General features: G+C 34.1%; 3 protein-coding genes and 1 non-coding gene across 10 annotated transcripts in view; all 4 read right to left on the bottom strand.

The window, feature by feature from the left end:
- Positions 1-11,352, bottom strand: part of LOC120070976 (protein SUPPRESSOR OF QUENCHING 1, chloroplastic) — a 32,206-nt gene extending 20,854 nt beyond the window's left edge. Inside the window, exons 1-10 of the mRNA XM_039022946.1 lie at positions 10,891-11,352; positions 9,207-9,307; positions 8,602-8,658; positions 8,411-8,505; positions 7,830-7,929; positions 5,762-5,820; positions 5,400-5,524; positions 4,948-5,080; positions 3,874-3,961; positions 3,698-3,782 (exon numbers count right to left, since the gene is read on the bottom strand). Of these exons, the coding sequence (XP_038878874.1) occupies positions 3,698-3,782; positions 3,874-3,961; positions 4,948-5,080; positions 5,400-5,524; positions 5,762-5,820; positions 7,830-7,929; positions 8,411-8,505; positions 8,602-8,658; positions 9,207-9,307; positions 10,891-11,263 (1,216 nt within the window). The 5' untranslated portion in view covers positions 11,264-11,352. The remainder of the gene's footprint in view (positions 1-3,697; positions 3,783-3,873; positions 3,962-4,947; positions 5,081-5,399; positions 5,525-5,761; positions 5,821-7,829; positions 7,930-8,410; positions 8,506-8,601; positions 8,659-9,206; positions 9,308-10,890) is intronic.
- A 1,136-nt stretch (positions 11,353-12,488) lies between these two features.
- LOC120070533 (pentatricopeptide repeat-containing protein At5g48910-like) lies at positions 12,489-16,063 on the bottom strand. Of its 7 annotated transcripts, none has more exons than XM_039022314.1 (3): positions 13,783-16,063; positions 12,949-13,136; positions 12,489-12,872 (listed from the first exon to the last, which is right to left on the bottom strand). In XM_039022314.1, exon 1 carries the CDS (start codon positions 15,965-15,967, stop codon positions 13,967-13,969), a length of 2,001 nt encoding a protein of 666 aa, XP_038878242.1. In that variant the 5' UTR covers positions 15,968-16,063; the 3' UTR covers positions 12,489-12,872; positions 12,949-13,136; positions 13,783-13,966. The 7 variants fall into 7 exon arrangements, with proteins under 7 accessions (XP_038878242.1, XP_038878245.1, XP_038878244.1 ...); XM_039022317.1 differs by having other exon boundaries at positions 12,489-12,815; XM_039022316.1 differs by having other exon boundaries at positions 12,964-13,136.
- Positions 16,064-21,943: 5,880 nt separating this feature from the next.
- On the bottom strand, positions 21,944-22,050 carry LOC120072426. The gene has a single exon (XR_005480485.1). It is a non-coding gene; the product is annotated as a small nucleolar RNA R71 (small nucleolar RNA).
- Positions 22,051-36,378: 14,328 nt separating this feature from the next.
- Positions 36,379-39,221, bottom strand: LOC120070769 (probable nicotianamine synthase 4). Its single transcript, XM_039022652.1, has 2 exons — positions 38,660-39,221; positions 36,379-37,436 (listed from the first exon to the last, which is right to left on the bottom strand). The coding sequence occupies exons 1-2, from the start codon at positions 39,146-39,148 to the stop codon at positions 36,816-36,818; spliced, it is 1,110 nt and encodes a 369-aa protein (XP_038878580.1). The 5' UTR covers positions 39,149-39,221; the 3' UTR covers positions 36,379-36,815.
- Between the last annotated feature and the right edge of the window lie 28,083 nt (positions 39,222-67,304).

Raw genomic sequence — 67,304 nt, 5'->3', positions numbered from 1 at the left:
ATTGGGATTATAAGAAGTGATAATGGGCGAGAGTTCTTTAATGCCTCTTTCAGAGAATTTCTCGACTCTAAAGGTATTGTTCATCAGAGTTCGTGTGCTTACACTCCACAACAAAATGGAGTAGCTGAGCGTAAAAATCGGCATCTGGTTGAAGTAACCCGATCTCTTATGTTATCCGCCACCCTTCTGTCACACCTTCGGGGAGATGCAGTTCTTACTGCTGCTCATCTCATTAATCGGATGCCCTCTCGTATTCTTAATCTTCATACCCCTTTAGAGTTGTTTAAAGAGTCTTTTCCTACTACTCGGTTGATCTCTGATGTTTCTCTTAGGGTTTTTGGTTGTGTTGTGTTTGTTCACTCCCATGGTCCAAACCGCACGAAATTTTCTCCTCGTGCTCAAAAGTGTGTCTTTGTTGGATATCCACTCCATCAACATGGATATAAGTGCTATCATCCGTCATCTCGAAAGTACTATGTCTCTATGGATGTCACCTTTCTTGAGGATCAGTCGTTCTTTCCCGTTAGTCATCTTCAGAGGGAGAACATAAATGAAGAAGAGATTAACTGGTCCTCTTATGCTATTCCTTTAGAGTCAGCGCCTATTCGAACCTTGTCTAAACCTAATCCTGATCATGATAGTCTGGTTCTTCCTACCAATCAAGTTCCTTGGAAAACGTACTACAGGAAGAATCTCAGGAAGGAAGCAGTGTCACCTGTTGAACCAGAACTGTCGACTCCAGTGCAAGAGTCAAACCTGTCATCAGGTTCAGGTACGTGTATTCCTAATGATGTTGATTTATGTATGGAGGATGATGAAGGTAGGCATGACAAGGGGGAAGGAAGCAGTGATACTAAGAGAGTAATAGAAAGGGAAACTATAGAGGATGGAATGATCGAAGTTACGGAGGATGAAATAGTCCGTGCGAATGATGATGTGGAAGTTACTACTGAAGTTTCTGATACACAGATAGTAAATCATGGTGAGAAACCTGAAGAGGTGAAAGAACGTGATGTGTCACTTGATCTTCCTATAGCCCTGAGGAAAGGTACCCGTTCATGTACTAAATATCCTATGCATAGTTACATGACGTATAGTAATCTGACATCCGAGTTCAAGGCTTTTACTACTAGCTTGGACACTGAAGTGATTCCAGATAACATAAGTGTTGTAATGAAAAAACCAGAATGGCGGTCTGCTGTTATGGAAGAAATAAGAGCTCTGGAAAAGAATAAAAACTGGGAACCGGTGACTTTGCCTGAAGGGCACAAAACAGTAGGATGTAAATGGGTGTTTACTATAAAGTACAAGTCAGATGGGACGATTGACCGATACAAGGCTAGACTTGTTGCAAGAGGTTTCACCCAAACATATGGAGTGGATTATTCTGAGACGTTTTCACCTGTGGTTAAACTTAACACGATCCGAGTGCTTCTGTCAGTAGCTGTGAATAAAGATTGGCCCCTACACCAACTTGATGTTAAAAATGCTTTTTTGAACGAGGAACTTGAGGAGGAAGTCTATATGAGTCCCCCTCCCGGGTTCGAGAGTCAATTTAAAAATAAAGTGTGTAGATTGAGGAAAATCACTATACGGACTGAAACATTCTCCAAGGGCCTGGTTTGACAGATTCACGAAGTTTGTGAAAGCACAGGGATATGTTCAAGGACATTCCGATCACACTCTTTTTATAAGAAGATCAACATCAGGGAAAATTGTTGTTCTTATTATCTATGTTGATGATATTGTTTTATCTGGAGATGATGATGTAGAAGTCACAAGACTAAAAACAGAGATGGCTAAAGAATTTGAAATTAAAGACCTCGGGAAGCTAAGATACTTTCTGGGAATGGAAGTGGCTCGCTCAAAAGAGGGTATATCAGTTTCTCAACGAAAATATATACTGGACTTGCTAAAGGAAACAAGTATGACTGGGTGTAAACTTGTTGACACGCCAGTAGAATACAATGCAAAAATTGGTGATAAGAATGATGGAATTCCTGTTAATAAAGAAAGGTATCAGCGGTTAGTTGGGAAGTTGATATATTTGTCTCACACAAGACCAAATATTTCTTATGCAGTAAGTGTTGTGAGTCAGTTCATGCAAGCTCCTTGTGAAGACCATATGATAGCAGTTGAACGTATTCTTCGGTATCTGAAAGGAACTCCTGGTAAAGGTCTAATGTTCAGGAAAACTAATAAACGATCTGTTGAAGCTTACACTGATTCTGACTGGGCAGGGTCTGTTGTTGACAGAAGATCTATGTCTGGATATTGTACGTTTGTCTGGAAAAATCTAGTCACCTGGAGAAGTAAAAAACAAGGAGTTGTTGCTAGAAGTAGTGCTGAGGCAGAGTATCGGGCCATGAGTCTAGGAATTTGTGAAGAAATCTGGTTGAAGAAAGTATTATCAGATCTCCAGCAAGATAATGAGCTTCCAATGAAATTATTTTGTGATAATAAAGCTGCCATCAGTACTGCAAACAACCCAGTTCAACATGATAGAACTAAACACGTGGAGATAGACAGACACTATATTAAGGAGAGGTTGGACAGTGGAAACATAAGCATCCCTTATATTCCTTCAAATCAACAAGTTGTTAATGTTCTTACAAAAGGGTTATTGAGACAAAATTTTAATTATTAAGCAAGTTGGGGCTTGTTGATATCTATGCACCAACTTGAGGGGGAGTGTTGGAAATAGGGTTTTTAACCTAGGGGCATTTATGTAATTGTGTAAGACCCCTAGGACTTCCTACTATCTATTTATACAACGAGTCCCTGTGTATTTAGTGTATCAGTTTTAATAAGAAAAGACTTTATATCGTGATTTTTCTTCCTGCACTAGGGTTTCTACGTAATCCTGTTGTTTTCTCTTCCCTCTTCTCTTTTTTAACATTCATGAATCTCAAAGTATCCCTTAACTCGGAATAATTAGAACCTAGAGTTTTCACAGGAGAAGATCAGCATTTTCACCCACTTCTTCCAACCTTGACCATAGTTTGCACTAGGTCGTCCACCTTTCACTCTTAGTACCAATTCCCAATCCGGTAATGTCTGGTTATTCCACCCATTCCCCACATGTTTCCTCACCCACAATTGTCTCCCCATCTTTCAGGTCAGCCTCCTTTTGCACCAAATCTTCAACTGACTTGAATATTTCCTTTTGTGTTAGTTAATTTAATTTAACTTTTTCTGTTTGGAATGGATACCACACTTTTCATTAAGGGAATGAAAAGAGTCTAATGCTCCAATATACAAAATCCAAAAGGAAACACAAAACAAAAGTTACAAAAAGATACCAGACAACAAATGTAAACATAGCAATGCCAACAGGAGTAACTGGATAGAAACAATAAAACTCTCCCAGCTCCGATTAACATCTTGAATTGGAAAATCATTTTGTGCTAATTTATTCTTTTGTATTTTTGTATTACATTTGCTGGCTTTTATCCAATTCATGTCAAAGAAAATAAGACGGAAAATATTATTTTCAGCATGGAATCAGAGCTGACAAGCCTGATTAAATATGTTAGAAAACTAAGAAGTATTAAAGTATCCTATTTAAGCATCCATACCCTCTTTCTTTCATGTAATTTTCTCCTGAATAATTTTCCTTAACTTTCTATAAATAAAACTAAGAAGTATTAATTAAGGAACGGATATGCAGCAGGCAAATTAAATATGTTATATTTACCTGAATTTCCATTATTTTGGAAAGAAGGCTGGTTTACTCCAAATAACAAATTCCAAATAGCTTTGGGAGATGCATATTGCATTGCCTGGGGAATTGATGCACAAGTTTAAGTAAGAAAAAAACTTAGAAAGTTGGATCATGTCATGTACTCTCATGTTGGTTAAAAGAAACTGCACCTTCCAGTTTGTAATGGTAAATAGGAGACAAGAAAAAGCAATTCCCAAGCTTCCATATCTCACTATATCACGCCTAGTACCCTGCAACCTGTCCATAATTCACCAAAGCATCTAACAAATTCCGGAAAGATGTATATTTCTCAAGTATTTTGATAATATAGCCACTCCATCACAATTTTCTTTCTTTTTTTTTTTTTTTTTAGAAAAAGGAATGATATTCCAAGCTCCAATCCTTGTCAATTGGGAAATAACTATGAAGTATGGACGCTCAAATCTTGGCAAATTATCGGTGTTGGACACATGTCTCACATGTAAGAAAGAAGTGCAATTGTTAATTATCTTCTAACTTCCTATAATATAGGCGACATGTTATGCATATACATGGGATACTTTTTTATTTTCTTAAAAAAAAAAAATTAGACCATTCCTTCGATTAAAAGTCCTATCTCCTCCCGGTAAATGACAGTAATATAAAACCCACTTACAAAAAGAAACATATTTAAGAGGAAAGAGGACAAACACTTGTTTAATTCTGTTTTCTATGTTCGTTTCGTGAATCTGCTGGACACAGTTGGCGACCACACACCTGTTCAATGGATAGTATTGTTCTTTGGCATATACATAACGTGTCCCCAAAATGTTGTGCCCTACTTTTTTAGAAATTGATATGCCACAATGTTCATGTTGTGCTGGTGCTTGTGCTTCTTAACGACTTACAAAACAGGAAACAGAAAAATTCATGGTAAGTCGAGGCCTATCATTTCTGTATGATATGCAGACAACCGAGCAGCCAAGTCAAAATAGGCCGAAGATTCAAAAAAAATTTCTTCCATTCAACACTCTCCCTCAAGTTAGTGAGTTAGTATTTTCTATCTGCAATTTGCTAATGATTCTGAAAAGTAGAGGTACTTATCCCAAGGGTTTCAATGGGGCACAGGCTGGAAAAAAGGAATTCTATTACCCACTAAAGGCAGTTCTATTTGAATGAAAATAGCGGTACGACATTTCAATATGAACAGCATAGTCTTCTTGGGTCATATTCGTAGAAGATGTAGAAGTTCTATTGAGTTCTACCTTCCAATTGGCAACGAACCATCATTGGCAGCATCCAAGTCCTGTACAGCAGCAGCATCAATGCCTGCAGTGTATTTTTGTGGGGGAAGTTGTGCAGAGGTTTGAAGAAATGGAGGTTCCTGTATCTTCTCATCTGCAATGATATATGCCAGATACTAACTTCAACTATTAGATAGAAACAGATTAACTTGTGTGTACCGTTATACACACAAAAATACTATTTTTTCATGAAACAGAAATGACTAAGGACGACCAATCAGATAATGTAAATTTGTTTATTCAAAAGTGGTCTCCTGATACATAGTATTTCGATTGCTAGAAATTGATCTTACTTCCGATCAAAGAAAAATGAATTGCTGTTATAATTCATGTAACAAGGCACAGATATAGCTTCTCTCTGTTCAACATTTTGGTACAAAATGACATCACAGTGTATTCTCAGGGCTACATACTATAGACATCAGAACCACCAGAGAGAATATCATGAATTGTGATATTTCCTATATCATTTCGAATAAGTGATGGACCAGCGGTCTTTAGAGTTTCGTCCGATAATGTAGTTTTAACAGCAATGCATCTGCAAGCAGTATATAACAATATGTAACCAAAAAAATAAAAATAAAAAAATAAAATACATATTTATTTTTATTTACATAGAGAGAGAAGCAGATGAAATGGAGCAATAACTGGACAACATATTAAAGACCAACGATCTCCATTAACAATACAAAGGAAGTCTAGTGTTGATAGATCAAACCGTGCTTATTATCCATCACTTCTTCTAATAGAGAGAGAACGTGAAAATTTTCAGTACCTCATTTTTGCAGCTTGGGCAGCTTGCACTCCAGCTAGTGCATCTTCGATGACAATGCACTGGAGAAATATAGAAAACATTCAAACAATTACAACAGCACAATTAACATTTAATGTTCAGGAGAAAGAGATAGATCTGATTATATGTAAAAAAATGATTTCAAGTTTCACGTAAAAATGGACAAGAGGCATTCTTCCACAGAGAATTGAGGAGACCAATAAGGACGAGCTAATAAACCAGCCAGCGATCTTAGCCTAAAGAACAGGGATAATTATGTGCAAGATGAGGAATGAAGTTGATAGAAACCATATAGAATTATATTAATAATGAAGAAGATATATATACCTACCATGTAATTCGAGGTAGTTGGAACCTCCCCTCTTCAGTCTACCTAAATCAACTAAGTCCATATATACCACTATCCTTTCGTATCCACTCTACTTATAACAAATCACCATAACAATTTTCCTAACTAACTACTAATATACCCTTAATACTCTAATAATATTTCTAATTCTATCCTAATAGAATTTCTGTTAAATGTATCTACAAAGCTAAACCGAAGCTAACTCAATATGTTATTAAACCGAGACTATATTTGTGATCCATTAGACTCTTTTTTTCTTTTTTTACTTTTTTTAGTTAAAAATAAAATTATTGAACAAAAGAGTAATCTCTTTGTTTATATTGATCTTCACTAAAGTAAGTTATGTTGCAGGCCTTGAAACTCCTAATCCTGATCATTTGATCAGTAAAACAATACTGTGTGTGTGTGAGAGAGAGAGAGAGAGAATTATTAGCTCTTGTGGATATTATGGTGCAGAGTGTAATATTACAAAATTGCTATCCAAAATTAATAGCATGTTAGGATACCACCTAACATGGACACTCAAGAACAAATTCACCCATTTTTTTGTGATTACAATCTTACTTCTGTTATAGTACAAAGGAATAGCATCATGTAATCTTTTATGGCTTGTTTGCCGTTTTGAAATTTCATATTATCAATGAAATTATGACCAAAAGTTTCTCATAAAAATAGGATACTCAAGAACAACAAAGAACACTAAATATAGAAATATATATTGCAACATCAATGAAGAAACTACAATATACCATAGCCTTTCGAGAGGGCTACTCTCCCCAAATTCCCCAAAGGAAATCACACAAAATTCTTCACTACTTGCTCTCAACCCCTACTCCCTTTATTTATAACTAAAAGTCCTAACAAACTTACTACCTATTTATTAATATACCCCTTCTAATAACCATATTAATATTCTACTAATAATCCTACTATATCTCTAACTAGGGCTCTCACTCAGCGATTCATAAAAATAAAGATAAAAAATAAAAAAATAATCTGTACTTGGGTAGCCTTCATAAGGAAACATCTAACAGAATTCTCGTCGTCATATATATTTATTATTCGCATACTCCAATAATTGACATGGATAGATCTTTTTTATTTTTTTTTCGCTGAAACAAAAATGAGACTATTCATTGATATAATGAAAGAGTCTAATGCTCAAAGTACATGAGAGGAAACAAAGAAAAAACTTCAAGCATGTCAATACAAAGCTAGAACCAAATTACATCATAAAGACTAAAACTCTAGAGAAAAAGTAAAACAATCCAATTAAACACATAACTCAATAGAAACCCAAAATGAATAAAAGATCTGGATAGATCTTTTACCAAAATGAATAAAATAGATTGACAATGGTGCCACAGAAATAAATAAATAAAGACAATGATGAAGAAAATTTTACGTTCAAGGCAAAGGCCACTTTACTAGGGTGTCCTGAAAGAGACCACCTGGGTAAGCAAACTTTTAAAGATAGACATATGGTTTGGTTTTAACACTAGCATACAAAATCACTGAATAAAGCATAGTGATACAATGGAAATCCTGCACGCCTAGGAGCATTCTACAAGCAACTTACAGCAAATCTTTAATGCCAAAAAGGAGAATGAAATGAAATTGAATGGCTTTACACATTGGAGGCTCAGGAAGAAGAGAAAGAGAGAAATCAGAAAAGAAGAAAGAGGTGGTGAATCTTTGTACCTCATCAGAGGGCACATTCAACAATTTTGATGCAGCTATGAATATGTCGGGTGCAGGTTTTAGATTCTCAAAAGCATCAGCTGATACTATGGCATCAAACCTATATGAGAGAGTCGTAAATGCATAATTAAAAATCTTAAACAAGTCACAGAGAAAAATTATATTGAAAGTTTCAAGGGCCCAAACCCAAAAACATTAGAAAGTCATCGGCTAAAATATTTTCAACTAGTTTCAAGATTATTCTCTTCATGACTACTTTCTGAACCAAATTTGAAATCATTTATGGTCAAAGATTTGAGAAGAATGCCATTACGCTTAGTATGTTCTAAATTTTCCTTGTAAATGATATTTGGCCACGACAAGAATTCCTTTCTAGCAAAAAATCTAAACCATGTTTCACCTATGCACTATGAATTGATTATGGTTCTCTAATTGAATCATCATAGAGCTTCAATTTACTGAGTGTGAAACCATTCTATTTTAACTTTGTAGCTCTGATGCACGTAATTAGAAAGTCACTTTCTTAAGAAATATTAAATTCGACCCAAAGACTATTAAGTGTAGCATGCAATCAAACTTACATTGACAATGGTAACCCTGCAGCAGCTAAATTTGCATCAACCTTGATACGATCAGCACTAGATGCAACAGCAACTTTAAGGCCCTTGCTTTTACACTATCGGTGATAGTCAAAACTCAAATAGTAAGTTTCATGATGATCATCATGATCATAATGATAAGTACAAGCAGCTTATATTCCACAAATACACACCTCAATAATGAGTTCCAGTGCACCAGGGAAGCCTATTCCAGAATTGGGCTTTGCATACTATTATGCGGAAAACATCAATTACAGTCGGATGTTAGCAAATGATATAGCAAAGATATTACTGAAATTTCAGATGAACAAAATAGGCTAAATATATATTTTAGTCTCTAAATAGGTGTTTTTTCAATTTAATTCATATTGTTTACAAAGCTTCAATTTATTCTCTTATGCTTTTAACATTTTTCAATTATACTGTTTCTGTCGGTGAATGTTACATGTGACTTATGGTAAAATTACAGACCAAGCTACTTTCTAAGTTAGCTACTAAGCAGGAAAAAAAAGGAGGAATTTTTGCTAACTTTATACAATTTTGGAGGGGTTGGGTGCCTTGTTCCTCTTCTAAAGTTTTGCTAATATTCTAAGTATAATTTCACACAAGTTTTCACAATCAACTACATTTAACCTCCACTTACAGAATTGGTTTCATTGAAAAATGTAAATACATAAAGAACTGAATTAACACTTTTAAAATAATAAGAACTAAATAAGAAAAACATATGCTTAGTCAACAAAAGAAGGGAAAATGTTGCAAACTGATTAGTGATTACCTTCTCTAGATATATCTCAAAAAACCTATTTTTTGCTGCCTCAGGACTAAATCCTGCTACCCCTTTCACTGATGCAACTCCACCTAAAAAGTTCGCTTCACCTGGTATAATAAACATAGAATTTATGAGCATTAGAGTCAGTAGTTACTAAATTGTATCATATGCAGTTCATTAAGTGATGCAGAATGAGAAAACTTCTGGTTGAATATTACGTTTTGGAAACTGAATGTGCAATAATGATCCATGAGGTTCTCACTTTTTCTTATTTTCTCTTTTTGTTCTTTTTTTTTTTTCCATAAAAATCAACCTTTTATTGAGGAAAAAAAAGGAATGAATACAAGGAGCATATAAAACTTTTTTTTTTTTAAATTACACTCTTACTCTTATATTACTTGACTAGAGGCTAGAGCCACAAAAACACAGAGAAAGAAAGGAAACACAGCTGAAAGAAGGGAGAATAGTATCCATTGCATAGTTCCTCTTAAAAGTAAGAGATCATAACTGAGGAAATAAAGTGCAGAGAGCTTGGCTCTCTTTTGTTAGTTTTGTGGAGAGGGGTAATCTCTAACCCCTTGTGCTTAGGATGTTCTTAATTTCTTTGGAGGAGTATACGTCCTTAGTTTCTTATCTAAAAAGGAACGGAGAGATCTATCCCCAATCACTAGCCCTGCCAAAGCATCCACAAGATTAAGATCCTTTTACCCTGTTGGCACCTCCATTTTTTGTTGATGACCATGTGTACCAGTAAACTTGAGACCTTAGACTTGAAATTTACGCACCAAATTCTTAGGCTCAACCAACGAGTAATCCCACAATTACACTAATTCTTGACAAACGACATTACTTTATTACTCCCCCACCATTCATTTGATGCGACTTTGGAGCTTAGTGACTCTGATCGAAGGCAATAGCACTCTTCCTAAGGAATCAACCCAACTCTAGTAATTTGTTACGAAATTAAAACCCGTAATTTCCCACAATCTAGAATTCGGCATAGTGATATAACAGTTGATTTCTAGGCTGTTGATGAATAGATTATAAACAACTATTTTAAAGTACTTGTTGGAATGTTTTGAATATTTTATCCGGGACTTCAAACGACCTGGTACGAGGGTCTTGATGTCCCATGGATGTAGCTAACACACTATTAGTGAACCAAGTAAATCTGTGTGTCGATATTCTCTCTTCTTTTACGTTTTTTTGTATTCTTTACTTGTCAATTTCATGATATTACTGATGTATTACGTACCGATATTCTGAGTATCCAAAAAAAACTTACATACATCTAAACTAATCTCATGAACAATTATCTAACTCTACGCAATTTGATTATAAGAAGAAGAAGAAAAAGTTCAGTAGCATTTGAATGTATATGTAGGATACACCCCAGGTTCATGCCAAAATTCCTTTTACTTTCTTTCCCTTATCTCAATAACCACCACTGCCAACCCATTGTTATCGTGTGTAGTAAAATAACAAAACAGTAGAACTTTCCGCAATCTCCAGTATTATATTCAAACTTACATCCCCACATCATAACGCTACTTACAAATTTAGCATAACAATTTTCATACTACAGTTCACAATTAAAATAGTATTACTGGTAAACATAATTATCAACCAAGTAAGTTTCGAAAAGAAAAACAAAAACAAAAACAGAAAAAACCTGTTCATCTTAACTTACCAGTCCCCATAAATGGCACAAAGTCTTCAGGGGTGACTTCAACACCCAACTCCCTGAAAACATCGACCGCAGCCCTTCGAGATAGGTCCTCGCTGTTACAAAGCACTCCATCCATGTCAAACAACACTGCCGAAACCTTCCCCCACTCGCTCTTATAAGCACTTTCCTTAGCACTGCTCTCCTCCACCTTCACGCATGCTTTAACCGCCATTTTTCGCGAAAACACAGAGCGTTTCGACCTCCATTCGAGAAGATAGTAAGGAACTGATGTGGGTTTTGTTCCTCTTAGCTTACTCGAGAAGAAGAATAATCTGGCTGAAGACGTAAGCGGAGGAGAAGGGGAAAGATACTTCAAGGCCATAGAGCTTTCCATGGAACTCTTTCTCGTCTGTGAGTGGCAGAGAGGGGAGTTTCGTTAAAAACGCCATTGAATTTCGTTAAAATGGATTGGTTTTAATGTCATTTTACGGATCGCATGCATTGTAAGGTAGGGATTTCCTTCTGTCCCTGTCTGTCACTGTCTCTCTGTTTCTCTCTCTCCTCTGTTTTCCAAATTTTTTTTTCTTTTTTAGAAATTTACGCTCTTTTCGGTTTCAGTGGTGGAGAAATGGGCTTGCCTTATTTTTTTCTCTTTCATTTGCATTATCCACTTCGTAAGCTAACGATACCATTCACTTCTATTTCTCAGGCTCATATCTCTCCAAATTAATTACTGTTTGGACTGCCTCCCTTCAATAGGACTTCCGAAATGAAACATATAACGACCCAAATTTAGGAGGGATACATGAATGAACCGGTATCACATTCGAATGAGAGATCTTGAAAACGTGAAAGTATGGTTAAGAAAGACTTAAAAGAATTTAAAGTTAATACCTATACCAACAAGGCCTGCTTAGCTTGGAGCAATCCTATGTTGGGTAACCTCCTAAGAATTTTCCTAAGATACATGTGAGTGAGGACAAAACATGCTGAAATGACCCGTGTTAATTTGTGAAGATAACTTTCACTTCTAGAAGCATTCAAGGCAAGTGAGGATGACATAGCTAGGTTGCAGGGGTCGCAGGGGAATCGGGGCCATCAGGTGCCGAATCCGAATTCCAAGTCCTGGTCCGAATCTTGGACCTGGGGCATTACAAAACATGTTGGAATGTCTTCAATCATGTTAGATTGCCTTGAATCTGATATTTGTATTTGTATTTGTCTATTTGCATTACTTATGTTTTTTACTCTAGGATCTAGAGTCCTTCGCTATATAAACTTTTTATCCCTAGAATCGTCATATGTATTCTGAATTGTCCTCTCTAATAGTAATTGTTCTCCCTCTGTCGTAGAGATAGTTAACATACTGTTGGTGAACCATGGAAATTTGTATGTCGATTCTCTATTTAGACTTTTCTATTTATTTTTATTTGTCGATTTCATATCAACACAAATAATGGTATACAAGTTCTGAATCTTAACTCAGTTGAAAAGAGGGAGGGGGGAATCATTTGGTGAGAGTAAACTGAATTAGTTACACAGGAAGAACGTGTTAAACCCATTAGAAATGGTGAATAAATTTTTGACTATGATGATATTACAAGAGAAACAGAAGCAGATTTAATAGATGTAGAAGCTTTTGCATTGATTTCATAAACTTCATTCACAAGCGCCCATACACTGCTTCAGTTGTGTAAAATAAAATCTTCCATCATGTATGAATTTCTCATGGTGAAGACTGAAGAGCAAGGTACGATGAAGTGAAGAAACATGTTTGCGTATCATTAATACATAAATTTATTGACATTACAGGCATTGTAATTCCTTCATTCTAGGATTTAATTGTGAAGTACAGGTTGAGAAGGCTGAATTGGTGCTTCTTTCTACTTCATACAAAGTTGGGATTGGAAATGGTGCAACTATGTTGCTGAAGCCAAATGATCAACCTGAAAATGAAAAGGCTTCTAGTAAATATGGGAAGCTAGTTGTGGCTTGGTTCAGTCCTGGCAACATAGGCAGCAAAACCTTCAATTAACAGTTACAGTAATGAAGATCAAAATAGTGAAAGTTATTAGCAACCTGGAAAGCCTTCACCTTCTCTTTGCTTTGGACTGGAGGGATAGAGGCCTAGAGGACAAGAGGAGCAGGTGAAGCATGTTATTTGTCCCTATCTCTCAAGTTCATAGACAGAACTCACTCCATATTTTACTTATGAGCACGTGTAGTACTCTCCCCCTATCTCTAACGAGACTTGCGCACTTCGGTCACTGTAATAAATGAGTGTTAGAATAAATTTTGAACCGTCGGCTGGATAAGTCCTGTTTTCAATGATATGTTTAAGTAAATTTCTCATTACTCCAATGGTTTGAGGTAACAAAAGCAGTGATGAGCAGTAAGACTTTAGAATAAGGTTAGATGTGATAGGGCTCAGCGCTTAGTGTACAGGTGTTAATGGATGAAGACATCTCTTAATGGATGTAATAGGGCTATTAATGGATGTAACAGGTGTTAATGGATGAAGAAATCAATTTTGAACTTTACAAAGAAATGGAACGATTAGTTTCAGACAGCAAAATTAAGTTAATTAGTTTAGCCATCCAAAACAGTCGGTGACTTCTCAAGCAGCTCAAAAATGTTTGATTAGAGAAAATTTCGAGAAATATGCTATAACAGTACATATCTACATGATAATGATCGCTTTGTGCTAGCTACTTTCTGATGAAATGAAAAGATATGATATGAAAAACGATTTTAACCAATCCATACTTTGCTTAAGCTTTATGAATCACACATTGAAATTTGGAAAACATTTCACTTTTCCTTATGAAGATGAAATTAAACTTGTACATTTACTTTAATTTAGAACATAACAAGTAAATTATTTCAAGGTTACAGATATATGAGCATGTGTACCTTATCTTTCGAAGCTTGATTGCACTGGGTCTCGATATTCGAATTGTATACTTTAAACGGACTGTAAAAATGTTAATCCAAAACCTTGACTAGGTTCTCATTTTTAGTTGTCAACTATAGCATTCCGTTGCTTTAGATGCTTACTCAGTATAATTGCGTATGCACACTTTTTGGGGAGCATAGATCACCAAAAATCTTTACATGAACAAGTTCCATTTCTGAAATGGTGATAACGAACACGGTCCCTCACAATTATTTCTCGATCATAAATTTGAGAAATGAGCTTGGTAGCCGAATGGCAATCATTACAAACCCTCAAATTCTTCATTATGTGTATGGGTTTACCTGGCAAGGTATTAATCAATCCAAAAGCAATTGCAAGCCTTTCACTGTGGTAACGAGCTGCAGTTTCCTTCTCTTCCTCATCAATATCAAATAAAACTTGAGATGTACCTGGTGAATGGCCTGCCATCTGCAGCCTCTCCTTTATTATTTTTAGCTTTCTATAAATTTCTTTCATTTGTGGATGTGATCCATCGCCCATTTTGAATTCATGAACTGTACCATTTAAATCAACTACGCTGACACCAGGCAATGTTTTTATCCCCCTATCCTTCATCATCTTTCTTATTTTAGCAACATCATCAAACCTCCCTGCTTTTGCATATATATTTGACAGTAACACATACCGGCCACTGTTGTGCGGCTCTAATTCGAGCAAAATCTTCCCCACTCTTTCAGCCAATTCGAAATTTCCATGAATCCTGCAGGCACCCAAGAGTGCTCCCCAAACAGCTGCATTGGGTTTCATGGGCATTGAGCTTATCAAATCCTCTGCTTCAGAAAACAACCCTGACCTCCCTAGCAAATCAACCATACATCCATAATGTTCAATATCAGGCTCCACACCATAAAACTCTCTCATCGTTTTGAAAATTCTCAGGCCTTTGTCAACAAAACCTGCATGAGCACAAGCAGTTAGGACACTGACCAGTGTGACTCCATTTGGTTTCAGCCTCCCCTTCTGCATCTTAGAGAAAAGCTCAAGTGCATCCTCTGCTCTTCCATGCATAGCAAGCCCACCAATCATAGCATTCCAAGTGAAGATCTCTCTTTCTTTCATTTCTTCAAATACCTCCCATGCCATGTCCAGCCTACCACATTTTGCGTACATATCCAATAAGGCAGTCCCCAACACTGCATCCAATTTAATGGAGTTCCTCTTCAGATAAACATGAACCCACCTCCCTTGATCAATGGCTCCAATATTGGAACAAGCAGCTAGGACACTGGACAAAATGAACTTTCCAGGCCTGATCTCCTCTTTTTGCATTTGCTGAAAAATTTCCAATGCTTCCTTGTAATAACCTGCTGATATGTAACCATCTACCATAGAACTCCAAGAAATTTCATCTCTTTCACTCATTTCATCGAACACCTTCCTTGCATCTCCCAACTTTCCACCCTTAGCTAAACCATTGATCATCACATTCCACGAGCCAATGTTTCTGATAGGCATTTGAGCAAACAACCCTTTAGCAGCTTCCAGATCCCCACATTTCAAGTACCCATCAATCATTGTATTCCAACAGACAATATCAGATTCCCCACTATCAAACAGTTTCTTTGCATCCTCTAAGCCACCAAAAGAGGCATACATTTGAATTCCAGCACTTTTGATATGCATATCACTACAAATGCCATGTTTCACCACATGGCCATGAATTTGCCTCCCTTCTTGAACAGCTTGTGCCACAGAACAAGCCTTGAACAGAGTTGGGTATGTGAATTTATTGGGCCTAGCATCAATAACCATCCTACCATAGAAGTAAATAGCTTCAAACGGTTTGTTGTTCTCTAAACACCCTTTAATCACAATATTCCAAATGAAAACGTTGGGATTTGGGATTGAGGAGAATACCTTCAAAGCAAAGTCGAAATTGCTGAAATGGGGACTTGCATAACACTTCACCAACGCGCCAGAGACATAGTGGTCTTGGAAATGGCCACTACGCAACACAAGTCCATGAACTTGGCTGAGATAATGCAAAGAAGCGATGGATTTTGAGTCGAAAAGCTTCAAAACTGTTTTTTGCGAAAGTTTTGATGGGGGAATCTCCTTCTCTATCGAGAAATCTACTGGTTTGAAGGGAGAAGGGAGGTGTGAGGTGGAGATTGAGCTCATCTTTTGATGCCTTTTTCCTTAGCTGATGAAAATCAAGCCACAATCATTTATATAAACTGTTGGGAAGTTCGTTGGGAATATGGAACTTTTGGATCATTGTCAACAAACGGTACGTTTTTTACTTAGAAAAAGCCTTAGTCAAGTTTTTTCAAAAAAAGAAATTGCGAGTAAAAGAAATGAAAAGTATGGAAAAATGGGTCACCTAGTCTGTATCTAATCATTTCTCTTTCATGAGTAACATTTTTTTTTCATTATTTGGACGAGACGATATCATCTTTAGTCACTACCAACATAAAACTTTTTAACTCATTTTTGCATTCGAAGTCCAAAAATTAATAATCTCTTATTTTCTTTATAGCCATCAATAATTAAAGTCAATCCATCATTTACTATCATTTTAAAATATGTGCACAACAATGCATGCGAAACAAACTTCCTTGCAACAACAATGTTCTCTAACTTATTAACAAATGTTGTTTGTATGTTTATTTGCTATAATTCTCAATAGAATAAAAAATGTATATAAGTAATATTTTACCTAATTTTCTGCCAAATGTTTTTTGTATACTTGTGGTATGTAAATAATGAAACTTATTTTGAAAATTCAATAAGGTGTTATTGAATAGATCTATTGCTTGAATAGAAATCCAATAAACCTAAAAGTCCCTTGACTATTGAATGAGTACTTGAACTTTATGTGTAGACATAAAGGTGGATCAAGTTCGAGTAAATAGTCAAAATGATCTATAATATATGGATAAGGTTGGGTATTTTATTTTGGTAACACTATTGGATGTAGCCTACTCTGTAGTTGTTACAAGGAGTTGTAAAGTGCTACAAACGAAGTGATCCTAATTCGTTCATGTTGGACATGAGGAGTGGGGGTGTCCTTGTGCAAAAGAGTTTGTACAAGATCGGACCACGAAATGAGTCAGTCTTACTTTATAACGCTGTTTACTGAATAAGACTGATTATTTCAAAGCAATGACCTAGGTAACTTGAATTTAATCCTGAGTTAACTATGAACTCCTATTTATTCGGGATTGCCCTTAGATTTGCATAGGTGAGGGTTGGCTCAACAACGCCGGCTCAATAAGACTGCCATTTCAGGGGCAAGACTGGATAGATAGCTGAGGACATAAGGTGCAAGAGGGAATTCACTCCTACCCGTTTTAAGGATAATAGAGAGGTTGTTCCCTTAAGTGTTGATTCTGGAGCTTGAACAAGGGGTCCCACCCTCTCATTTGGCATGAGAGGGGCTCGATTTTGCGATTAGATCACAAAACAATTGTTCGTTAGGGGATCAGTGGGGACTTAAGGAACCAAAGATAATTTTGGGAGTAAACAGAAATTTGACCCCGCCGTTATTACAAATAACCTGTGAAGGATTAACTTACTAATCATGGTTATATCGTGTGGACATAATATATCTGAGGAGTTCAACTATGGGCTTTAGTGGAGTGACCCATTAGTTAATGAATGGGGTTAGATCGGTCTAATGAGTTTAGTCGATTAATCTCAGATCGTGGGAGCCTATGATCTGTAGGTCCATGAGGTCCCCTAATAGCTCATAAATGAATTAGCTCTAGAGTAGCGTGATAAGTTAATTTGAAACATTCAAATTAGAATCAAACTCGAAAATATATTTAAATATGATTTAAATATATAAAGATGAATTTGTGTAAAAATTAATTTAATATTAGATATTAAATTAATTAGAATTATTTAAATTGTTTAAATAATTATTTATTAATTTTATTAGAAAATTAATTTATGAAATTAATTTATAAAATTAATAAATTTTGATTTTAGAAATAAAATATGATTTAAAAATCAATTTTGGATTTTTGAAAATTGAAAAATTACACAAACTTGAAAAATGATTTTTCAAGTTTATCTTCAACTTGCTCACTAGGAACCCACCACCTCTTCCTTAATTTACTCCAAGCATGAGCTGCATCCCATGCAGCACAGATTGAGGTGAAGAATTGATTGATGAACCGATTGAATTTTTGCAGAAAAATTCAGATGAATAAGGTGTTCTTCAATGGGTTGGTTCAGTGAGTTTTCTCCATATTCCCTTTGATTCTAACTTATTTTGAGTCTCACAACTCAATCTAGAGCACCAAGAGAATAGTAGAAAAGATCTTGTGGTGGTTTACACAAGGATTCAGAGGATTTAGTAGCTGAAAATAGAGATTTCGATGGTTTGGCCAAGGTATGTTCTTGAAACCTATTATACTCTTTTTTAGCATGTTTCTTTTCTGCCAAAATTAATCAATTAAAATGCTTATGGATCCTGAACTCTTTCACTGCATGATGCTGTCAATTCAACATATTGAAGCCTAGAATCTATGTCCGTTTTTTCAATTATTGTCCTTTTTTTAAAATTCCATTGTCGAATCCATTTTTAATATCGGTCAAAAAGTTAAAAATGACATTATATGTCTCGTGTTGGGTCAGAAAATGTCTGTCATTGTTTTTTATTAAAAATATAAAAAAAAATTACATGGCAAGCCATCAATATTTGTTTTCCACCTATGAATTCATGAACTCAAACTTGAAATATAACAATAGACAGAACAATACACTCTACCACAAAAATAAATACAAAGTTACCTGCAATAAAACACATTTCTATAATAATTTATCCATAAACAAGGATTAATATTTCCAATCCATTACATATACTCATCAAATATGAAATAAACACACTAATTACCAACATTTGTATATCGATAACAAACTTTCATAGAACAATAATTATATTTATCAGCCACCTCTATAATAATCATTTCTCTTATTCACAAATATCAATTAATACTTCCATAAATACTTACACCAAATACCCCATAAACACAAAAATATTATATGTAAATCTTCCAATAAACAGATCATGGTTAGATAAATTTGCATTCATTATAAGCTAGCATTTACATTCTATTGAGACAAAAACAAGAAGTACATCCTTACACAAATCGACCAATAAAACTTGCCCATTAGGTTCGAATTACGTTAATCTCTCCTTGGGTATATACATTTTTTTGTATTGAACTACAAAGAGAGAGAGAAAAAAAGGATAAACTCAACATAACTTTACATCCATTTATTAAATTAAAGCTAGTATATAAAAAATAAATAATTTATGTACGAGGCTAGTAATGGGAATAGTAGGATTATGCACTATTTCGTGTATATACTTTTGCACATAGTACCCGCATCCTACAAAATTTAATTGACGAGGGCACTGCATATAAAGAAGTTGAAAACAATTATTCTTATGTTTGAATGAACATAAATTGTTAAAAAATGAATGCAAATTTACCTTTATAGGTTTCCATTTTGGAGAAGACCAATGGTGGTGGAGATCGTGCTTGGCTTGCTATGTTTTCAATCAATTAAATAGTTTGAAAACATTAGTTAAACATAAATACTTCAATTAAGAGTTAAGAAAGTTCAATTACACTTACATATTTATGACTCCATGAAAATCCTCTTGAACCTTACTTCGAATAGAGTCCAAAACATAAACACAATTTTCTTGTAGATTGATTACAATCAATATCCAATGGTAACTATAATAAGCAACAATTTTGAAATATTAGTATGCGTATAATGAAAATTAAAAATAACTAAAGAACTTGTATTTACTTACCATGTGTTATATGAAATAAGGACTAATTGGTCCAAATTAGCCAATTCTAGTTACACATACATTCTTTCAATGGGCATCATGTCTAAACAATATCGTACGTCAAGATACTTCCAGTATTCTAACTAAAAAAGAATATATTTTTTCTTCCAATAAGTTGAAAGGGCTATCTGATAACTTGTAGAAATACAAGTTATTGTGGTTCAAAAGTTGGAACAATTAGGGTCTTTAATGATAAAATCTCATCATTTTTAGAGAAAATGCATGGAATTACTCGAACACTATCAAACTCATGCAAAAGAATGTTTATTGCTAAAATACTGCGGCACTAACGCATGATATTCCAGGATCTCAATAAATATTCTAAGTGTTGCAGGCAAAGTCTAACGCATGGGGCATGCGTCGGAGGGATTCAACGTAGGGAAGATTCATTGATTGAGGCTGTTTGTGTCAAATCACCACTTGCAAGCATGAGCATCTGTAGCGGACGGCGTCTGAAAAGCATATGAGTGTCAGGTGGCTGACCAGGGTATGGAATTTAATGTTGCCCATCATCAAGTTGGAGAAGACCGACGCTTATAAATAGAACAAATCCCACCAGATGAATGGATCTTTTAGCTCATTGCATATTCTGAAATTTTGAGACCTTAGAGTTGTGTTGTGGGATGAGAAGAACAAGAAGGAAGAGAACCATCACCATCGCCAATCAAGGAGCGGAGAAAACTGGGCTCGAGAGAGAACTTTCTTCCAATTCTTCCACAAGTGGTTGTACACGAACTAGAATTGAGCTAAAGAGGACAAGAGATTGTACTCTGCAGCTTGACTCCTTTCATTTCATCTTACTTATCGTTTTCATCATCTCATTTGATTAAGTATTGGTTTTATAAAGACAATCAGTTTCTTTATAAATTCACATATTTGATCAATCATACTTCGCCACTGTTTATTTCTTGTTTTATGTTGGATGCATCTATAGATACAAAATTCCATTTCGAATCGCTTAAGCCAACTAAATCAATTGGTAAAAGTAGCTTTAGCTTAAATTATTCGAGAGAATAAGCAAGCCAACATCAAGCTAGAAATGCTTAGTACATCTAGAGATAGATACACTGGTGTTTTATTGTATCCTGTGACTGACGCATAAATCCTAGAGATAGGTATTGTATGACATTCGCATTGAGAAGTGTCTAATAGAAGTCTAACGCATAAACGGAGATAAACAAGTCATCTCATTTGCATCATATTCTTGTTCGTGTACATCTAACTTAGATTGACGCATATCACTTGCCTCAAACTCCATTTTCACACGACCCTTTATTCTCCCATTGACCCTTTTGTATCTTCTTGCACGCACACAGTAGCTTAGTGTAAATAACTCATTTCTACATTCACTTAGGATATTTCTACAACAGTTACAATGCAAGGTCTGCGTTAGCTTTAATCTGAATCCCTGAGTTCGACCCTGGACTTACCAGGAACCCGAGTTGGATTTATACTTGGATCTGATTCAGGAAAATTTGAACGCCTATAGAGGAGTGTCATGTGTCCTGTTGCACATCATTAACGCATCAACGTGCCACTAATGCATCAACGCATCATTCACATTTACACTTATTTTTCCAATTACTTTATACAATACACTTCTAAGCTCGAATCACGAAATCAACGAACAAGTTTTTAGCGTCGTTGCCGGGGATTCAACAACAAAACTAACCAAAAATTTTGCTTGTATCTTTTGTAGGAAAACTACAGTTGAGGGAGTATTACGAGCTAAGCCGAAGCTTGTAAACATTTATGAGCAGGGAAAGCACTCCTGAACTTGTATACGACCCCGAAGTTGAAAGGACCTTCCGACGAAGAAATCGATCTAATCGTCGTTGTAGGTTAAGGCAACAACTATCAGACAACAAACCAGGCAACAACAAATGGCGAACGAACAAGCGAATCATAACTTAGCATCCCATGCAGGAGTATGCGTCTCTTGTGTTGTATGATTTCTCACCAGGGATCATATATCCAATGCCAGATGGGACAAGATTTGAGATGAAATCTGTGATGTTACAAATGCTCCAAAAAGCTGGACAATTTGGGGGTGTTCGGGGAGAAGACCCTTACGCCCACATGGAACGTTTCCTGGAGACGTGCAACTCGTTTGTGATTCTTGGAATCACTCCAGAAGCTATCAGGCTATCCTTATTCCCATATTCTCTGTCTGACAATGCAAAGCAATGGGTAAGTTCTTTAGAGCCTGGAGAAATCACGACCTGGGAAAAGTTGGTGAAGAAAATTCATGCAGAAATACTTCCCACCCACCACAAACGTAAGGAGGCGGAGAGAGAATCATGAACTTCGAGCAGGAAGAATTTGAAACCTTGAGTGCCGCATGGGAGCGCTTTAAAGGATTAGTCAAGAATTTCCCCAATCACGGATTACTGTTAACCATCTAGATGGAGACCTTTTATGGCGGATTAAACAGAGCGTCTCAAATGGCAGTCGACGCAGCTGTAGCTGGCGGTATCATGGATAAATCTTTAATGAAGCTAAGGAAATATTGATCCGCATAGTCAAGCATAATATGGAATGGGTGGATGACACTTACGATGCAAGAGCAGATAGGAAGAGGAATGTGAATTCTATTGACTCTAACACAATAGCCACGCTCTCTGCACAAGTGGCTACTATGATAAAGCTTTTGCAGAATATGGTACTAGGGAACGCATCAAACCAACAAAAGGTAAATCAAGTAGAAACATTCGTACAACCCATGGTTAGCTGTATGGGCTGTGGAGATCCCCATTCCTACTCTGATTGCCCACAAAATCCGCAATCGGTATGCTTTATTAAAAATAACCCATTCTAAAACACCTATAATCCCAGATGGAGGAACCACCCAAATTTCTCTTAGGCAGGTCATCAACAGGAGCAACACCAACCAGGTTAAACCAGCAGCAAAGGCAAGGACCGCCGTCTAGATTCCAGCCAATGCAGTAGCCGCACCAACAATCCTTTAATAGAGGAGGTCATTGTCGAGTTCAACATCTCCGCTTGAAAACCTCTTAAAAGAATATATCGCCCAAGACGACGCATTGCTAAAAAGCCAGGAGTCTTCCATCAGAAATCTAGAGATACAAATGGGGCAGATTGCCAGTGAGTTGAAAAATCGGTAGCCAGAAGCCTTGCCCAGCAACACGGAAACCCCAAGGAATAACAACGAAAAAGAGCAATGTCATACGGAGACATTGCGAAGTGGCAAAGCTCTTGTAGAAAGAACCATGAACCCAAGAACCAACAATCCTTCAAAAGAGCTCAACACGCCTAAGGGCATTGAAAGATCAAGAAGAACGAACGCCTGAATCCACAAGCCATTCGAAGCCAAGTACGTCTAACGTGGGAGAACCTGTAGTGCAGCTGAATGCACCATTTCCTAGATGCTTGATGAAGAAGAATGATGAACAACAATTTAAGCGTTTTCTTAAACTCCTGAGGCAACTGCACATTAATATTCCACTTGAAGAAGCCTTAGAACAAATGCTAAAATACGTCAAAGAAGTAATTACGAGACGGAAGTAATTGCGTTAACGTAGGAGTGCAATATGTTAGTCAGCAATAGATTACCCAAGAAACAAAATGACCCAGGAAGCTTCACAGTTCCATGCTCAATCGGAGGGTTGGATGTAGGACATGCGTTGTGTGATCTGGGAGCAAGCATTAACCTCATGCCACTCTCAATCTTCAAGAAATTGGGAATTGGTGAAGCACAACCCACTTCTATAACACTTCAACTCGCTGATAGGACGATCACATACCCTGAAGGAAAGATTTAAGATGTTTTGGTAAAAGTTGACAAATTCATATTCCCAGCGGATTTCATCATTCTAGACTATGAAGCAAACAGGGATGTACCAATCATTCTTGGACGACCCTTTCTAGCCACTGGGAAAGTATTAATAGACATGCACAAGGGAGAACTAACCATGCACGTGGACAATCAGGAAGTGAAGTTTAATATGTTAAACGCATTAAAGTTCCCGGATAATGAAAAATGTCAACTGAACAAAATAGAGTTGCCTGAAGAAGAAGCAGCCCAAAATTGTGAGGTCCTCACGTTGGAAGAAAACATGAAGGAACTCGATCCGCCAAGTCTGAGTGAGTGGCAGACGAAACCAACGCGTCCATCATTAGAAGAACCACCAGAACTAGAACTGAAACCATTACCTCTGTCTCTTATACACATCTAGATGTGTATAAGAGACAGGAGTGAGTGGCAGACGAAACCAACGCGTCCATCATTAGAAGAACCACCAAAACTAGAACTGAAACCATTACCTAACCACCTTAAATATGCTTTTCTTGGATCAAACAACACCTTACCCGTAATTATTTCAGCAAATCTTTTCGAGCCTAACGAATATTCTCTTTTGCAAATGTTGCAAAAGCACATACAGGAAATAGGATGGACGCTGGCTGACATCCGTGGCATCAGCCCATCTTATTGAATGCAAAAATTAAGGCTAGAAGAAGGGAAGATTGAATCAATCAAGCCTCAACGAAGGCTGAATCCCATAATGAAGGAAGTAGTCAAGAAAGAAATCTTAAAGTGGTTGGACGCAGGAGTAATCTACCTTATATCCGATAGCAGATGGGTAAGCCTAGTTCAATACGTCCCCAAAAAAAGGAGGAACAACAGTGATAGTCAAAAGTAACAATGAGCTCATCCCTTCAAGGACTATCACGGGTTGGCACATCTGCATGGACTATAGGAAACTCAACACGGCAACCAAGAAGGACTACTTCCCTCTTCCCTTTATTGACCAAATGCTTGATAGACTAACTGGAAATTTTTTTTATTGTTTCCTTGATGGATACTCCGGCTATAACCAGATTTTAATCAACCCAAAAGATCGAAGACGACATTCACTTGCCCCTTTGGAACGTTCGCATTCAGACGCATGCCCTTTGGACTATGCAACGCACCTGAAACATTCCAAAGGTGCATGATGGCAATTTTTTCTGACTTCTTAGAAAAGACCGTTGAAGTTTTTATGGATGATTTTTCAGTTTTTGGAGACTCCTTTCAATCACGCTTAGATAACTTAGAGGTCGTTCTCGCTCGATGCGAGGAAACAAATCTTGTGTTGAATTGAAAAAAAGTCACTTTATGGTGACTGAAGGCATTGTTCTGGGCCACAAGGTATCTAAAGCTAGGTTGGAAGTTGATGAGGCCAAGGTAGATGTCATAGCAAAACTTCCTCCGCCATCAAATGTAAAAGCTCTATGAAGTTTTTTAGGACACTTTGGCTTCTATCGAAGGTTCGTAAAAGGCTTTTCTCAAATTGCGCGACCTCTGAGCGCATTATTAGAAGCNCTTACTTTCGTTTTGGCTTGCCCCCACGTATGTCATGCGGACATCCAACTACGGGTAAGTGCCTTTCACAACTTAACTCTTATCAACATGAGTTTCCCCTTTGCGTTGATAGTGGAGTTGTTATTCTAAAAAAAAAATGTTTTTTTAATAGAACCGAAAATAGCAAGGTCGAAAATAAATACCTCACCCTCAAATTTAAAATGCGGCAATGTCCCCATTGCCAAAAGATTAAAATAAGTTATGTGATGTTCTAGAATGTGTTATAAAGAGAGTTTGAAAGAAAGCTAGTACACCTCTAACTTCCAGAAATATTTTATGAGGTGACTATCTTAAGATTAAGTTAACTCTAATATATACGAAGGAAATAGAAGCATATTTTTCATCATTGAAATCTTACTTGGTAAAGAAACAGAATGCGGTAAACTACTAAATTTATCTACTTGTTAAATGATTGCGATAATCAAGAAGGATGCGGTGATAAAGCTTTGAAAAGCGAAATGCAATGTGATAGCGCAAAATTTGAAATAAAGATAAAGAAGAGTACACCCCCAAATTTTGTGTTGTCGCCTGCATTGTGTTGACGCATCCATCCTTGCGGCGATCTTTCTTCTGTGGGTTGTGGTGATGGAATAAGATGATGCTTCTTTGCGTAACATCGCCGCAATCCAACGCCTTGATCGTTGTAAGAAAAACAAAGAGAGGGTTAAATTATTTTAAACAAAAGAAAAATTGTAAAGAAAATTAATTATTATTTTTTTTTTATAGAAATAGTACTGAAAAATGAAAAGATAGCTGAAAGATAGTGAAGATTCTGAGTAGTGGAGAAAAGAGTTGAAGACTTGAAGTTTTCCCAAACTTGCGTCCCTAAGAAATTGCAATCATGTGACAACGCAGGGACCACCTACTCCCTTCTTTATTCGAAGTTTCTTAGTTCCATGGAGTCAACTTGGCAATGCCAGTCTTCTCCATGATATACCATTACTCGCTACCCATTGATTTTGAATATGTTGGTACCACCGTCATTTGTTCCACCGCGCCATGCAGAAGTACTTGTCGAATTATGAACGATCCGAACCAACGAGACTTTAGCTTTCTCGAGAAGAGTCGCAGATGTGAATTGAAAAGCAAGACTTTCTGTCTGACTTGGAGGTTCTTGCCGCATATGCGTTGATCATGCCAGTGCTTGGTGCGCTCCTTATAAATTTTCGCATTTTCATATGCGTTTTTCCTCCATTCTTCTAGCTCGACCAATTGCAATTTTCGCGCTTCCCCTGCTTCCTTTAAATCAAAATTCTGTTTCTTGACTGCCCACAATGCTTTATATTTCAGCTCCAAGGGCAAGTGACACGCTTTTCCGAATACCAACGCATAGGGGGCATACCTATAGGTATTTTAAATACAGTTTGGTATGCCCATAACGCATCATCAAGCTTCATTGCTCAATCTTTTCGTGAAGGTTTGACTACCTTCTCAAGTATCGATTTAATTTCCCAATTGGACACTTCAACTTGGCCATTTATTTGCGAATGGTATGCGGTGGCCACTTTGTTGAGGATGTTGTACTTACGCAGCAGCTCCTTTATACTGTGGTTGACAAAGTGTGACCCTTCATCACTTATGATGGCACGGGGAGTGCCAAAAGGCATGAAAATATTTTTCTTCAGGAATTGGAAGACTATTGCAGCATCACTTGCGGCGCATGCAATTGCCTCAACCCACTTGGAGACATAGTCAACGACTAATAAAATATAGTGTTTACCATTTGAAGGAGGGAATGGTCCCATGAAATCAATCCCCCATACGTCGAATAGTTCCAGCTCTAAGATAGTATTCATCGGTATTGCATTCTTCCATGAAATGTTGTCAGTGCACTGGCACCGATCACATTTCATTGTGTAGTCAGCAGCATCCTTAAATAACGAAGGCCAGAAGAATCCACTTTATAAAACTTTGGCTGCAGTACGTTGTCCTCCAAGTGCCCTTCATAAGATGAATCATGGCACTGTGACAATATGCGTTGTTGAGCAGCATCTGGTACGCATAATCGAATGATTTGGTCTGCACCTCTTTTATACAGATTCAGCTCATCCCAATAGTAGTGTTTGCATTCATTCTTGAGCTTCTTCCATTGATGGTAGGTATAATCTTCAGGGAATTGTTCATAGAACAAATAATTAACGATGTTCTCATACCATGGAAGTTCTTTTATGCGAAACAGCTGCTCGTCCGGGAACACGACACTTACTTCAAATTCATTGTGGTCAACCTCAGGATTTTCCAGTCTAGACTAGTGATCCGCAACTTGATTCTCTGTCCCCTTTCGATCAATTATCTCGATATCAAATTCTTGAAGGAGGAGAACCCATCTGATCAATTTCGGCTTTGCGTCCTTCTTTGTCATCAAATATTTGATTACCAAGTGATCAGTATGAATGAGTACCTTGGTTCCCAACAAGTATGCCCGAAATTTTTTCAACGTAAAAATCACAGCCAGGAGCTCTTTTTCGGTGGTGGTATAATTAAGTTGAGCAGGATTCAGGGTTTTAATCGCATATGCGATGGGGTGCAAAATTGTTTTCTTCTTTTGTGCTAATGCAACTCCCATTGCACACCCGCTTATGTCGCACATGATTTCGAATGGCAGTGTCCAATCTGGCGTAATTAAGACGGGTGCGGTAATCAGCACATCCTTTAAAATTTGAAATGCATCGAGGCAATTGTTGTCAAATTCAAACTTTCTGTCTGCCTCTAGTAACGCACTCAATGGCCTTGCTATCTTAGAAAAGTCTTTAACGAATCGTTTGTAGAATCCAGCATGCCCCAGGAAGCTTTGTACTGCCTTCACGTTGGTTGGAGGTGGAAGCTTTTCAATTGCGTCAATCTTCGCCTTGTCCACCTCCAACTCTTCTCAAGAGACCTTGTGCCCCAACACTATACCCTCTGTCACCATGAAGTGACGTTTTTCCCAGTTAAACACCAAGTTCGTCTCTTCACATATTCTCAGAATTTTCTCCAAATTGGCTAGACAGACTTCATAAGTGTTCCCATAAACGGAGAAGTCATCCATAAATATTTCTACTGGGTCCTTGAGATAATCTGAAAAGATTGCCATCATGCATCTCTGGAACGTGCTTGGCGCATTTCAGAGGCCGAATAGCATGCGGCGGAAAGCGAATGTCCCATATGGGCAGGTGAATGTGGTATTGTCTTGGTCTTCAGAGCTATCATGATCTGGTTTGTACCCAAACATATCCGATCCAAAAAAACAGTAAAAATCATTCTCTGCCAATCTATCCAGCATTTGATCGATGAATGGCCGAGGGAAGTGATCCTTCTTTGTGGCCGCATTCAATTTGCGATAGTCCCATACAGATGCACAATCTAGTGATGGTCCTCTGCGGTATTATTCATTGTTCTCATTGGGGACTACCGTCATTCCGCCCTTCTTCGGCACACATTGCACGGGGTTGACCTACGTGTTATCTGCAATGGGATAGATAATGCTCGCATCCAGCCATTTGAGAATCTCCTTTTTGACGACCTCTTTCATCGCAGGATTAAGTCTGTGTTGATTCTCATTGGTTGCTTTGTGGTCGTCCTCAAGACGAATGTGGTGTATGCAGTACGCGGGGCTAATTCCTCTGATATCAGCGAGCGTCCAGTCGATTGCTCGCACATGCTTTTTTAGAATGCTCATCGATACATTCTCTTGATCTGCATTGAGCGCAGAGGAAATTATTACTGACAGCTTCTTATTCTGCCCCAGAAATGCGTACTTCAGATGTGTTGGTAGGGTTTTTAGTTCAAGGGTTGGTGGCTCCATGAGAGAAGGTTGCGTTATTTTTCTTTCTTCCTTCGGCTCTTCTTCTTGTGTTGTAATCGATCCTTCTTCTTTGTTTATTTTTGCTACGATCGCATTGCAGACAGCTACGGATGCGTCAACATCCTTTTCTTCATACTCTTCATCAGACTTTTCTTCTTCAATCAAATTCAAGTCATCTTTCGAATCTTGCAGGTCTTCCTCATCAGGAAATTTCATGGCACGAATTATATTAAATTTGAGCTTCTGTCCGTTTATGCTCAAAGTGATCTCGCCTTTGTGCACATCAATTTGAGCACGACCTGTTGATAGGAAAGGTCGCCTCAAAATGATGGGCACATCTTTATCAGCCTCATAATCCAGGATGATGAAGTCAGCTAGCAACATAAATTTATCAATTTGAGCACGGCCAGTTGGAGAGTCACGGATGTGGGAACAAGTTGCCCCACACTTAGTTGTCGAAAGATTGACAGCGGCATCAAATTTATGTTGGCCCCTAAGTCAGAGGGCTTGCCCAATATAGAGTCCTTCTATAGAGCAAGGAATAGTGAAGCTCCCAGGATCACTCATCTTCGGTGGGATAATAGATTTGGAACTTTGCGTTAATGCCACCGTGGAAAATTTTCCAGTGCCTCTTTTCTTGGTTACCATGTCCTTCAGAAACTTGGCATAGGCAAGCATTTCCTCAACCACTTCACTGAAAGGAATGTTAACATGTAATTGTTTTAACATAGATAGAAAGCATTGGTATTGTACCTCTTCATTTTTCTTCTTCTTTAGCTCTGAGGGAAAGGTGGTAACTAGACTTTCACGGTTCTTGTTTCATTTGACTTTGAGGTTGACGCAACCTCAGGTTCTACTACTTCATTTTCTTTTTCTTCTTTTTGCGTTGTCGCAATTGCAGGTTCAACTGCGATGGAGGTTGATCTGTTCTGCTTCTTCTTTTCTTCCTCCACAGTCTTTCCACTGTGCAATGTCACAACCTAACATTGCTTCTTTCCTGAAGCCCTTAGGTTGCATGGAAGCTCGGTTGAACTTGGCAGCGCCCTTTGCAGTCTATTTTTAAGCTCATTTGCAATTTGGCCCATTTGCAATTCAAGGTTGCGGATGGACGTAGTCTGACTTTGAAGCACCGTCTCATTTTTCTCTATATATTGCTTCAATAGGCCTTCTAGGGAAGAAGATTGCGGTGGTGGTTGTGAGCTACTTGTTTGGTTGCTTTGTTGACCGTTGTTGTGTTGAAAGAACCCTAGTGGCTTTTTTTTATTGTGCCACAGATTGAAAGTTTTTTTGTGGATTCTTCCAAACAAAGTTTGGGTGGTTTTTCCACCCGGGGTTGTAGGTATTGGAAAAGGGGTTGTTCTTTACAAAATATACAGACTGTGGGTTTTCTGGATCATCCTCCATCGCATGCCCATCACCGCAAGTCGCACACCTTGAGGTGTTTTGACTTATTGCGTTGATTTGCCCACCTTGCAGTGTTGGGCTACTGATTGTCATTCCTTGAATCAAATTCATCATTGCGGTCATTTGATTTTGCAATGAAACAATAGCATCGTTGTTTGCGTCAGAATCTTTGAGTCTTATTCTCTGGTCACTCTCCTTCCAGTCTTCATGATTCTTGGAGATGCGAACTAGGATATTCTTTGCCTCATCATAAGTCTTGTCAAGCAGACCACCAGCTGCTGCCGCATTGGCAGCGGTCTGCGAAGCAGGATTCAAACCGTGGTAGAAAATTTCCATTTGAAGGCAGTATGGCAACCCATTATGCGGACAATCTCGGACTAACCTTTTAAACCTCACCCAGGAATTGCTGAGCGATATGTCCATGCCTTGTTCAAAATTAGTAATAAGCTTTCTTCGTCTCGCGTACTCTGTAGATAGGAAATACTTCTTCATAAACTTGTCCACCACCTGCTCCTAAGAAGTGATCTCTCCTGGTTCAAGCGAATAAGCCCATTTCCTAGCTTGATCACAGAGAGAAAATGGAAATAGCGTTAGTCGAACCTCATCAGCAGAGATATTCGGGAACACAAAAGTATTGCAGATTTCAATAAAACTTCGGAGGTGGACGTGCGGATCTTCGCCACGCCTTCGTCTGATTTGACCTACAGCCTGGATCATTTACAACATCACCAGTTTCATTTCAAATCTACTTCCGTCTAAGGCATGCCTCATGATTCCTGGAGAGAAATCATAGAGGTTTGGCGATGCATAGTCTCTAATGGGCCTATTGCGATCGTTGGCCAACAGAACTAGATTTGCAATGGCATTGTTATTGTTTGGTGCTGCATTCCTAGGTTACTCCGCCATCTCTTCTTTATCGGATTGTGGTTGCTGTTGGCGGTTCCTTAGTCTCCTTCGAAATGTTCTCTCAATCTCCGAGNTCCTAGGTTACTCCGCCATCTCTTCTTTATCGGATTGTGGTTGCTGTTGGCGGTTCCTTAGTCTCCTTCGAAATGTTCTCTCAATCTCCGAGTCATAGTTCGCCAAAGATTGAGAGTTCTGCAAAGAATTCACAAAAATTACCGTTAACAACTATTTTGCCAAAGTCCCTAGCAACAACGCCAAAAACTTGGTGCGTTATTTTATTAAGTGTGGAATATGGATGATATGTGTTGATGGATAACGTTGTGCTCTCAAGTTTCCCCAGCGGAATCCAAGTGTAAATTCCTCTGAGTTTCCTGGTAAGTCTAGGGATGATCACAGGGACTTGTGAAAATAGTTTGCGTTGATAATTTTCTTATGAAAACTTTACGGTAACCGGTAAAATAAATAAGGTGGTTAGTTTGTTGTTGCATAAATGAAAATAATAATAAATGCGGTAGAGTTCGAAAAGAGTTGGCAACGGGAAATACGATGAATATGCGGTGAACGGGTTGAGAAGAGTTTCGGCTAACACTCCCTAGGTTGCGTTCATGCAATATGCATACAATAGTAAACCACCTCTCGGCGTGAATGCCATGGCTTCTAAGGCTAGAACGCATGCGATAAATATGCGATAAGTCTACAGGGTTTACACATAAACCTCTATTTCTATTTATGCAATGACAACATGACATTCACACAAATATGCGATCACATAATATCATTTCTATTCCTAGGATGCATGCGATGCAAGTTGACAAACAGAGCTTATCTCTAAGTCCCCATTTCTTGTTTATGCAGGTCTAATCTTGCTTTTTCAAGTCAGATTCTAACTTAGTTCTCTCGAGACATTAGGTTCTTTCTTTAGATTCTTTCTCGAGCAACTCTAAAGTGATGTTTCGCACAATATAAAACAAGAAAATTGCAAGCAATGAACTTCTTAGATCATGTTAGCTTAGTTCCTCTCAACCTATTCAACTAGCTTAGCTACTCATGTGTATTATGAGAGTGAGCAGATGTAGAAATATAATTTCCATTGAATAGATAAAAGATGAAGTACAGAATAACAATGTAAGTATAGTAAAGAGCCTGGAGCAATTTCTTGCCACCAGGTGTTACATTGTTCTACTCGTGCTCTAAAGATATTCTCGCTTTCGTGAAAGTCAACCTACTCTCTGCTCTTATGCCCCAAGGTTCTCTCTCAAGCCATCTTGGACAATCTCCAACGCCACCACTCTTCTCTAGCTCCTCCATTAAATGGAAAAGAAAACTATGAACAGAGGTGTGAACTTGTAAAGTGATGAAGTAATCGACTACTTAACCCCTTCTCTGAAGAATGCACTTGGTATTTATAGGGCATCAAAGGTGAAAGGAGACTTCTCTCTCCCGGTTGTACAGATGGGATAGCTTTACTTCCTGAATGATGCGCCGGATAGTTGTCACCGATAAAGCTGGATGTACTTTGTTACCGTTATCGCTGTCAACTTAATTTGGATCCGACTGTTGTCAGCTTTCTGTCTCATCGATCTTTATTATCCTTTCGTCCGGAATGCGGTCCACCATGTTGCGGTGATTCTTCTTGGGTGGATGTTTGCGAGCACGATCAACGCATAGAACTTCTTCAAAGCTCCTTCACCAGCTCTATCTTCTTCCAAATCTTGTTATAGATCATCTCAAGATCTTCCTCACTATTCTCGTGGTACTTTAGATTGAGTTGTGGAACTCAAAACAAGCTTGAATCAAGGGTAGAAGGAGAAATGCTCACTCTGTAGAAAAATAGCTGAAGAACTCTTTCTTTAAACCTGTTTTTCTTCTCAAAAATCTCTATAGATTGCATGCTCGATTTTCACTCCAATCTTTTCATTATTTTGTAGATCAACATACAAAGAAAAGAGTTGCATGAGTTGCAGCTCATGCTTGGAGAAGACAAAGGCAAAGATATTTGCTTCTTGTGTGAGCTACTTCAAAAGATGGATAATGGAAAATCCTCATTTTCCATTTAAGCATTTTGTTTTATTTTCCTTTTCAATTTTATCTCAAAAATCAAAATTTGATTTTATTAAATCTATTTTGATTTTAAAAAGAAAAAATTTAATTATTCATAAATTAATTATTAAATAAAACTTAATTAATTTAATATAAAAATTAAATTAATTTTAATACATATCCATCTTTATATATTTAAATCATATTTAATATATAAATTCTCCTATCCGTTTAATTCTAAAATTAAACATATAATATACTTATATCATTACTAAATTTCCTTAATTCTAATTTGAACGTTTCAAATTAACTTATTCACGCTATCTAGAGCTAGTCTGTTATGGGCTAGTAGAGGACCTCGCAGACCTATAGATCATGGGCTCCACAATCCGAGATTAATGGCTAAACTCATATAGACCAAGTTAATTCTCATTTGTTAACTAATGGGTTCACTCCACTAAAGTCATAGTTGCACTCCCCTCACGTAGTATATATTATGTCCACATGATTTAACCATAATTAGCAAGTGGATCCTTCACAGGTTGTTCGTAATAATGGAGGGTCAAAATATATGTTACCCCGCGAGATTATATCTTATTCCTCAAGTCTCTACTGATCCTCTAATGAACAATGGTTTGTGATCCAATCACTAAACAACTCTCTTAGCTAGTGAGAAGGTGGGACCTTGTTCAAGACCTGGATTCAGTACTTTGAGAAATAACCTTTCTCCTATTCTTAAATCGAATAGGTGTGAATTACGTCTTTGCACCTATGTCCCCAGCCATTTTATCCGATCTTTTTACCTTTGAAATGGGAGTCTTATTGAGTCGATGCTGTTGAGCCACCCTCAACTATGCAAATCTAAGGGCAATCCCAAAATAAACAAGAGTTTCATAATTAGCTTAGGATTAAGATTGAGTTACCTAGTCATCTAGGTGAAAATAGTCAGTCTTAAATAGTAAAACAACGTTATAAAGTAAGAGTGACTTATTTCTTGGTCCTGATCTTATGCAAACTCATTGCATAGGATGCCCTACTTCTCATGTCATAATGTACGAATTAGGATCACATCGTATGTAGCACTTTACAACTCTTTGTAACAACTACAGAGTAGGCTGCATCCAATGATGTTACCAGATAAGGTACCCAACCTCATTCATGACCATAGATCATTTTGACTATTTACTCGAACCTGATTCACTCTTATGTCTCCACATAAAGTTCAAGTACTCATACAATAGTCATGAGTCTTAGTTTATTGGATTTAGACTTTTATACAATTTATGAGATCAATAACAAGTACATTGATAATAGAAAATGTTTATTATTTTACAAACTGCGAGTTTTTAGGACTTAAAACCCAACATAAACTTATTGTTTCTTTACTTCGAAATATTCTTTCAAATCTTGGAATTGGAGAGAAATACCACATGACTTTTGTTGGGATATTCTTAGACATTTCCTTTAAATTTTTATGAAGCTTCCATTTTGACGTACCACAAATGGGGCATACATTTGCATTAGAGAGTTCTTTTTTAAACAAGCAACAATCGTTGCTACATGTATGAATCTTCTCGTACTTCATTCCAAGAGTACCCAACATCTTTTTTTTTTTTTTTTTTGATAAGTAGAAGTTGGAATTTTATTAGTACAAAGGAAGAAATTTAGAGGTGGAAGTAGTGTTTATATGCTTAATTTTCATATACAAAAAACCAAAAACCAAATGGTTACCAAACATGACCTCAAAATAGTTTTAAAAACTTGTTTTTATTTTTGAAATTTAGCTAAGAATTTAACTCTTTTTGCTTTAAGAAAGATGCAAACTATTGTAAAAATTTGAGAGGAAATATACTTACTTTTCCAAAACAAAAAACTAAGACCTTGTTTGGTAACCATTCCATTTTTTGTTTTTGGTTTTTGAAAATCAAGTCTACTTCTTTTCCATTTCTTACAAAATGATTTGCAACTTAAATTCTAAAAACAAAAATAATTTTTTAAAAGCTATCTTTTTAGTTTTCAAAATTTGGCTTAGTTTTTAAAATTATTTGTATAAAAAATAGATAACAAAGAAAGAAATTTAGAGATAGAAGTAATGTCTATAGACTTAGTTTTCAAAAACAAAAGTTTAAAACTAATTGGTTACCAAATGAACCTTAAACATTTATCAAATGAGCTTAGAACTGAAGTTTAGATTTTAAAAGCATTCTAATGTAGACAACAAACAAATAGTGTACTGAGATGTAGTAGTGTTTATAAGCTTAATTTCAAAAATCAAAAACTAAAAACCAAATGGTTCTTATACTCAGTAAAATTACATATTACAATAGTTAAATTCCAACCCTAGTTTTTTTTTTTTTTTTTTACTCTCTCCCCATTTATTTTGTTATGTTAAATGATCTTACATATGCCATATGCAATGACTTTTTCTTTTTCTTCTTCTCTAAGTTCAATATATATGGAGTTCTAAACTTCTTCAAATGCTAAGAAAGCTACTCATTAAGTTATGCTACTTCTAATAATAAATGAATAAATAAATAAAACTTCTATACTTAGAGCCTATTCAAAATAATTGAATCATTATTAACAACCAAATAAAATTTGAAGAAATTACCCCAATAATTTTCTCAGTTTCATGAAGTAAAAGAGAATCAGAAGCGAACTTAGGTTGTTTGATCAACAAGGCAAAATAAAAGTTAAAAAAGAATATATTATTTTGATGCAAAACCCTAACTATATTCATTTAATATTTGGGCTCTCGCATGTGTGAACTTTTATCAAATGAAAATTAATTCAGTTTGAGTTTCATAATAATTTTGTTTTCTTAAAAATATTATATTAGTTTATTGATCATTTTATTTATTTAAAAAACTACCAAAAATGTAATTTTCTTTTTCAATATTTTGTCTTTAAAGAGTGAATATATATATTTGAAAATTTAGCTTAGTTAGAAAGTAGATAATGAAATAAAGAAACCTAGAGATGGAATGAATGCGTATAGACTTAATTTTGAAAAATAAGTTAATAAACAATATTCTTCATTTTCTACTGTTGTTTTAAAAAATTAAGCCATAAATTTAGAAAGAAAAAAATAGTTTTAATTCTTTTTTTTATTAAGAAATTCACTAAGAATTCAAGCCTTTCTTCCAGAAATATGAAAATATAATATAGAACTTATGAAAAACAGAAAACTAAAAACAAAATCACAAACTAAAAACACACCGTAGCCAAACGAAACAACCATCTTATAAGATTCTCATCCAAAAGTGAGAACATAAAAATTATTACAAAACACATCAACCAACATAAAACTGAAAGGGTCCATTTGCAAGAGAATATGACCCAATGAACTCTAGAACAACATTAATTAAAAAAAAAAAAAAACAAAAATATAACATAAAACCTTATAACCTTTGTTATGCTCCTTTCCCATGAATGTGTTCCTCAATAAAATCAAAATTATTTCCCATATTGAAAAAAAGAAGGAACACATAATATTTTTTGAAGCCTCAAAACCAGAATTTTCAGAATCAGAATCAGAAACCCCCACTTAAACAAAATTAAAGAGAAGAATAATAACTCAAGTGGTGAATTATTATTACTACTCAGCTGCTTCCATTACAAATTCCTCAATCTTACCTCCATGATTATTATTGAAGCTTTAAATCTCAGAACATTTGTTATTATGCACAACTCCATTATTATTCTTATGATCAATTCCACCACTAAGCATCACCTTCTCATTTTCATCTTTCTCTTGTTTACTTGAATTAACAGATAAACAACCGTCATCGTCGTCGCTGTCTTTATCGTTATGCATAACACCGTTATTCTTACGATCAAAACCACTAATCATCACCTTCTCATTTTCATCTTCCTCTAATTTATCTGAATTTACAGATAAATAATCTCGATTGTCATCGTTATCATTGTTGTCATCGAAAATCATCTTTTTTTGTGCAATTATTACTGAGTTTATAACTTCATCAGTGGGATGAAACACAGATAAAACCTCAAACCCTACCAAATCACAATCTTCAACCACAGGATATAGAAAAGCTCTTCCTCCATGTGCACTTCTCACCATCAAATAAGCTCCTTCTGACATGAACTCTGACAAATGCTTAATCACCCTTAATTTCTCCTCCTTCTCCATTCCTACTAGAGCTGCCAAAAACACAACCTCGTACTGTTTCAGCTCCTCTGTCACTTTCATGATGTCGCACGTGTGAAATACCATCCTAGTCTTCAGGTCCGGGTCGAGCGACACCAAGTTCGATGCCTGTTCGAAGAAAATATGAGTTTAGTATTTCAGGCTCCATTTGGTATACATTTAGTTTTTGAAATGAAAAAAAAAATCCTCGTAAACACTAGTTTCGTCTATCCATAAGTTTTTATGTTTTATTATCTCTTTTCTACCCGTATTTTTAGTTTGATTAAATTTGGTTTTTAGCTTTTAGTTTTTGAAAATTAAGCTTATGAATGTCCCTTCCATCTCTAAATTTCTTGATTTGTTACCAACTTTTAATTTGTATTAATATTTTTAAAATTCATTTCAAATTTTGAAAACTAAAAAAGAGTACTAGTTTTTAAAAATTCTTTGATATTTTTGCAATTTAGTTAAGAACTCAATTTTTTTACTTAAGAAAAATGTAAGTCATGGTAAGAAATTAAAAGAAAATATACCTAAAATTAAATGATTACCTAAGGTGATCTAGAAAAACAGTTTCCAAAAAGTTTTTTCCTTCAACTTTAGCCATGATTTCAAGTGCCCTTTTTAAGAAGTTTGAAAACTATAATTGAAATATTGAGAAGAAACAAGAATATAAATTTCTAAAACCAAAATCATTACCAAACATCTGATTTTCAATATTAAGTAGAAAGTCAAATACTTGTCTGGATATATCCATGTTAAATCACTGCTAAATTCAAAAGTTGAGAAATATATAATGAAAATTGCAACAAATTAATTAACCAGACTAACAAACTCATATTTTTTTCTAGGAAAGACAATATATAACCTTCGAATTAGCAAGAAACTAGAAAAACTTGCTCAGAAAGCTAGATAATGGTAACCTTGGGGCTGCAAAAGACAACATATGAGTAGAAAAACCTTGCTTAGAAAGACAAACTAAAAAAGAAAAACAGTTTTTTGAGTTTCAAAACTTGACCTTGGTTTTTTTTTTAAAATATTGGTTAAAAAAAAAAGATAACAAAGCTGAAAAATTAGAGATGGAAATGATGTTTGAAGACTTAATTTTTAAAAATTGAAAAAATAAAATCAAATGATTATCAAATGAGATTAAAAAATAATTTTCAAAAACCTGTTTTGGTTCTTAAAATATATTCACAAAGCATGTAAATTTCTAAACCAGAAAGTTATACCAAACATGTGGTTATCAAAATTAATTGGAGACTTAAAAAACATATTAGTAAATCACTACTAAATTCAAAAGCTCGAAAAGAAGGAAAATTACAAGAAATGAATGAACCAACATATATAACCTTGGAATTAGCGAGCAAGTCGAGATCGTAGTTGTGAAAGACGGTGGAGGTGAGGTGGCGGGTGGCGAGAACGATGGAGGTAAGAGGAAGAGGGCCAGAGCCAACGAAGGCGACGGCGGAGGGAAGGACGGGGCAGTGGCGGCGAAGGATGGAGAATTCAAGGAGGCTAAGTTTTAGGTAATTAGAGAAGTAAGGGAAGACATGAAGATGATGAATAGGGGAATCAAATTTGGCTAAGAGATCAGAAAAATGGAACTCTAAAAGAGACTCAGCTTGACCACAAAGACGAATGAGATTTGATCTCATTTGTTGAAGTGATTTTGAAAGTGAATTGATATGGAAATGAGGGGAGGTGGGTGACATGCACGTGACCACCAACTTAGTGAAGAGAGTGTCGACATGGTTACAAGGTTTGAGGCTTTCAAGGCTTGAGATTTCATCATATAATTCACTAACCTTTTGAATTAGAGCTTCTTCTTCACAAACCATGTCGACACTATGAGCAAAAAAGAAAGATACAAACAGAGAGTTTTAAAAGAAAGTTTTTTTCTTTATTTTTTTTTCCCTTAAGGGGGTTCTTCAATGAGTGGCTTTATTTATTGACATTTGAGCCAAAGTTCTTGTGGGGTCCATTGGAACTATATATATTCTATTTTGATGGTTTTAACTTAGGGTTCTTAAAGATTGGTTCTAGTTTAAGAGGTCGAATCTACATATAAATTTATAAGTTTTGACGACGATACTTTTTCAAACATATAATTTTAACTAGTTTTTATTAGGGTAACCGTAATGGGTAGTGCTTTTTAGGGCAAATAATTAAGTGTATAATAAGATTTTTAAATAATTGTCAAATATCGAAAAATCTATGAGTGATAGACTCTTATTAACAATATGGTTTATCACTGACAGAATCTAGGAGTTCAATCTAAATTTTGGTATATTTGAAATTCTTTTTGTATTGTGTTATATTTAGTAATAATTTGGACATAATTGCTATATTTGCAAGTGCCCTAATAAGATAGATTCGTATACTTATAGTATATGTAAAGTTGAAAAATAGTAAATTGATCTAGTTTTGATAAATCTTATTGAACACTTTATATTTGAGTTAGACTTTTAGGCCCTTTTGGTGAACATTTGGTTTTTTGTTTTAGTTTTTGAAAATTAAACCTATTTCATCCACATTTTTCTTACTTAAGTACAATGGTTAAATTCTTAGTCAAATTCTAAGAACAAAAACTACTTTTTGAAAATTGCTTTTTTAGTTCTCAAAATTTAGTTTGAATTTTTAAACCACGGGTAAAATGTGGTTAACAAAAAAAAATATTTGGAGATGGATGTAGTGTCCATAGGTTTAATTTTTCAAAACAAAAACCATAATAAAAATGGTTACCAAACGAGATCTTAATTTTTTGTTTGATTTAGTTGATTTTTGTTGTTTTTGTTAGATTGTCTGGTTAGTCGATGATTTTGTTTTAAAAATCAGTTTTTCTTTTTTTCTTTTTCTTTTTTTTTTTTTTTTGTCAATTTTTATATGTATATTGGTATATAGTTTTGGTTTTGAAAAAAAGTTGAGTTATTGTATTGTAACTTTCTATTTTTAGTCTTTGAACATAGCCTTTTACGTATTAGATATAGAATTTTAGGTCAAACCTTTTTGAACTAGCTCTGGAATATAGTTTAAAATATAAGTCCAAGCTCTTATATAATTTTTTTTGTGTAATAATTGAAAACCCTAAAAGACAAAAAAAAGTTAGGTTTGTATGCAAAAGCTTAGGAGTTAAAAAAAAAAAAAAATCTTGAAAGCATAAGAATTAGATTAGAATAAATAATGCAAAAGTTTAAGATCTAGAATAGAATTGTTTTGTTCAATCCTTTTTTCTATAAGCTAGAATGAAGCAATTTGAATGTCTTTTCTTTCCAAACATTCACCCTATTTGGTATGTTTGTTCTTAACTTCAATTTCAAGTGATTCTTCTAATAATCAAAACACATTAGTTATAATAAATATTAAATTAGAAATTACTTAATATTAATAAAACAGATGCAAAAACTTTTTTTTAATACAATACTAAAGAGAATTCTAATTACCATATACATTGCATCTAACTCAAAGAAAATATTTTTTTAAAAAAATGGTTGTAAAGTTTGAAGATGAATCAAATTTAAGCAATTTATGTGGCCAAAATCAAATTTCTCTAGCACAATCAAGTGCATTAATTTCAAGAGTCTATTATTTCTCCATTGTAGCTAATACAGATATATTTCAAATACCATAATCATAAATATAACTTTTCCTTTTAGAACAGCAAATTATAATTGGAAAAAGAAAGAAAGAAAGAAAAGGAAGCTAGAGATTTATATTGCCAAACTAACCTCTCATGTTTATCAATATATTCATTATAATTAATAAGTTTTTTATTTTTTTTTTATTTTTTTCTTAAGTACAATGGAGGGTACGAGGATTTAAACCACAAACCTCGTGATTACTAACACATTCATATATCAATCAACCTATGCTCGGTTTGACATTTTTTACTTGATATATATATATATATATATATAGTTCAACTTTTCCATTTAAATTAGGAAAAATGTTAAAAAAAAATTATTATATTATACAATTCTCTTGTAAACCTTTGATCATCCCCGTATATCTCCATGATGTACTTTTGGTTAAACAACCTTTGATCATCTCCCATATAACAAAAACCTTATAAAAGATTAACAACAATATTGCAACCTTTGAACGATGAGAATATACTTTAAATGACTATTTCTTTTAACCATGGGAGAATGTAAAGTGTTTTTTCTTTTTTATTGTTTTAGCAAAAAAATATTAATAATAATTTAACACGAGCCCTTTTCATATTTTTTATGGATAAACTTTAAATGATGAATGTATTTAAGTAGTATAGTTACTGATATTTTTTTAGTACAATAGGATAGGAGGATTCAAATCACGAGCCTCTAATTGATCGCTAATACATTTATATGTCAGTTGAGCTATGTTCTTTAGAATTTAGTGGTAATTAACAAAAAATATATATATATATATATATATATATATATAATATATATAATATTAGTCGGCATTTGTTTTCTATCATAAAAATATGACATTATTATTATTATGATGATTATTATTATATGGAATAGCCTTTAAATGATGAGCACACTTGGGTATCAAGCACACACCCGAGTGGGAGCACTATTCATTGTGGCTTTGTAAATACTCGAATGGGTGTCACAAATTGACATTGTTAATGCCATATATGTAAGAATGACCTCATTTCCATATTCTAAATTTCCAATCATCTTTTTATTTCTGACGTCATTGGTCATTCCATTTAATTAATGGTAAATTTTATTTAATTTTTGGAACTTATGCCATTGCCATATACGTGTCATAACCTACGTTTTTGCTTTTTATTTTATGACTTTTACTTATCTAATCCTTTGTTTCCTTACTCAAAAGAATTAATGATAATAAATAAATAAATAAATTGATCGATAATCTTTGTTTTCTTCTATATTTGATAAAAACAACCTCAAGTTCATTAAAAAAAAACCTCTAGCTAATTGTCAAAATAATGTAACTTAATTTGAGGTTCGATCCCGAATCTACATGTTGCAAAAAATGAAAAACGAAAATAACTTCTAATTTTTCTCAAATTTAAAAAAAAAACCCAAACTAGAAACGTGTTTTTAAGTCTACCATTCATCTACTAAATAGACAAGTTAAAAGTAATATGCATATATCTTGTCAAGTTTAGTATTTACTATTATGGAATATATCAATTTATAAATTTTAGGAATTGTGTAAATTTAAATCCTAAACTAATGACTGTATCAATTTAAATAATGAACTTTCATATATATAGGATTTAAATGATATAATGATTAGTATAGAGCTTAAATTGATACATACAATTCTTAAAGTTTAGAGTGCAAATTGAAAAATTTTCCTTCTTATTATTATTGTGATGGTTTGAATACTCGTTTGCGTTATTATATATATGTCTATTATCAACGTGTCATATTTCTTCCATAATAAAAAATAGAAAATTATTTTAGATGATAAAATTGCTGAAAATATTTACCAATAATAACAAAATATCACTATCTATCTGCAATAGATCACGATAGACTACTGTTTGTATCTATCATGATACAAATAGACGTAGATAGTAGTCCATCGTAGTCTATCACAAATATAAAGTGAAATTTGTTATATTTATAAATATTTTTGTTCATTTTCTTATATTTAAATACAATCTATGAAAAAATGGTATGTAAGTGGAAAATTTATTTTCTTTATTTTGTATTTATAAAAATAATTGTTTACATGCTCATTTACTATTAGGTTTAGCATCGATATCTATGAAGAACAGACACAGATACGACTACACAATATGGATACAATCGGATACGGCGATTCGCCAATTTCTAAAAAACTAAGATACTGATACGTCTAAGGATGCACCATTTTTTTATATATTTTTTTTAATATATATCTATGAAAAACGAGGATACTTGATACGTTGAAAAGACATTTTTTTCTTTAAAAAAATCTAGGATATAGATAAATTTAGCATACAAGTTAATAACAATAGCATAAAATAGAATATAAACACTGAAATACAATACAAAAAAAAGCAACATCTACGATGTTGAAGTACAATAGTTAATAAAATGTAATAGAAAAGTGACTTATATTGCAAAGAAGAAGAAGAAGAATATTAGAGAGAGAAGTATGAAGATCAACGAAGAACTTATTGTTGAAGATATCAAATGGTTTATATTTTGGTGGACATTGTGGGGACTCAAATGTGAAGATGGAGATTAGATTATTCTAGTCTAGGGTTTGGCCCATTATTTATTTATTTTCTTTTAGTTTCGGACTCGAGTAGTGAGCTTTTTAAATAGGTTGCCTAATTTTAGATTGGAAAAGATTAGATGAGTTACTTGTCTTTTTTCTTTAGAAAAAAATTATGCATGAAAATAGATACGTCAAATCGCATGTCAGATACGTATTTAGAAAGTATCTGAAAGTATAGATACGTTAAACCGCGTGTCAGATACGTATTTGAAAAGTATCTAGAAGTATTGATATCCGATACGTATTTGATACTGATTCTTTGTATCACATGAAGTATCTGTGCTTTATAGATCGATATACTACATTGGTAGAATAAAAACAGGTATGTAAGTGCTATTAGGTTTTGTATTGCATCAATAATTGTTGGTTTGCATTGAACATTTAGGTTTTTTTTTTTTTTTTTTTTTTTTTTTTCAAAAACCATAATCTTGTTGCGATGCCAATGAGGCCACCAATTAAAAATTTCTTTACATTTGTTATGAAATCTATAAATAAGGAAAATAGAAAAAAAAATGTAAAGCAATAAGCAATCAACATACATATTTACATGGTTTATTAACAACATATTAGTTATGTTTGCGGGTAGGGAGAGTGAATGATTTTATTTGAGAGAAACTTTAAAATACATGTCAAATACACCTCTAGGGTTACGAAAGTTTATATAGTGTACTTATCTAAACTCTAGAGTCAAAATCGTAAATAATATAAATTTGTCAAATACGAATTCAATTCAGCAAGATCCCATACTTAGTCGTTCGGAGTGCCAAATACCAGATTCAAGGCAATCTAACAAGATTTTGTTTTCTATGCATTCAAGAACAATTTAAAAACATATGAGATTAGGACAGTAAACCCTAAACCCTAAGCTTACTAAAAAAAAAGATGAACAAAAAGAAAACGTCTTTAATTCTATGTATTACATTGTTAGATACAATTTTATTAGTGAATAATAACATCTAAGAAACAACTTACTTAGAATTATCTCTATTATAAATTTATAAGATGAATTTTCTATGTATCTAAATTTATTTTGAAATTCCTTTTATAAAGGAACCCTGAAATTTGCAAAAGAAATACCCAAATTCACAAACAGAAGTGACCCACATGGGGAACATAATCATGCTTTAAAAGCATATATAACCAAACTAATCAAGGTTTATCAAAGTTCACTAATTTTATATAATTTAGACTAAAAACAATAAAAGGTTGCAAGGAAGATGAACATAGTAATCTCCAAAAAGAGAAATGTTATTAACTTCATGCAATCTCATTGGTTTTTCTTTCCTTGAAATAACAAATTGATTGGTTTCTAATTGTGTATCATTCCACATCTAAATAAAAAACCAATTCTTTAGGTCATTGAGTAGTAATTTTATTTTTATTTTTAGTTTTTGAAAATTAAGTCTATTTCCTCTCATTTTCTTATTATGGTTTGTATCCATCTTAAATAGAATAGTTTAGATCTCATTTGATAACCATTTCATTTTTTGTTTTTAGTTTTTGAAAATTAAACCTATTTTTTCTCAATTTCTTACAATGATTTACATTTTTCTAAAGCATAATGGTTAAATTCTTAACTAAATTACAAAAACAAAAGCAAAACTTTAAAAGCTATTTTTTTTTTTTTTTAATTTTCAAAATTTGGCTTGGTAGGTTAAACAATTGATAAAAAGTATATAATAAACGAAGAAATTTGGAGGGTTTAAGTAGTGTTTATAAATTTAATTTTCAAAAACAAGAAATAAAAAACCAACGAGATTTGGAATATTGATTTTATGGATTGGGATATTCAACCTAAAAGACCAATTTGACAGTGGTATGAACGTAGCAATTTGGAAGCTAAGCAACAATGGCGTTTTTAAGGTATGGACAATTAAGGAGGTTATGCACACACAAGATACAAATAGCAGCACCCTGATGAATAGTAGGTCATATAAGAATTTATGGAAATCCAACCTCCCAAAAAAGTTTTCTTTTCAAAGAAAGCCGCCAAAGCATATGCTTAATCCAAATCGGTGCCCTCTATGTAAGAACCATAGGGAAAATATGCAACATCTCTTCATTTCTTAGTGAAGTTGCCAAAAATCCATGGGATTTGGTGACTACTCTGTCGGGATGGCCAAACAGAAGCAATACCATCAAGGATCTTTGTAAAGCTTGTTAGAAAAAAACGTGGAGGACAAATATGAAAAATGAGAGATATATCTTTTCCATTCAATTAAGCATGCTTTTATATAGGCTTACAAACATAACCATAAGAATGTCAATGGTTTAAAACTATAAATATCATCAAATGCTCATAACTCACATAACTCTTATAACTTAAAATCACTATTAGTTACAAAAAACTAAAAGTCACAAAACCCAAAAGTCACACTAAATGCCACAAATAAAGTTTAATAATGACAAACTTTTCAACAAAGCCCTCTGTCAGAACAAATCTTCTTCCAGAAAAGGGATTATCATCTTCAACATGGTGGTTGCGGTTCTATCGGGTGTTTGGTCTCACAGAAACAAGCTCTTCAAAGACTACATCACAATGCCATCAATCTTCATGTTTTTTTGTAAAATTTAATTTTGTTGCTTGCTTTTCGGGCTTATCTCTAGTTCTATTGGACTGCTTCTATGCACTCTCATTTGTGTTTAATGATATATCTATAATGGAAAATGATGAGGATGCTAAAATTGTGTCTACTTAGTGGAGACGTTCAGATGCACCTACTGACTCTATGTATCCATTTCAAAAAAAAAAAAAAAAAAAAAAAAAAAAACCAAAAACCAAAAACCAAATTACTATAAATGGGGCCTAAATTCTTAACCAAAAACAAGTTTTTTAAAACTACTATTTTTTAGTTCTCAGAATTTGACTTGGTTTTTTAAAAACATATAAAAAGTAGGTATCAAAGCAAGGAATTTAGAGGTGGTATATATGAGTGTTTATAAGCTTAATTTTCAAAAACGAAAAACAAAAAATCAAATGGTTTCCAAACGTGCTCTTAGTTTCGTTCAGTAACAATTTCGTTTTTGTTTTTAGTTTTTGAAATTTATGTTTCTTTCCTCTCATATTTTTAATTATGGTACTCACAAGTATATTAAAGGAACACTTGATCCAACAAGTGGAAATCAATTTTAATTGGGGAGGAAATAACATTACAAAAGTTTAAACACATGACCTCTTATACCACTCGCTCTAATATCATCTTAAATTAACGATTAACCTAAAAGCTTAAGCTAAACACCTAGTAAACTCTAAAAACAAAATCGAGTTTTTTAGTAGTAATATATATATATATATATATATATATATATTTCAAGACTTGGACTTAGTTTTTAAAAATATTAGGAGAATAAGAGGATAACAAAATATACAAACTTATGGATAGAATTAGTGTTTATAAATCTAATTTTTAAAAATTAAAAAACAACAAACTAAATCATTATCGAATGACCCTCAATTAATTATCAAGCTAAGTAATATCTTATTGTATAATTACAATTTTAAAATTGAATTTAATCATCAACATAGCTGAAGTCGTCGCAAAGTACAAATTGATGGACACCTCACTTTGTCGTATAGATCATAACTTATATCAAATGTATAAATATATGTGCAAAAGAGTACAATAGCTCCAACAAAATTAAATAATTATTTATTATGTTTTTTATGCGATGCATCTTTACTTTTATAAGGGTTTACTAAGAAACGTTATTGTTCTTTGTTTCTTGTTTGGTTTTGGTTTTTTTAGAGGAAATGGAACAAATCCAATAATCAGTTTGTTTCCATTCTCTTTGTTTTTCTAAACAAATTTAGGGTATCGTTCTTATTTTTGTGAAAATTATGATCGTTTTTATAGATTTCGAATATATGAAAGTGGTTAAAGAAAACATATAAATATTGATATCTATTACCTATATTAACAATGTAGATCTAACTTTGCAGTAGATCAACCATAGAAACTTCTAAGTTAATTGTACTTATAATTTGAAGTAATCATATATCGGGTGACTTCTTAAGAATTTTTTTAGGAAGTATGTAAATAATGACAAAACATAGAAAGAACTCATATTGATTTATGGGGTCTTCAGGTCATTTAATCTACCAACGTCTTAAGTTAGCGTAAAACAAATACTATTGAAGTTGACGCGTTTATCGAGTAACTCAATTTTCCCATCTTTTCTGTTTTTTTATATTTATCGAGTAACTTTATTTTCTCTCAATTTCTTCTTTTTACATTTATCGAGCATCTTCATCTTTTCCTTTTAATTTACTTTTCATAATTATGAAGGAACTTTATCTTATAACTCTAAACCTCAAAACCCAAACATAAACTTACTAATTAACTCTAACATATTAAACTCCGACCAATTAACTTCATTCAATGTGCCAAAGGGTTCAAGACATGTAAGAATGATGTTACCAAGATGCAAGGATATAAGAGAATATCAGAGCACCGGAATCCGAATTCCAAGTCTTAAGTCTTATATATGTGTGTAATTTTTTCTAGATTAACAATTGTAAAGTTGGAAGGGATCACACTATTGACTTTTAGAATCGTATTTGGTGTCTTTTATCATTTAAGTTATACTCAAGTTTAATAATTTAGGGACATGGTGATATATATATGTATATGTATTTAAAGTAATAAATGTAAGAGAGCATGTATACCGATGTAAAAGAAAGTTTTAGATTTTTTTTAATGATTAATGAAAAAGGTAAGGCCAAACAGTAAATCAAATTCTAATGAAAAGTTTTGATACAGAAGAGATTATATATAATTTTTTTATACAGTGAAAAGTTTAAGAGAAAAATGTCTGTAAATCTACTAAAATTTTAAGTAAAAATTTTAAAACATTGAGTTGACTTTCATATGTCAAAAATTTATATGTCTGTGAAGTTTATATGTTTGTTGAGTTCATATGTCTGTATTTTAAGTGTTTGAGGTGTTGATTTCATATTAAAGATATATGATGTAGATTTTTTACATGAATAATCTTACTTTATGATAATTGTTTTTGTTTAAAAACTTTTTTATTCAATAACTATACTTTTTTTTTAATAAACTATAGATTGCACTTTATTTCATTATTTTTTTAGCAGACATGTATTATTGGGAGTTTTGGAAAATGAGATTTAAGATTTACTTTTGGATCATGCATTTCAATTTTTTTTTTTTAATTTAAGTAATCATTTTACAAATTTGTGCATATGACGTTTCTGGTTAAGTCATTCTTATTTTTACACTTTTGATTAAAAAAAATTAAATAAAAACACTCATATGTTTGACAATTTTTTCTCAAAAGCGTTTTTAATTACATAAGCGTTTGTTTGATTTCTTACATAATAAAAGTGATTTTATTAATGGTAAATTACTATAAAAAACGATTATAAAATACTATTGAACAAATAAAAAAAATGGAAAATTCAATGTTTTGACGAAACTTACATACTTTTGTGTCAATAAATGCGTTTTTATTGACAATTTTATGCGTCAATTTAAATATAAACATTTATTGATATTTTATATGTTTTTTTTATATATATTAATAGTTATTTTTAAGTTTTAAATTAAGGTTTTATTGATAGTTTTATGTCATGAGAGTCAACAAAATAAAAAAACTCATGTGCTAATAAAAACCAAATTTGTAGTAGTCATAATTTAAAATAATGGTCGCCGAAGTTGGTGGAATGGCCATTATCAGAGATCACCAGAGTTGGCCATCAATAGTAGTGGTTAGATGTTGCCGGAGTTGGCCATAGGCGGTGGTTGTCTGAGTTGGCTCTCGGAGGTGGTAGCCTGAGTTAGCCATCAGAGGTAGTCATTAGAGTTGGTTATTGGAGGTAGTTGCTAGAGTTGTTTGTTAGAGGTAGTCACAAGAGTTGGTCATCAAAAGTGGTTGCCAATGTTTGTTGTCGAAGGTAGTCACTGGAATTGAGCAAAGAGGCATCAATGGTGAGAAGGACTGAATGCATTGTGATGGACATGATATAAAATGACAGTGACATACAAAACTAGCCTCCCAAACAATGAGTTGAATTCATATCTCAATTCAATTCATCTCATCTCCTCTTTCCAAACGCCCCTAAATACAAATAAAAGAAGCTAATACTCTCTAAGAATCTCAAGTGTTGGAAACAGAAAAGGACAAGGACTTGAATAAAATTTAGCTTCTGTTCCTTTTCTCTTAAAGAATAAAAACAATTTGTAAGACCCTAAGCTTTTGTAGATTTGTGGTCATTATAATATTTTTGTTTCTATGTGACAGAAGTATGTTCTATTTAAAGTAGTACTAGTTGCAAATTTTTTGCATATGTTCTGTCTATCAATTTTGCAAATTGATGATTTCAAATTTCAATATTCATAATTTGAAACCATCAATGTCATCTTTTCATAAAGTCTCCCTTCATTCGGGTAATTGACTTTTTCATAAATTGTATGAAACTTAGGTTGATTGTTTTCTATTCAAAGTTGATCTTCTATATGGTTCACAACTCCTATAGGATTTTAATTATTATAAGAGTTTTTTAATTTTTTAATTTATTTTTTTAATGTTTTGTATAGCAAAATCCAGGTAAAGAAAACTCCCTTGACATTCACGTGTGGTAGAGCGTAATTTTGTTATTTAGAGAAGAAAAGATCAGTAAAATAAGAAAATTAAACACCATTGTAGGGATTGACCACATACACTTTGATGTTTAAGTTACTTTTAGTGATGGAGTGAGCAAGCTTTTAAGGAGGAAAATAAGCACTTACTTTATAGCTATAATGATGTATTTATAAGCGGTAAATCTAGAATTTTTCTTAATCCTTTTTCGAACGGAACTCAAGAAGTTGGGGACAACCTAATCAGAGAGGAAGAAAGAGTCAGTGACTTACAAGAAGTATGCCCTGCATAAATGTGGGTTTATCTCGATATTTGAGGCCAAGGTATAAGCTTGTGTCGATTGGTTCAACTACTTTTTCTATGGACTTCCTTGGAATTTTATTTGGGTCTCTCAGGTCTGCCTCTTGTGTATTCCTAGCTTGGATAGATTTTGAATATATACTTGTTACAATTTACCTAATGCTATTTTCTTTTTTGGGATTTTCTTCTTACGTTCAAAATCACCTATAACCTTAATTCTCATGTCCTATTTGGGATTTAAAATTCAACCTTCTATGTTTGGACATTCAAGATCCAATTTGGGAGTTAACTTTTTATTTATTCTATTTCTCAACTTGGTCCATCTTTTGGCTTGTTTAAGGAAATTTTGTGGCCTTACAACCCTTCAAGCACTTCTAAGTTTTGGTTCATTCTTCATCATTGAAAAGACATTTTTAAATTCTAGAGTTCCAAATTACTTTTAGAATGACCTATCAAACCTTCTGAGTTGATTTTAAACCTTCCTTAATTTTTAGATCTTCAAGGTAGTTGTCATATTACTTTTGAAGTGACTCATCAAACCCTTCTTAGGCTGATTATAGGCTTTTCATAATTAAGAAGGCTTTAGGGTGTAATCTTTAGATTAATCTAGGAATGACTTATCAAACCCAACCAATTGATTTTCAACTTGTCATGGTTTACAAGGATCTAAGGCGTAATCTCTCGATTATTCTGAAAATGATCCATTAAATCTAACCAACTGATTTTGGATTTTTCTTGGTTCAAAAGGCTTCGAGGTATAATACCAAGATTACTTTGAGATTTAACTTATTGGGTTTTGTCCCCTAAAAGCTCGTAATTATTAATATTTTTCGAGATTATCATATATGACTCAATCTTAATCGTGAGTAAATTATGAACTCTTGCCTATAAGAACTTGTCCTTTGATTTGTATGGACAATGACTCATATAGTAGTCAATTCAATAAGTCTACCTTTTTAGAGACTTGACCAAGTATGGAGTTGGGAGCATAAAATCTCACAAGAGGGATTTGATTAATTTCCTATATAAGATAAGTAGATGAGTAGTTCCCTTTAGTGCTGATTTAAGGATTTGAACAAAAAAGTCTCATTCTCTCACTATCTCAAAAGAACCTTAGTTTATCGTTGGATCATAAAAAAAGTTATATTTTAGAGGATTAGTGGTACTAATGATAGGAATTAATTTTGTTTTGTACCTATGCAGTGTTTGAAATGTTTCATTAAGATCAATTTCATATTGATCCACTTTGATGCTTTCACCATATCGTCCACGTACAATTCTATGTTCTTTCCAATGAGAGAAACAAATGTATAATCTACCATTCTCTAATTAATAGCTCTTGCATTCTTAAGATTAAATGACATGACTATATGTATAGTAGTACAAATCTTTACACATGATGGAATAAGTTTTCTCTCGCTCAAGTCATGTATCTTAATCTAGATGTATCCATAATATTCATCTAAAAACTCAACACCTCATGTCCAATTATTGCATCTACCAAAACATTGATCATTGGGAAGAGAAAAGTTGTCATTAGAACAAACTTTGTTAAGATTACTGAAGTTAATACACATTTGCCATTTTTCATTTGCCTTCTTTACCAACATTATATTATATAGCCATTGAGGGTGATGAATTTTTCTAATGAACTTGGCTTAAAGTAAGTTATCTGCCTACGTAGCTATGATCTCATTCTGCTCTTGATTGAATTCTTATGTCTTTGGCTTTATTGGATTGAAATCTCTATCAACATTCAAGCGATATACTATTATACTAGGATCAATTTCTAGCATATCCTTATGTAACCAAGCAAATATATTTTCATTGACCTAATGGAATTTAGTTAGATTTCCTGCTTTCTCTCTTATATTAGTCTTAATGTTATTCTCATCTATCTTCTAATATGAGTGGAATGGATTCCAGCTCCTCTACTGGTTGACTTCCTTAATCCACCTCGACCTTATCTTCTTGATTGGAGGACTGGTTGTCCTTCTCCTTCTTTGTGACATTGGAGGCTTGCTTCAATTTGAGAAGGCTTGACCTTAGCTAAAGGAAGGTTAGCCTATGCTAGATGATTCTTCTCTATTATAATTTTTTTCCTTACGTTTTCTCTCCATTGGTGGCTTCTATTTCCATCTTTAGAATCTTTAATTCTTCCAACTTTTGGTTGTGGGGATTTGATTCACCCACTCGATTTTTTCTGGGACCCTCTTATGGAGATGAGGAAATACTTTATTTGAATCGATATATTTATCATTTCTTTGCTCATCCTCAATGAACCCAATATGCAAATCTTGCACAAAATGATTTTCAAGAAAACCATTTAAAGATAAATATGTTCGAGTTTAAAGCGTATTTCTTCCTGTTGAGAAATCGAAAATTAAAAAACACAAAAAAGAACGTAGAGTAGGGAAAAATCGACACATAGATATACGTGATTCACTAACAGTGTGTTAGTTATGTCCACGGGTAGAGGGAGAACAATATTATTTCGAGAGAATGTTTTCATAATCACATCCAGAACGACGCTTCTAGGTTATAGAGTTTATATATCGCACTGCTCTAAACCCTAGGGTCAAAAATGTAAATAACTGTAAAAAAAAAAATATGCTTAATACAAAAATCTGAATAGGTTTCAGGGGCGTTGCCCCCGAACCCCCATCAAGGCACGCCGCCCTTGGATCCGTACTAGGTTGTTCGAAGTGCCAGCAAACAGATTCAAGGCATTTCAACAAGTCTCCACCATGATTTGAATTCCCTCCCAGATAACAGATGTACCAAATACAACATAAATCAATATCGCCAGATGTACCCAGACTTCTCCCTCATGCCTCAAAGTGTCCCATAAAGGACAATTCAAAACATTCAGTAAGTCTAAATAATGTTGGAACTTGCCTTGTGGAATCGGTTTGGTGAACATATCAGCAGGGTTATCAGCAGTACCAATTTCATCACTTTAACTCTCTACTCACCTCTTAAGAAGTGATATCTTACATCTATGTGCTTAGTTCTCTCATGATGAACTTGATCCTTAGCTAGGCATATTACACTCAAACTGTCACAATATACAATAGCTTGGTCATGATGCAAACCAAGATCACCAACTAACCCCTTCAGTCATATTCCCTCTTTAGCAGCTTCTGTCAAGGCCATGTACTCTGCTTCAGTAGTAGACAAAGTAACTGTAGGCTGTAAGGTTTCTTTCCAACTAACAACAGAACCACCTAGAGTGAACACATAGCCAGTCATAGACCTCCTACTGTCAACATCTCCAACATAGTCAGAATCAGAATAACCAGTCATCAAACACTCTGTGCAATTCCCATAAAAAAGACCAACATCAGATGTACCTCTAAGGTAAAGAAAAATCCTCTTAATGGCTTGCCAATGCTCCTTCCCAGGTTGACCCATGTACCTGCTGACAACACTAACAACATAGGCAAGATCAGGCCTAGTATAGACCATAGCATACATCAAACTTCCCACTACACTAGCATAAGGAACTTGAGATATGTACTCCTTCTCAGCTTCAAACTGTGGTGAAAACTCAGATGACAAACGAGCATTTACAGCACTAGGAGTATCTATAGGCTTAGCTGATGACATACCAAACCTGAACAATATTTTCTGAATATATCCTTTCTATGACAAGAAGAGTTTTCTCTTACCTCTGTCCCTATAAATCTCCATATCCAGAATTTTCTGAGCAGCACCCAAATCCTTCATATCAAACTCAGCATTGAGAAAATTCTTCAATTTTAGAATATCAGACTTGGACTTTGCAGCTATGAGCATATCATCTACATATAAAAGTAGATAGATCATCGAACCATCATCAGCTTTGTTGTGATATACACAACAATCATATGGACTCCTGTTATAGCCAAGTCCAATCATATAGCTGTCAAAATGTTTGTACTACTGCCTTGAAGACTGCTTTAACCCATACAAAGATTTCTTCAACTTGCAAACATAATCTTCTTTACCTGAATACTGGAACCCATCTGGTTGGGTCATATAAATCTCTTCCTCTAACTCTCCACGTAAGAAAGCTATCTTCATATCTAGTTGTTCAAGTTCCAAATTCTGATGTGCTACTATAGCTAGAAACACCCTGATAGAAGTATGTCTGACTACTGGTGAGAAGATCTCATTATAATCAACTCCTTCCCTTTGTGTGACTTCTAGCAACAACTCGAGCTTTATATTTAATGCCCCCTGAAAGTGATATTCCCTCATTTTCTTGAAGATCCATTTACAAGTGACAATTTTTCTCTCCTTTGGTCGCTTAACTAATTCCCAAGTCTGATTTTTTCAAGAGATTCCATCTCATCCCCCATAGCAGCAAGCCATTTAGCAGACTCACCATATGACACAGCTTCTCTATAGGTGGATGGTTCATGAGGATTCACCTCTTCAACAACCTGCAATGCAAAAGTAACCATATCTTCAATACCATACCTCACAGAAGGTCCAACACCAACTCTTCTAGTTCTATCACGAGCTATACTCGGTTGATCTCTTTGTGATCTAGAATTCTCATGCAAATCAACTTCTGACGTTCTAGGCACATTAATTTCTGGTTGCATATCAGTTTCTGTAGTAACGTGTTGATCTTCTCCACCTTGATGTTGTAATTCATTCACAGCTGAAGTGAATTGCATCTCCACTTGTTTATCAACACTACTACTTTCTCCCACATCAGTAGACGTCACAAAAGGCTTTACAGTTGAGTTAAACATGGAATTTTCATCAAATATCACAGTCCTACTAAGTATGATCTATTCTCAGAAGGTGACCAAACTCTATATCCCTTAACTCCATCCCCAAAACCCACAAATATACCCTTGTTAGCTCTTGGTTCTAATTTACCCTCATTAACATGATAGTAGACAGTACAACCAAAAACTTTTAATAAAGAATAATCTGCAGGCTTACCAGACCATACCTCGTAAGGTGTTTTACAATCAATAGCTGTGTGAGGTCCATGATTGATCAGATAACATGATGTATTCACTGCTTCTACCCAAAACTTTCTAGCTAACCCTGCATTAGAGAGCATGCATCTTGCTCTCTCCAACAACGTCTTATTCATACGTTCTACAACCCCATTTTGCTGTGGAGTATTCCTAACAGTATGATGGCGAACAATCCCCTCAGCTTACAGAACTCATTAAATTCAGATCCATAGAATTCCAGACCATTATGAGTTCGCAACCTTTTGATCTTCTTCCCAGTTTGATTTTCAATCAATATCTTCCACTACTTGAAATTCTTGAAGGCTTCACTTTTATGTTTCATCATAAACACCCAAGTCATTCTTGAATAATCATCAATTATAGACAAAAAATACCTACTGCCTCCAACAGATTCAACTTTGGAAGGTCCCTAACAGTCTGAATGAATATAATCAAGTGTCCCTTTTGTACGATGAATACCTCTTGAAAACTTGCTGCGATGAAGCTTCCCAAATACACAATGTTCATAAAATTCAAAATCCTGCACCTTATGCCCACAGAGAAGATCTCTTTTTGACATAATTGCATCCCTTTTTCACTCATATGACCAAGTCTCATATGGCATAACTTAGTCATATCATCCTTGTGAACGACCGACGATGCAACAGCAACATAACCTGTTATTGTGGAACCTAATAGAAAATACAGTGTTCCACGCTTTATGCCTTTCAGAACTACCTCAGAACCCTTATAGACATACATTGCTCCACCTTTACCTTTAAAACTGTAACCCTTGCTATCGAGTACACTAAAGGATATCAAACTCTTCTTCATTAGTGGAACATGTCCAACCTCCTTTAAAGTGTAGAAGGCACTATTATGTGTTCGTATCTTGACTGAGCTGATTCCAACTATCTTGCACACAGCACCGTTAGCCATGCTAACATTCCCTTCATCTATTTGTTGATAGGTTGAGAACCACTCTCTATTTGGGCACATATGATAAGATGCCCCAGAATCAAGAACCCACACATCATCAGAATGTGACTGTACATTCACAACTAAAGCTAGATCTCCTTTCGATCTTGACTTCTTCAGAATCAATCTCAACTTGTATAACAGAGGCGCATGTTTCCCTTTTGTCATTGTTTTCCTTCTTTTCCTGATTCCTTTTTATCTTAGGACATTCGGTTTTCCAATGCCCCTTTTCTTTACAGTAGTTACAAATATCATATGATCTAGAACCCTTTGACTTCGAAGACCTTTTATTCTGATTCGACTTCTGCTTACCAGAATTCCTATGTCCTTTGCTTCCTGTAGCAGTTAACCTAGATGCCTGACTTTCTGTAACTGAACTTCTTGCATTCTGACGGTCCTCTCTCATAAGCAACGTGGACTTTGTATCTTCTAAGGTCAGAGTTTCTTTTCCTCCAATATACGAGTCAACGAAAGTCTCATAAGACGGTGACAAAGATGTCAATAGAATTAGGGCAGCATCTTCATCATCAACCTTAACCTCTACATTACACAGATCTAATAAAATTTTATTTAATTGATTAAGATGGTCTTGTAGAGACGTACCTTCTTGCATACGTAGATGATACAAACGTTTCTTCAGAAACAACTTCTTGGTTAAAGATTTCGTCATGTAAAGACTCTCTAACTTCAACCAAAGACTAGCGGCAGTTTCTTCATCTGCAACCTCGATGATGACATCATCAGCCAAACATAGCAGGATCGTCGAATGAGACTTCTCCTCAAGAGTCTTCCACTCTTCATCATCCACGACAGCCTTCTTTGACTTACCCGTCAGCGGCACCTACAACCCCTTCTGCTTTAGTAGGGATCACATCTTGATCTGCCATAAACCAAAAATTTTCCTCTCGGTAAATTTGTCGATCTTTACGTTCACGCCAGACATCTTCAATTGTCGAACAAATGCGGAAATTCGAAAAAACCCTAACAAGGCTCTGATACCAGTTTTTTGCGAAATCGACAATTAAAGAACATAAAAAAGAATGTAGAGTAGGGAAAAATCGACACATAGATATACGTGGTTCACTAATAGTGTGTTAGCTACGTCCACGGGCAGAGGGAGAACAATATTATTTCGAGGGAATATTTTCAGAATCACATCCAGAACGACGCCTCTAGGTTAGAGAGTTTATATATCGCACTGCTCTAAACCCTAGGGTAAAAAACGTAAATAACTGCAAATAAATAAATATACTGAATACAAAAATCTGAATAGGTTTCAGGGACGTTGCCTCCTAACCCCCACCAGGGTGCACCGCCCCTAGACTTGTACTAGGTTGTTCGAAGTGTCAGCAAACAGATTCAAGGCATTTCAACACTTCCAAAAAGCGTTTTCAAATTAATCATTTTGTCGAACAAAAAAATAATAGGTTAAAAAACATTTTTTGGTCCCTAAATTTTTATGAACGTAACAATTTGGTCCTTGAACTTTGGTTTGTAATGATTTAGTGCCTATACTTTCACTATTGTAACAATTTAGTCCTTGAACTTTTGTATGAAACAATTCGGTCCTTGTATTTTTAAAATCATAATAGTTTAGTCCCTAACGTAAGAAAAATCATCAAAATTAGATGTCAAGCTTTATTATTTTATGATGTAGACTTTGTATTATATAAAAATATTAAATCTCTAATTTGTTTATTGGCTTATTTATGCAAAAAAAAAAAAAAAAAATTAAATCTCAACATTAATTTCTATGATAGGGACTAAATCATTACAAATTTTAGAGTACAAAAACTAAATTGTTACATACTAAAGTTCATGGACTAAATTGTTACAAAATTGAAAGTACATGGACTAAACCGTAACAAACCAAAGTTTAGAGACTAAATTGTTACTTTTATGAAAGTTTAGAGATTAAAAATATTTTTTTAACCAAAATTAACAATAAATAATAAAATAATGAGGTTTCTGTTCTAAGCAAACCTATTATTCTTTATAAAATAACTTAAAAAACTATTCTAAGATACTCTGTATTAATAACTTTCCATGAATGTGCTTATAGGAAAAGTCATATTTAAAATAAAAACTCAATAGAGTATTCCATACCTACCCTAAAAAATTTATGGTTCAAAATTTAATGCATATTTATGAATGATTTCAAAATTGTTAAAAATAATTTTTATCATATTTAAAATCACTTCGAAATACATGTTTGATCACTCAAAATTAATTCAATGTTTGATTTTACGCTTTTAAATACATTTTTATATTATTAAAATTGATTTTTAATGATTACAAATAATTTTGGAATAATTTAAAAATGACAAATTTTTTTTAACTATTTTAAAATCATTTTCAAACATGTTATTAGTAACTTAAATTAATCTATACTATATTAAAAATTTTAAATGGCAATGAGGTGACGATTTTTGGCTTCCTTCTTTGTCTTTAAAGTTTTCTATAAAATGACGGTTTTGTCCACAAAATCACAATTATTTGTTTTATTCTTACCTTTTGTACCTTTTCTTTTTCTTTTTTTTTTCTCTCTCTCTTTTTAATTTTTCATTCATTTTTTTTTTTGTCATTTTCCACTTTCTTCCAACAATTCGTATTTTTTCTATATCCTTTCATTTTTTTTTAATATCCCTTTTTTTATGGAGTATCTTATTCTTCTTTTTTTTTTTCTGTTTTTTTTATTGTTTCGCTTAATAAAAAAATTAGTAAAGTGAAATTCAAAATCATACCTATCCTTTAACAAATACATAAATCCCTTAAGCATATAATAATTGCATTTTTTTACTGTCTTTTTCCTAACATCCTTTCACTTTTCATTTTTTTAAAACTGTGTTTAATGTCTGATTTTATTTTACTTGAGAACATATATATAAATAAAAAATATATCATTCTAAATTTTTTCATGAGTCCTCTAAACTTTCTAGGTTCCAATCCTCTAAGCTCTCTCATGGATCTTTTGAGCTCGATCTTACCTCCCTCTGGGTTCCTTTAAACCCACTCTAAGCTTATAACTAATTTTCAAATAATTTTATTAAAAGTAGACGAATTAAATCTAGACATTCAAATTTATAAGGACTCAAATACAATAAACGTTAAATATAATCATCAAAATGATATCTTAATATATTAAAGAAAAAAATAGTGAGATATGGAACCCTAAAAGTGAAGATAAGGAAATCCTTTTGAGCAATTTGTCCAACTTTCATTGATGATTGATGCATCCATCAAAAAGGTCAAAGTCCGCCCAACCAAATGCGACTACTCGACGTTGAACTTTAAGCATCTTTTTTCAAAGAGCCATGTGGGGTTTACATCTTATTGCCAATCAAACTCCAATGCTTATTGTTATTTTTTTTAAACAACTTTTCAACTTTGCTTTATTTTGAAAAAAAAATAGTATTTATTAAAAATAAAAATATAAAGTAAAAGAAATTGACGTACATCTTTGTTTAGTTCACTAACTGTGTATTAGCTACGTTCACAAGACAGAAAGAGAACCGTTTAATTAGAGAGAGAATAATACATATTACAAAATTGAAGCGTCTCTAAGATTAGAGAGTTTATATAGTGCACTTCTCTAAACCTAAGAGTCATAAATGTAAATAACATAAATATGACAAATACGTAAATAACTTAGTCTATATAGTGCACATCTTTGACCGGATAGCGAGATCTCGTACATAGTCGTTCGAAGTACCACATATCAGATTCAAGAGATTCCAACATTTAGAAGCGGCCAACTAACATAATAAGAAACAAATAGAACTATAAAAAAGGAACACATTAAAAGTTCACAATTAGCGTGGAGCAAAACAAAAGAGAAAAAAGTAAACAAAAATATATTACTAAGGCTTAGTTTGGTAAGTATTAGGTTCTTTATTTTTTGTTTTTGAAAAATAAACCAATAAACATCTTTTTAAGTTATAAGCTTTTCGTTTTATTATCTATTTTACTAATGTTTTAAAAAATAAGCCAATTTTTGAAAACTAAATAAAGCAGTTTTTAAAAACTTGTTTTTATTTTTAAAATTTGCTTAAGAATTCAATTATTTTGTTTAAGAAAGACGAAAATTACCACGGCAAGAAATTGAGATGAAATATGTTTAATTTTGAAAAACAAAAAATAAAATAACTAAATGTTTACCAAATGGAGCCTAAATCATTTCGTATTATCTTTTCATTTTTGTTTCTTGTTGGTTATTTTTTTTCTTAATACATGTGTGTTTGATAATTTTTTTTCTAAAGACATTACGAAAATTGAGAAATTATTTTAAATAACAAAACTACTAAAAATATTTATAAATATAGCAAAATATCACAGTCCATTGACGATAGACTGCGATAGATTATACATAGATAGTAGTCTATCGCAAATATAGACAGTAAAATTTTGCTTTATTTATAAATAATTTAATTCATTTTTAATATTTGAAAAAAAACACTTAAATTTGATATAAAATAGGATATTGTTTTTCTTTACTTTCATGTTTAAGAATATAAATAAAAATATTATTTTATTTTTTATCACTTATAAATGCATGTTACATATATTTTAAAAGTAAATAGTATATAATAATTTCAAATATTTTATATTCAAAATATTTGTTGAATTTAAATTTTATTAATGAAAAAGAAGTATAAGAAAAATTATAACCAAAACACATTTGAAAGAAAAAAAACATATAACAAACGGCAGGAAATAGAAACATTAACATATATGTCTTTAAAAGAAAACTAAAATCCCACAAAATTGGAACAATCTAGAGAATTAGAAATCATTTGTTTTATTCCTTTTTCTTTTTTTGAGGCAAAATTCCTTATTTTTAAACATAGAGAGAAACAGAATAATTCACTTCATAATTATTATATGATAAGAGATGATTATACTCTCTTTTTTTTCTCTCTTTTGTTTTTTGGTAATATTCTTAAACTTGTAATATGCATGGAGCAAAGAGCATATCTGATATAATTCATTTTAGAAAGTCGAATCATTTCTTTTTCAACAAAGAAGGGAATTTTGTGAAATTGATGGCTTTTTTGTTTTTCTTTTTGCTTCAAAAGCAATCAATAGCATATTTGTTGGTTATAAATGAAGTCAAAACTTCATACACAGTGAAGCCACCTCTCAACAATAATATAGCATTCCATTCATTTGATTGAACCATATATATATATATATATATATAAATTCTCAAAGTGTTGCCCTTCCATTCAATGTGCCTTATTTCATCTTTGTAATGGGAGACTTTATGTGTTAGTTTTGTGATGGAAGAAAATAGAACCTCTAAAAAGAATTCAAAAATATTTGAATACCATTACTTTCAGATCTTGAAGTTGAATTCTCAAAGTTTTATTTATTTATTATTTATTTTATTTTTTATTTTAACTTTTGTGATACAAGATTAATTATTAACATATGGTTTATTTTATCATCTAATTATGTCATTGAACTAAAAAGAAAATATTCTCTTTACTCTTTTAAAGGACGTGTGTGTGTGTATATATATATATATATATAAAAGAAAGAAGTGATAGTTTTATTATTTTATGAAAACTATTCTACTTTTTTTTTTTTTTGGTCAAATTAAGAAACATAAACCAGAGTTTCAAACATATGATTACTCACAAATAGTTTAGGAGAACCAATCAAGGAACCCAAAAGGATCCTTAACACCTTCTTTAGAGAAGGAATAAGAGAGATCTACAAAACCAACCCCAAAATTACTAGACTTCACCGTCACACAAGCAAGGCGGTGTGCCACCATATTCACGATTCACCTCACGCAGACACCAGGCAAACGACATAACCAAGCAATCAAAGATAATGAGACAATCTCCTCAACTAAACAACAAAGCTCAGACACATCATAACCCACATCATTAACTATATAAATAAGCTCAAGGCTGTTGGGGAGGGGATGGGAGGGGGAGGCAGCCATTAACCCGAACAAGAAGATTCAGATAAGTCCTTAATCACAATGAGGGCTTTAAGATTTTTAATGGCCCACCTCTCAACCACCAATACGCACCTCGCAAAGACAAAAAACACAGTAAAGTCATGCACAATCCAACTGATCTCTCCAACATCATTGTGATCAATATCCACGTCGCATCAGCATTCAACTTCTAGCAACCAGCCTTAGGAAGAATACACGGTGCTTGACTGACTCTCCAACCTAAGTGGCGGAACTCCCCCCTTCCAGTACAACACCTAAATTCCTCCGCATGCATCCAAAACTTATAATTCTAAACATTCCACGGAAGGATGGTTGCAAACTATTATACTTTATCTTTTAATACGGAGAAGAAACAATATTGTATGAAAGATTTTCTAATAGTATATTTGAAAAACATTTTCCCTAGAAGTACGATAACTTTTTTGGGTGAGATTGTCTATTTAACAAATAATTTAACCACATGTTGATAATTTGCAGCTTATTAATTTTGCTAACTCTTGTTTGGGTTTTTTCAATTACTTTTGAATTGCTTTGTCAACTTATATGAATCACTAAAACACTATGGAGTTGCATTAAGAATATCCAATTTGGGCCTAGAATTGTGGGTTGGATCTGATAACTTGTAGAAATACAAGTTATTGTCTCTTAAAAATTGGAACAATTAGGATTTTTAATGATAAAATCTCATCATTCTTAGAGAAAACGCATGGAATTACTCAAACACTACCAAACTCATACAAAAGAGTGTTTATTACTGAAAAACTGTGTCACTAATACATAATATTGCAGGATTTCAACAAAGATTCTAAGTGTCACAGGCAATGTCAACGCATAAGCATGCGTCAGAGGGGTTTCAACGCAAGAAAGATTCATTGATTCAGGCTGTTTGTGTCAAATCACCACTTGCAAGCATGAGCATCTGTAGCTGGCGGCATCTGAAAAGTATCTGAGTGTCAGAGGCTGACTAGGGTATGGAATTTAATGCTGCCCTATCATCAAGCTGATGAAGAACAACGCCTATAAATAGAAGAAATCCCACCAGATGAAGAGATGAGCTCATTTTGTATAATTCTGAAATTTAGAGACTTAGAGCTGCGCTGCTGTGATAAGAAGAACACAAGAAGGAAGAGATCCACACCACCGTTGATCAAGGAGTGGGGAAAGCTTAGCTCGAGAGAGAATTTTCATCCATTTCTTCTACAAGTTGGTTGTACACGAATTTAAATTGAGCCAAAGAGGACAAAAGATTGTACTCTGCGGCTTGACTCTTTTCTTTTCATCCCAGTTCTAATTCTCTTCATCTCATTTGATTGAGTATTGATCTTGTAAAGATAATCGGTTTCCTTATGAATTCACATATTTGATCTACTACAATTCGCTACTGTTTATTTCTTGCTTTACGTCAGATGCATCTATAACTTCATGCAAAGTCCATTTTTAAACGCCTAAGCCAACTGAATCACTTGGTAAAAGCTACTTTAGTTTGAATTATTTGAGAGAATAAGCAAGCAAGCATTAAGTTAGAAACGCTTCGTACATCTAGAGATAGATGCACTAGTGTTTTATTGCATTCTGTGATTAACGCATACATCCTAGAGATAGGAAATTGTATGGCATTCACATTGAGAAGTGCTGAATAGAAAGTAAGCAGAAATCTAATGCATTTACAAAGATAAATAAGTAAAGTCATTTCCATCCGCATCGCATTCTTGTACGTGTACATTTCACTTAGATCAACGCATATCCTTTGCACTGAACACCATTTTCACACGACCCCTTGTTTTCTACTTGACCTTTTTGTACCTTCTTGCATGCACACAGCAAACTTAGTGTAGATAACTCATTCCGCATTCACTTAGGATACTTCTACATCAACTATAACGCAAGCTCTGCGTTAGATTTAATCTAAATCCCTGAGTTCGACCTTGGACTTATCAGAACCCTGAATTGGATTTATACTTGGATCTGATTCAGGAAAACTTGAACACATAAAAAGGAGTATCACACATCCTTTCACGCATCACTAACGCATCACTATCGCTTCATCAACGCATCATTCACATTTGCACTTTTTTCCCAATTTCCTCATATAATACACTTCTAAGCTCACATCACGAATTAAATGAATAAGTTTTTGGCGTCGTTTCCGGGGATTTAGCAACAAAACTAACCAAAAACTTGGTCGTTCAATTTGTGATGTGAGCTTAGGAGTGTATTGTATGAGGAAATTGGAAAAAAAAGTGCAAATGTGAATGATGCGTTGATGAGGCGTTAGTGATGCGTGAAGGGACGTGTGACACTCCTCTTTATGCATTCAAGTTTTCCTGAATCAGATCCAAGTGTAAATCCAATTCAGGTTCCTAGTAAGTCCAGGGTTGAACTTAGGGATTTAGATTAAAGCTAACGCAGAGCTTGCATTGTAGCTGATGTAGAAGTATCCTAAGTAATGCGGAATGAGTTATCTACACTAAGTTTGCTCTGTGTGTGCAATAAGGTACAAAAAGGTCAAGTAGAAAACAGGGGGTCGTGTGAAAATGGTGTTCAGTGCAAAGGATATGCGTCGATCTAAGTGAAATGTACACGTACAAGAATGCGATGCAGATGGAAATGACTTTACTTGTTTATCTCTGTAAATGCATTAGATTTCTGCTTACTTTTTATTCAGCATTTCTCAATGCGAATGCCATACAATTTCCTATCTCTAGGATGTATGCGTTAATCACATAATGCAATAAAACACTAGTGCATCTATCTCTAGATGTACCAAGCGTTTCTAACTTAATGCTTGCTTGTTTATTCTCTCAAATAATTCAAGCTAAAATAGCTTTTACCAAGTGATTCAGTTGGCTTAGGCGTTTAGAAATGGATTTTGCATGAAGTTATAGATGCATCTAACGTAAAGCAAGAAATAAACAGCAGCGAAGTGTAGTAGATCAAATATGTGAATTCATAAAGAAACCGATTGTCTTTACAAGATCAATATTCAATCAAATGAGATGAAGAGAATTAGAATTAAGATGAAAAGAAAAGAGTCAAGCTGCAGAGTACAATCTCTTGTCCTCTTTGACTCAATTTAAATTTGTGTACAACCAACTCGTAGAAGAAATGGATGAAAATTCTCTCTTGAGCTAAGCTTTCTCCACTCCGTGATCGATGGTGGGGGTGGATCTCTTCCTTATTGTGTGCTTCTTGTCACTTCAGCATAACTCTAAGTCTCTAAATTTCAGAATTATACAAAATGAGCTCATCTCTTCATTTGGTGCGATTTATTCTATTTATAGGCGTGTTCTTCATTAGCTTGATGATGGGGCAGCATTAAATTCCATACCCTAGTCAGCCGCCTGACACTAAGACACTTTTAAGATGCCGCCAGCTGCAGATGCTCATGCTTGCAAGTGATGATTTGACGCAAACAGCCTGAATCATCAATGAGTCTTTCTTGCGTTGAAACCCTTCCGACGCATGCCTATGCATTGACGTTGCTTGCGACACTTAGAATCTTTGTTGAATTCCTTCAATATTATGCGTTAGTGACACAGCTTTCGGCAATAAACATTCTTTTGTATGAGTTTGGTAGTGTTTGAGTAATTCCATGCGTTTTCTCTAAGAATGATGAGATTTTTGTTGGGATTGATGCCCTAAAATCTTGTGTCTTGTAGTTTGTAAACAGTTTGTACGAATGCTTGTGTTGTTAGTATATGATATTTACTTCACATCTTGTTTTTTTGCTCGGTTACTTGTTTTATTTACTTTACCATAAACCAATAAACATGAAATCCCTGGTTATCTGTATGTGACTCAAGCATGTATGTAGTGACATACAAGTAGATCATGTCTTGAGTGATAACCAAAATGGCCTGTAGTATATGGATATAGGAGGGAAACCTTATCCTGGTAATGCTACGGATGCGGTCCGCTTTGGGGAATGATCATAAGTGTTGTGACTTGTCACAGATGGTCTGATCCTGATCATTCGTGTTAGGGACATGCGAGGGGGGCATCCTATACAAAGAGTTTGTATAAGACCTGACTACGAAGTGTTAACGTCTCGTTATATAACACCATTCATGATAGAGACTTCACCTCACTAGGATGACCATAGGTAACATGACCTCAATCCTAAGTGAGTTGGGAACTCCTGCCATTGAGGGCGATCCTTTGATTTGTATGGGTGCAAGTGGCCAGTTCGCCTATTCAAACCTACCATTTTGGGGATTCGTCTGATTTGGGAGCTGGGAACTCAGCTACATAAGATGGAATTCACTCCTTCCCCGAGGTAGGGGTAAGTTAGAGGAATTAGTGGTATTTAAGGAGTAAGATGTAACTACAGGAGCATAACGGTAATTTGACCCAACTGTACTTACGAGCATCTGTGAAGGGTCATCGTACTCATGATTGGTTATATTCGATGGACACAAAAATATATCTATGGTAAAAAGAGTTCAGCTGTTGGCTTTAGTAGAATGCCTGATAGTTAACGGATGATGGATCTCGTGGCTAAAGAGTTTAGTCAGTTATTCACGTACCATTGGAGCTTTGAGCCACAGATCCATTGGGTCCCCTGGGTAGCTGGGATAAAGTCTAGAACCAGTATTTGAGTTAATTTAAAATGTTCAAATTGACAAAAGGAAGTTCGATTATATATGATATAATTGGACTGGTTAATTATATATATCATAATTGGCTAAATGTATGAGATACATTATTTTGGAGGAAATTAGATATAAATATGATTTATATCAAGTAGAGGAGAAAATACTATAGTAGATATGTGATATCAAACTATAGGATAAAAATATAATATGATTATATTTATTAATTAATTAGTTGATTAATTATATGAAATCCAAATTTCACGTTCAGACGTTGGGTTAGTGGGAGCGTCAATTAATGTAACCGATGAATTAAAATGAAAAAGGTTTTCATTTTGATTCCCCGTCGTCAGGATCA

This window comes from Benincasa hispida, chromosome 2 (assembly GCF_009727055.1).
Source record: "Benincasa hispida cultivar B227 chromosome 2, ASM972705v1, whole genome shotgun sequence".
Classification (NCBI taxonomy): Eukaryota; Viridiplantae; Streptophyta; class Magnoliopsida; order Cucurbitales; family Cucurbitaceae; genus Benincasa; species Benincasa hispida.
The sequence above is the reverse complement of the archived record's forward strand: the minus strand, read 5'-3'. Positions and strand labels throughout refer to the sequence as shown.

Coding starts and splice junctions, on each gene's coding strand:
- LOC120070769 (XM_039022652.1), bottom strand. CDS start 39,148: ATGGTTTGTGAAGAAGAAGCTCTAATTCAAAAGGTTAGTGAATTATAT. Junction 37,437..38,659: donor ACTTGCTCGCTAATTCCAAG/GTTATATATGTT, acceptor TTCTTCGAACAG/GCATCGAACTTGGTGTCGCT.
- LOC120070533 (XM_039022315.1), bottom strand. CDS start 15,967: ATGAGCTCAATCTCCACCTCACACCTCCCTTCTCCCTTCAAACCAGTA.